A 72,089-nucleotide genomic window follows, 5' to 3' on the forward strand; every position below is an offset into this window, starting at 1 on the left:
GCCAATTTCTATTCGTGTCTTTAGACTAAAGTGTAGCAAAAAAAAATCTGCACAAGACTATACAGCTACACTGTTACTCGAGGTATGGCATTAACTTGGCGTTGATATTGAGACTGTAAAGCATGATATTATAATACTTTTTTAATCACTTATCGAAATGTGTTTCTTCTTGTCAAATGTGATGTGATGAGTGGCGTGTGTTTATTAACATTTGCTCATGGATAAACAAACGCTTTCATCTTCTTCCATTGGTTCTCACGTTCTTCCATTTTCTCAAACAGTGAATGTGGCCTCCAATACGGCACTGATATTTTAACAAAGTAAAACGATGACAGAGGTCATGCTTTTAGGGTTTAAGTTAAATGAAGAAGAAATAGCAGTTTGTTGATTTGAGAGTACATATGATGACAGAACATAGATATAATTAATAGCATGCAAATGAGCAAGCATTTAAATTCTAACATGATGTCACTGGTCCTCTTCAATACACATGTGAAATAATTTTCTGTACGGTGTACATTTTAGGACATCCCTACTCCTCATGAGAAAAGTCTACTATGGGTCTCCTTCCAATGTTTTCACTTTGAGATCAGGGTTCTTATGTTTCCTGCGTTACAAGCAAAAGCACCACTACACAAAAATGACATGGGATTTTTTTAATTATATCATTTAAAACTACATTCTGGGATTCGAAAACAACAAAATGGTCACGTCGCCACCTATTTTAAGACAGAAAATTAATTTGTTAAAGAAATAACTTAGAAGGAAGACCAAGCAAAACCTATCTCTTAACTGGTGTCTGTCTCTCTCCCTTCTCTCCCGCGGTGTGCCATCGTGCTCCTTTTATTTAGCCTCCACAGCTGGTTGGCACTTTCCTGTCCGTGTCGGGGTGCCCAGCTCACAAATTCCCAGTAGAGGGAGCCAACGTCGCCTCACGTGCCTCCCCTCTATTACCATCCCCTGGGGTAGACCTCCTGGGATACTACAATAGTCTAATGTTGCATGTTGTCCATATATAGTCTAATGTAGCTGTTATCCATATATAGTCTAATGTAGCCTGTCATCTATATATAGTCTAATGTAGCCTGTCATCTATATATAGTCTAATGTAGCCTGTTATCCATATATAGTTGAATGTAGCCTGTTGTCCATATATAGTCTAATGTATCCTGTTGTCCATATATAGTCTAACGTAGCCTGTTGTCCATACACAGTCTAAAGTAGCCTGTTATCCATATATTGTCTAATGTAGCCTGTTATCCATATATAGTCTAACGTAGCCTGTTGTCCATATATAGTCTAATGTAGCCTGTTATCCATTTTTTGTCTAATGTAGCATGTTGTCCATATACTATTCTGTGAATGTAAAGTGGCAATGAAGTACATACAGTATAATGTCCATATAAAGAACTCTGATATGGTTCAGGCTGTAGATGTCTATGGATGACAGGAAGGTGATGCTGAGTCAGTTCATCTTAACCAACAACACTTACTGGCAGTGCAGAGAAACAAGACGTAGCCTACTGTAAGTGTGAGTTCTGTGGTTGATACATTTTAAAAGTAGCCTAGTCAAGGCATAAAGACATTAACATACATAAACAGTATGTCAGAAAAGGGTTGCATTTCTTATTCTTCTGAGGAGTGGGCCCTACATTTTTAAAAGAGGCAAAATATGACCCATTCCCATCACTCCTCATCAGCTGCTTCAAAGTGTAACTGAACATTCCAGTATCTAGACTAGAGCTCTCCCTACTGGCATCTCAACATTACTGCAGCGTCTCTTCATACGATGGCCAGTAATATAATGCCACTTTCATATTCAGTTACACTGGCTGTGTCCCAAATGGCACCCTATGTGCCCTGGTCAATAGTAGTACACTATTAAGGGAAAAGGGTGCCATTTGGGACACTGACACTGTTGGCCATCATGTATAGTACCGGTACCTAAAAATAATGTCCTCAATAATGTTGGGCTAATAACAACATAATAACAACATAGCAAACTAAAAAGTCACATTTAATAAGCACACAAACACAGTACCTCAGAACATACCACTATCATATTATGTTACACTGTTGGCCCTTGTGAACAGCAGATGGAGCTTCAGTGGATGGCAGCTGAATTACAGGCTTTTTACCTACTCTGCTATTTTGTGTCTTTTTTAGGCTAATCTTAAAAACTTTCCTCTGACCGAAAACATCTTCCGGACATCAGCACAGTGATCACTTATCTTGATATGGACAAACATTTCTACTTCAATGAGATGGCAATTATTGACGTTCTGCTTACTCCGGACCAGGCCCTAATCCCCCGGGACTCAAAAGAGGAAATAGGGGCGATAGAGAGGCAAGCGAGCAGGTATCCTGATGAGATTATTCGGCGATCAAATAGACCGCCATTGCCCTCTGTTGTATTGTAAATAAGAATTTGTTCTTAACTGACTTGCCTAGTTAAATAAAGGTTAAATATAAAATAAATAAATATTGGCGAACGTGCAATCACTGGAGAACAGTTTGTTCTATGGTACTTCACACGACCTTTGTAGTCTGGGTCATCACTCAGAGTCACGGTATAAAGTTTGGTTAACCAGAATTTTTTTGTGACTGTATAACCACTGGATATGTGTAAGAGCAGGACAGCTCCACTGTTGAGCCCTTCAAGGTATAGATACTCTGAGTGGTGTACGACAATACAGCCATCCTGACCCAGTAACACTGCTACACAATCACACATTATAGTGATTATACATTTCAGACACATTTGCTCACACTAACAGCGTTTGTCCATACTTTGTTGCCGTACAGTAGTTGTTGAGTTGAGTGTGAATGGAAACCACAGAAAGGGCCTAAGCGTTACTCAGTGAGGTGTGAAAGACAACTATTCCAGAAAAGAAGAAGCCCCTAACAGACGATGTCACTGAACACACCAGAATAACATTAAGATAACATTACTAAAACAGTTATGAATGAGACCATACCTGCTACAGACCAGAGAAAGACCACCAACACACTTCCTGCTGTTCTCAAGTCCATTGTTGCATCTCCCACCCTGCAGTCTTAGAAACATAAACAACAACTCACTCTATAGCTGGTGAATAACTCCACCTGATACATTAAAACAGTCCAGGGTCCATATTCACACAGTGTCTCTAGGTAGACTTGGAGAGCTGATCTAGGATCAGTTTAGCCTTTTAGATCACTATTATTTGGACCGGTAGGACCTGATCCTACATCAGCACTCCTACTCTGAGACACTTCATGAATACTGGCCCTGATGTAACAACCAAAACAGAGGTAAGAAATGTAAGTAAAAATAAAATGATACAGTATGTACACACAAGTATATGATTTATTTCCAAGGTCTAGACGTGTGTGTGTGTGTGTGTGTGTGTGTGTGTGTGTGTGTGTGTGTGTGTGTGTGTGTGTGTGTGTGTGTGTGTGTGTGTGTGTGTGTGTGTGTGTGTGTGTGTGTGTGTGTGTGTGTGTGTGTGTGTGTGTGTGTGCCTAGCCACTCATGGTTATGTGGTTCAATGGCACCATCAAATGTCTAACAGGCAGAAATACAAGAAACGAGCTGAATGGATAGTTATAATTCAATGTAAATTATCAAAATAATCCATTTATTTGTTGTCTATCTTTGAGCTTATTTACAACATGTATTCAATGTATCTAAGATACGTAATAATTAATACTAAAACAAGCAATATCATGACACTGAACAATATGGTACAACATAATATAAAATATAAAATGCCCAATAATGTCTGACAGCAATACAAAGTAAAACATCTTTAAACCAATCAGGAACAACTCCAGAGCTACAAATATTTAAAAGCTCTAGACAATATTATTTATTTTTGTGTCATTAAGACAAGCCAAAACTTTATATGTTATAAAAATCTGAAATTGGCAAAATCGCATAAAAAAAGATAAGCAATAAAATCTATAGATAGTAAACAGATAAATTGAAATTTTGAGCCTGTAATCGAACCCACAAATGCTGATGCTCCAGATACTCAGCTAGTCTAAAGAAGGCCAGTTTAATTGCTTCTTTAATCAGACAACAGTTTTCAGCTGTGCTAACATAATTGCAATATGGTTTTCTAATGATTAATTTTAAAATTATAAACTTGGATTAGCTAACACAACGTGCCACTGGAACACAGGAGTGATAGTTGCTGATAATGGGCCTCTGTACGCCTATGTAGATATTCCATAGAAAAATCAGCCATTTCCAGCTACAATAGTCATTTACAACATTAACAATGTCTACACTGCATTTCTGATCAATTTGATGCTATTTTAATGGACAACATTTTTTGATTTTCTTTCAAAAACAAGGAAATTTTAAGTGACCCCAAACTTTTGAACGGTAGTGCACATACTGTATTTATCATTAGGAGAACAATCTAAATTCCAGCATTTACTCAAAAGTTAAAGCTCATTGTCTTAAACCTTCCAGATAAGAAAGCAATATCATAGTAAGAGAATAGCATTGTGAGGCCTAGCTTTGGTTTGATGCTGTTGCTCTTCAGTCCAGGTTCCTGTGGTGGTTCTCTTCAGTCCAGGTTCTGTTGTGGTTCTCTTCAGTCCAGGTTCTGTGGTGGTTCTCTTCAGTCGAAGTTCTGTGGTGGTTCTCTTCAGTCCAGGTTCTGTGGTGGTTCTCTTCATTTCTCATAATCGGAGAGCTCAGTATCTATCTGAGGGGCTGTGTCATTGGGGAGTCCCCTCACATTCTGAAAGAAGACACATTGAATGAGAACTTTACAAACAAGCCCCTCTAACATTTTTATGTACAAGGACACACAAACACACACACTGCATTATAAGAGACTTACTGCCAGAGTGTCATACTCTGGTGACCAGGTCTTCATGTTCAGAGATGTGTACATGTTACTGTTACAGTCAGGATGGACACTCTGTGGAGAGAGACACAGAAACACAAACACTCAATACTGCATAAAACACAAATACATGAATCCATTCACTTACTGTCTATGTCTGTGGAATTGGGATTGAAATAACTTAGGTTTTGACATTATTACCTGTGTGTCTGCTGTGGCATCACTTCCTCCTGTGGATCTCCTGTAATGGAGGGACAGAGTGAGTTCTGCTCTCTACTGACCTCTAGTGGAAGTTGATATGTTACTAATACAGTATATGTAGATGGCTGGCTCACCTCTTCATATAGCAGTAGATGGTGAGTAGAAGAGCTCCAGCAGTCAGGACAGCCCCCCCCACCAACAACACCACCACCACCACCACCACAGGAACCCAGGGAAACACTGCTGCAGGATCTTGAGATTATAAATACATGGTGGAGATATGGCATAGAGGAAACCAGGGAAACACTGCTGCAGGATCTTGAGATTATAAATACATGGTGGAGATATGACATAGAGGAAACCAGGGAAACACTGCTGCAGTATCATGAGATTATACATGCATGGTGGAGATATGACATCGAGGAATCCAGGGAAACACTGCTGCAGGGTCATGAGATTATAAATGCATGGTGGAGATATGACATAGAGGAAACCAGGGAAACACTGCTGTAGTATCATGAGATTATAAATGCATGGTGGAGATATGACAGAGGAAACCAGGGAAACACTGCTGTAGTATTGTGAGATTATATATACATGGTGGAGATATGACACAGAGGAAACCAGGGAAACACTGCTGTAGTATCATGAGATTATAAATGCATGGTGGAGATATGACATAGAGGAAACCAGGGAAACACTGCTGTAGTATTGTGAGTTAATAAATGCATGGTGGAGATATAAGGGAAACCAGGGAATAACAAAATGAAACAATATTTATTTAATTCTATGTCATATGGTATGATGTGTCTAACATTGCTAACTATTATTTATTGTTGTTGACCTGTGTGATAATCAATGAATAGAGGAAGAGTAGGTGTACTTACTCTGAACGTCCACAAACACAGAAGAAGAGTTGAGACATCCAAATTCATTCTCAGCCTCACAGTAGTATTCTCCTCTGTCCTCAGACTTGATGTTAGTGATGCTGTAACTCTGTCCTGATGCTTTTGGTGAGGTTACATTCTTCTTGTACCAGGTGTATTTGTCCACAGGTGGGTTGGCATCACTGCTGCAGGTCAGAGTCACTGAACTGCCCTCCACTATTTCACCAGAGGGTCTGACTGATATTGAGGTGGTCTTTGGTTTATCTGATAGAAAAGTGTCACAATACTTTCCTTTTGAGTTCAGAAAATATATCTGTAAAATCACAATTAAAGTGAAATAGAGTAGAAAATGGAGATGATATGCAATACTTACACAAAACATTTACAGGAACAATCTTGGATATTTTGGCTCCAACTTCATTCTCAGCCTCACAGTAATATTCTCCTCTGTCCTCAGAGGTGATGTTAGTGATGCTGTAACGCTGTCCTGATGCTTTTGGTGAGGTTACATTCTTCTTGTACCAGGTGTATTTGTCCACAGGTGGGTTGGCATCACTGCTGCAGGTCAGAGTCACTGAACTGCCCTCCACTATTTCACCAGAGGGTCTGACTGATATTGAGGTGGTCTTTGGTTTATCTGATAGAAAAGTGTCACAATACTTGCCTTTTGAGTTCAGAAAATGTATCTGTTGAATCACATATAAAGTAAAATAGAGTAGAAAATTGAGATATGCAAAACTTACACAAAACATTTACAGGAACAAGCTTTGATATTTTGGCTCCAACTTCATTCTCAGCCTCACAGTAATATTCTCCTGTGTCCTCAGAGGTGATGTTAGTGATGCTGTAACTCTGTCCTGATGCTTTTGGTGAGGTTACATTCTTCTTGTACCAGGTGTATTTGTCTACAGGTGGGTTGGCATCACTGCTGCAGGTCAGAGTCACTGAACTGCCCTCCACTATTTCACCAGAGGGACTGACTGATAATGAGGTGGTCTTTGGTTTATCTGATAGAAAAGTGTCACAATACTTTCCTTTTGAGTTCAGAAAATATATCTGTAAAATCACAATTAAAGTAAATCGAGTAGAAAATGGAGATGATATGCAATACTTACACAAAACATTTACAGAAACAAGCTTTGATATTTTGGCTCCAACTTCATTCTCAGCCTCACAGTAATATTCTCCTCTGTCCTCAGAGATGATGTTAGTGATGCTGTAACTCTGTCCTGATGCTTTTGGTGAGGTTACATTCTTCTTGTACCAGGTGTATTTGTCCACAGGTGGGTTGGCATCACTGCTGCAGGTCAGAGTCACTGAACTGCCCTCCACTATTTCACCAGAGGGTCTGACTGATATTGAGGTGGTCTTTGGTTTATCTGATAGAAAAGTGTCACAATACTTGCCTTTTGAGTTCAGAAAATGTATCTGTCGAATCACATATAAAGTAAAATAGAGTAGAAAATTGAGATATGCAATACTTACACAAAACATTTACAGGAACAAGCTTGGATATTTTGGCTCCAAATTAATTCTCAGCCTCACAGTAATATTCTCCTCTGTCCTCAGAGGTGATGTTAGTGATGCTGTAACTCTGTCCTGATGCTTTTGGTGAGGTTACATTCTTCTTGTACCAGGTGAATTTGTCCACAGGTGGGTTGGCATCACTGCTGCAGGTCAGAGTCACTGAACTGCCCTCCACTATTCCACCAGAGGGACTGACTGACACCGAGGTGTTCCTTTGGCCATCTGGTAAAGAGGATAACAGAAAAGGTAAGAGTACACATAGTATAATGCAACAATGTGTACTCTTACCTCGCTCAGAAAACTTGCGGGGGGCCAAATAAACCCACCCGCAAGCCAAATTCGGCCTGTGGACCGCCAGTTGTGGACATCTGGTCTATGTCATGGTAAAAGCAGTTGTTCTTAATGTTTTGTATACTCAGTGTATAGTTCTAGAATTATATCCCACATGTGACAGTGAGAGTCTCTTCAGGAGAGTGGAGATCCTCATGGTTTTCTACAGCACAGGAGTATCTGCCTGTATCCTCACTGCTGACTGGGTTTAGGTACAGGTACTTAAATATAACTTTTTTTAACTTTTGTTGTGACATTTTGGCCGCTTTTCCTACATTTGGAGTAGCTTACTGAACGCGCAAACAACAAGGCGGTATTTGGACATAAATGATGGACTTTATCGAACAAAACAACATTTATTGTGGACCTTGGAATCCTGTAAGTGCCTTCTGATGATGATCATCAAAGGTAACTGAATATTTCTAATGCTATTTATGATTTTAGATGACTCCAAAATGTCGGGTATCTGTATTGCTTGATGTCTTCTTCTGAGCGCCGTACTCAGATTATTGCAAAGTGTGCTTTCCTCGTGAAGCTTTTTTGAAATCTGTCACAGCGGTTGTATAAAGGAGATGTTCATCTATAAATCTTTGAATAACAGTTTAACCTGTTATGGCTAGGGGGCAGTATTTTCACGGCTGGATAAAAAACGTACCCGATTTAATCTGGTTACTACTCCTGCCCAGTAACTAGAATATGCATATAATTATTGGCTTTGGATAGAAAACACTCCAAAGTTTCTAAAACTGTTTGAATGGTGTCTGTGAGTATAACAGAACTCAAATGGCAGGTCAAAACCTGAGAGATTCCTTTACAGGAAGTGGCCTGTCTGACCATTTCTTGAACTTCTTTGCCATCTCATTCAATTACAAAGGATCTCTGCTCGAACGTGACACTTCCTATGTCTTCCATAGGCTCTCAGAGCCCGGGAAAAAACAGAATGTCGTCATCCCAGCCCCAGGCTGAAACACATTATCGCCTTTCTCAAGTGGCCGATCAAGGGACACTGGGCTTATGCGCGTGACCCGACCGCCCCCGCCTTTGGGATTTTTTCCTCTGTTTGCCGAAAAGGAGATTCCCTGTCGGAATATTATCGCTTTTCTACGAGAAAAATGGCGTAAAAATTGATTTTAAACAGCGGTTGACATGCTTCGAAGTACGGTAATGGAATATTTAGAATTTTATTGTCACGAATTGCGCCATGCGCGCGACACTTCTTTACTATTTCGGATAGTGTCTGGAACGCACGAACAAAACGCCGCTATTCGGATATAACGATGGATTATTTTGGACCAAACCAACATTTGTTATTGAAGTAGCAGTCCTGGGTGTGCATTCTGACGAAGACAACAAAAGGTAATCAAACTTTTATAATAGTAAATATGATTATGGTGAGTGCTAAACTTGCCGGGTGTCTAAATAGCGAGCCCGTGATGCCTGGGCTATGTACTTAGAATATTGCAAAATGTGCTTTCACCAAAAAGCTATTTTAAAATCGGACATATCGAGTGCATAGAGGAGGTCTGTATCTATAATTCTTAAAATAATTGTTATGCTTTTTGTGATCGTTTATCGTGAGTAATTTAGTAAAATGTTAGCGAATTCCCCGGAAGTTTGCGGGGGGTATGCTAGTTCTGAACGTCACATGCTAATGTAAAAAGCTGGTTTTTGATATAAATATGAACTTGATTGAACAAAACATGCATGTATTGTATAACATAATGTCCTAGGGTTGTCATCTGATGAAGATCATCAAAGGTGAGTGCTGCATTTAGCTGTCTTCTGGGTTTTGGTGACATTATATGCTGGCTTGAAAAATGGGTGTCTGATTATTTCTGGCTTGGTACTCTGCTGACATAATCTAATGTTTTGCTTTCGTTGTAAAGCCTTTTTGAAATCGGACAGTGTGGTTAGATTAACGAGAGTCTTGTCTTTAAATAGCTGTAAAATAGTCATATGTTTGAGAAATTGAAGTAATAGGATTTTTAAGGTTTTGAAAATCGCGCCACAGGCTGCCAGTGGCTGTTACGTAGGTGGGACGCAAGCGTCCCACCTAGCCCATAGAGGTTAAGGACAAGTGTATCTTTAAAATGGTGTAAAATAGTCGTATGTTTGAGAACTTTGAATTATGACTTTTTGTTGTTTTGAATTTGGCACCCTGATATTTCACTGGCTGTTGAATAGTGTGTACCGTGCGTGGGACGGTAGCGTCCCCCGTAGCCCTGACAAGTTTTAATGAATATAGCCTACTGAGGAGGAATACTGTAGTTGAATCTACACTCACACACTGCAGGAGAGTGGAGATTCTCATGGCCTTTTACAGCACAGGAGTAACTGTCTGCATCACTAATGTAGTCTGAGTACTGGCTGGAAGGGTCCTCCTTTACTTTGTGTCCGTTCTTGTACCAGATGTAGGTGGGGTTGTCAGTCAGAGTACAGGTGGTGCTACAGTTCAGGGTCACCGATCTTGAAGTAAGTGAAGTTGTAATCTTTACCTGTAGATCTAGAGAGAAATACAACACATGAAAATACTGTATGCATTTACTGAGTTCTCTTCTGAAGAAATGATGCAAGCCATTCCTATTACAGTCTGTACAGATTATCACCCTGACCCTAATACTGAATAAACACAAATCAAGATATGTGTTGAACTAACCTACAATAACTAGACCATTCATTCTTTTTAATACAAATGAAGTTAGTCCGTAGATTGATGAGGCACATTTGTGTCAAAATCTTGATCTAGTATTTACCTGTGACAGACAGAGTAACTCTGTGTTATACTGCCCTCCTAAATCTGAACCAACTATTTTAGAGACAATAATGACAGTCATTCTCTCTCTCGGGTCTCTGTTTCAACTACACTGACCAAAAATATAAATGCAACATGTAAAGTGTTGGTCCCATGTTTCATGAGCTGAAATAATAAATCCCAGAAATGTTCCATATGAACAAAAACCGTATTTGCCTCCTGCAGCGTGACACATCTCCTTCACAGAGAGTTGATCAGGCTGTTGATTGTGGCCATACACGTCGTCTGCGGTTGTGAGGCCAGTTGGACGTACTGCCAAATTCTCTAAAATGACATTGGAGGCTGCATATGGTAGATAAATGAACATTCATTTCTCTGATAACAGCTCTGGCGGACATTCCTGCAGTCAGCATGCCAATTGCACACTCCCTCAAAACTTGAGACATCTGTGGCATTGTCTTATGTGACAAAACTGCACAATTTATAGTGGCCTTTTATTGTCCCCAGCACAAGCTGCACCTGTGTAATAATATGCTGTTTAATCAGCTTCATTATATGCCACACCTGTCAGGTGGATGGATTATCTTGGCAAAGGAGACATTCTCACAAACAGGGATTGAAACACATTTGTGCACAACATTTGAGAGATGTACATTTTTTGTACATATGGAACATTTCTGGAGTCTTTTATTTCAGCTCATGAAACATGGAACCAACACATTGCATGTTGCATTTATATTTGTGTTCAGTGTCCAGTATGTCCTCTTATGTGAAATACTATATTTGGTATCACATACCACTACTGTGTCTGTATGACTGCCCTTAATAAGGTAATTACAGTAATAGATGTGAGATGTGTGACAGATTACCTGTGACAGTCAGGGAGACAGGTGAGCCATGAAACTTTTCTCCGGATGTTATGAATCTGAACCTGTACCTAGCAGAGTCACTCATTCTCAGGTGTGTGATTCTCAGGGTACAGTCACTCTTCTTATCCCCAAGGTACTCTATATGACCCTCATACCCTGGCACTGAGTTCAGATCTTCAGCATCCATACAAGACCATTTAGTAAACCAGAAAGTTTTTTTGATCTCATGATAACTGGGATATGTGTAAGAGCAGGATATGTCCACTGTTGACCCCTTAAAGGCACAGATACTCTGATGGGTGTAAGTCACACTCCAACAATTCTTACCTGAAAGACAAGACAATATAACACTTTATATTAACAATACACTTATGTTGTTATGTTCACCTGCAAGAAAACCAAAAGTCACTAAAACGGAAGAGGGAAATACCAAAGAGTCACTAACAAAGACCAAAATGTGACCGGTTTCCAGGAAGTGTTCTGAAAGAAACTCATAAGGGTGTCCATTGAAAGTTGACTAGCAACAACAACTGGAACCAGAGACATGAGCGCCCACAATATTAGCCCGATAAGAAAAAAGTAAAAACCTACACCAAACGTGAAGATAGGAAGCAAACCAAAAATGGAGCAAAACAAAAGCAGAGAAGATAAAGAATTGTTTTTCCAGAAATCAGTAAGGGAGAATCAAGTAAAGGTGTTGACTCTCCACATTTCTTAAACAAACTTTATCATCGGCCCAGCCACTCTTAAATATCACCTGGGCCAGCACAGGTGAAACACCTTCCCACTAACCAGATGGACAAGCGAGCACATGTGTAACACATACTGACTAACGAGGTGATCCCATCTCGAAAAAATAAACTAAAAGAAGTCAACACTGTTGATTAAGTAGGAAACTAGTTTTCACCAGTTAAAATCATATGTTGTGAAAGTAACAAGGATGTGACTACTCCCTCAGCTTTGTCATTTTTTTTTTCATTTTTCATTTTTTTCATTGGTTATTAAAAAAGTAGTGCAATGGTATACAAGTGCAAAAGCGTAATGAAAGGTATCTGGTAGTAGTAAATTCATCCATTGACTGCATTTTCATGAATTTGGTTATATATCTTGAAGCCCATTCAACACTGCGTGGCAAAGCATACGGATCTAAAGCAGAAGTGAACTTCACATTCACAGCAAATTAAATAATGATCGTCTGACAACCTGAAACAAATTTTGGAGAAAAAAGTCCACACTCACACACTGCAGGAGAGTGGAGATTCTCATGGCCTTTTACAGCACAGAAGTAACTGTCTGCATCACTAAAGTCAATTTTCCTGAACTAAATGGAATTCAACAGTTTAGCTATATTGAATGTAACTGTACCTGTGACAGACAGAGTGACTCCAGGATCACCAGTATATTTCCCTCCAGTCTGATCTGTTAATAATCTGAATTTGTACGTAGCTGAGTCACTCTCTCTCAGGTCTGTGATTGTCAGAGTGTGACCATTCTCTTTATCCTTACGGTATGTCATACGTTCTTTGTAGTCTGGGTCATCACTCAGACTAACATGACCCACAGCATCATTTTTAGTGAACCAGAAGTTTGATGTGACTGTACCACTGGGATATGTGTAAGAGCAGGACAGCTCCACTGTTGACCCCTTCAAGACACAGATACTCTGAGTGGTGTAAGTCACACTCCAGCCATTCTGACCCAATACAACTGAAACACAGTCACACAACACAATGGTATCAGAATGAAGACAAAGCTAATTGGCTCACACTGATGCCTGTAGATTTACAAACATGTCAAGTTATGAATTAGACCATACCTGTCACAGACCAGAGAAAGACCACCAACACACTTCCTGCTGTTCTCAAGGCCATTGTTGCATCTCCCACCCTGCAGTCTTAGAAACATAAAAAACAACTCACTCTATAGCTGGTGAATAACTCCACCTGATACATTGAAGTAGAAACTGTAAATGGGGTACAGGGCCTCATTACTGAAAATGAACCAGGCTCATATTGTGTTGTGTTGTATTGTTCTATATGGTTGTCTATGTGAATACTGTCTGTCTGTAAGTCTATTGCACTATGTATGTAATGTGTGTGACGTGTTGCATGTCTGTCTATGTCTGTCTATTTAAGCTGACATGATGTATGATGCAAAAACAATTTCCTCTTGAATTCAATAAAGTCATGATCATCACCATCATCATCATCGTCACCATCATCAACAACTTATTGAACAGATCTGTAGTACTGTAAACACATATTTCTACATTGATTGTTCTGAAGCTGTTTTATTCTCAGAATCCCAAATATCGGAGGATAAATGTTCAATCCTCTATTGTTCAATTCTCTATTAGACTCCCCCAAACTGGGAGGCTAAACAGGTGATACACACACACACACACACACACACACACACACACACACACACACACACACACACACACACACACACACACACACACACACACACACACACACACACACACACACACACACACACACACACACACACACACACACACACTGCAATGTTACAATGTTTGTTTACATGTCTTTTTTACCCTGGTTAATCATCTCATCCCCATGTAGATCAACACTCCTACACTGAGACACTTTATGAGTACTGGCCCTGATGTAACAACCAAAACACAGCTCAAAACATAACAAGAAGTAAAATGATACATTACCCTCAAGTATATGACTAACCAAAAACTATACTTCAAGATATTATCAAGAGTACAAACAGAGTGAAGTGAAGGGGAGAGGTCTTGTACAGTGAGTCAACTGACTGGTAGTGAGTGGGAACTGCTAGTAATAGTCAGTTCTGTGGTTGATACATATTTATAGTAGTCAGAACACAAGTAGCTGATACAGAACTGTCCTTTCCTTCCTCTTTAAGACATTAACATGCATGAGGATCAGAACAGCATGTCAGAAAAGGAAGGTTACTGTATTAGAGTGGGCCCTACATTTCTAAAATAGACAAAATGTCCCCCATTTCCACTTTTTATTAAATACAGAACCATGTTAACAATATGTTGACAATTCTATATGGAATGTTTATAATATATTAGAATGTGTTGCCTTGTCCCTCTGAGTTCTACATGGAGCAGGGAAATAACCATTTACATTTGGTCAGTTCCATGATGTAATTCATTCAATTCTACAAACACATAAAATGTACACTCTTTGTCAGCTGCATCAAAGTGGTAGTGACGGTTCCAGTATTCTAGACTAGAGCTCTCCTTACTGGCATCTCAACATTACTGCACCATCCTAATAATAATGTCCTCAATAATGTTCGGCTAATAACAACATTACAAACTGGAAATGAATCAGATAGAATGGTGAAACACAACACTGTCTACTTGACAAAGTCACATTTAATCACACAAACATTGATGTCTGTAGTATTACAACATACCACTATCATATTATGTTACACTGTTGATCCTTGTGTACAGTACTGGTAGTAGCATTAGTTAGCAGAGGAATCAGTATCATTATCACCATAGCCTGCTGTATTGACTGCTGCTGTCCATATACTGTATAGTCTAATGTAGCCTGTTATCCATATATAGTCTAATGTAGCCTGTTATCCATACATAGTCTAATGTAGCTGTTATCCATATATAGTCTAATGTAGCCTGCTATCCAAGTAGAGTATAATGTAGCCTGTTATCCATATAGTATAATGTAGCCTGCTGTATTGACTGCTGCTGTCAATATACTATATGTAGCCTGTTATCCATATATAATCTAATGTAGCCTGTTATCCACATATAGTCTAATGTAGCCTGTTATCCATATAGTCTAATGTAGCCTGCTATCCATATAGTCTAAAGTAGCCTGCTATCCATATACAGTTGAAGTCAGAAGTTTACATACACCTTATCCAAATACATTTAAACTCAGTTTTTCACAACTCCTGACATTTAATCCTTGTAAAAATGCCATGTCTTTGGTCAGTTAGGATCACCACTTATTTTAAGTATGTGAAATGTCAGAAAAATAGTAGAGAGAATGATTTATTTCAGCTTTCATTTCTTTCATCACATTCCCAGTGGGTCAGAAGTTTACATACACTCAATTAGTATTTGGTAGCATTGCCTTTAAATTGTTTAACGTGGAACAAACGTTTCAGGTAGCCTTCCACAAGCTTCCCACAATAATTTGGGTGAATTTTGGCCCATTCCTCCTGACATAGCTGGTGTAACTGAGTCAGGTTTTTAGGCCTCCTTGCTCACACACGCTTTTCAGTTCTGCCAAACAAATTTTCTATTGGTTTGAGGTCAGGGCTTTGTGATGGCCACTCCAATACCTTGACTTTGTTGTCCTTAAGCCATTTTGCCACAACTTTGGAAGTATGCTTGGGGTCATTGTCCATTTGGAAGACTCATTTGTGACCAAGCTTTAACTTCCTGACTGATGTCTTGAGATGTTGCTTCAAGATATCCACGTAATTTTCCCTCCTCATGATGCAATCTACTTTGTGAAGTGCACCAGTCCCTCCTGCAGCAAAGCACCCCCAAAACATGATGCTGCCACCCCCGTGCTTCACGGTTTGGATGGTGTTCTTCGGCTTGCAAGCCTCTACCTTTTTCCTCCAAACATAATGATGATCATTATGGCCAAACAGTTCTATTTTTGTTTCATCAGACCAGAGGATATTTCTCCAAAAGGTACGAACTTTGTCCCCATGCGCAGTTGCAAACCGTGGTCTGGCTTTTTTTATGGTGGTTTTGGAGCAGTGGTTCTTCCTTGCTGAGCGGCCTTTCAGGTTATGTCGATATAAGACTCGTTTTACTGTGGATATAGATACTTTTGTACCTGTTCATTCCAGCATCTTCACAAGGTCCTTTGCTCTTGTTCTGGGATTGATCTGAACTTTTCGAACCAAAGTACGTTCATTTCTAGGAGAAAGAATGCGTCTCCTTCCTGAGCGGTATGACGGCTGCGTGGTCCCATGGTGTTTATACTTGCGTACTATTGTTTGTACAGATGAACGTGGTACCTTCTGGCGCTTGGAAATTGCTCCCAAGGATGAATCAGACTTGTGGAGGTCTACCATTTTTTCCTGAGGTATTGGCTGATTTCTTTTGATTTTCCCATAATGTCAAGCGAAGAGGCACTGAGTTTGAAGGTAGGTCTTAAAATACATCCACAGATACACCTCAAATTGACTCAAATCATGTCAATTAGCCTATCAGAAGCTTCTAAAGCCATGATGTCATTTTCTGGAATTTTCCAAGCTGTTTAAAGGCACAGTCAACTTAGTGTATGTAAACCTCTGACCCACTGGAATTGTGATACAGTGAATTATAAGTGAAATAATCTGTTTGTAAACAATTGTTGGAAAAATGACTTGTGTTATGCACAAAGTAGATGTCCTAACCGACTTGCCAAAACTATAGTTTGTTAAGAAGAAATTTGTGGATTGGTTGAAAAACAAGTTTAAATGACTCCAACCTAAGTGTATGTAAACTTCCGACTTAAACTGTATGCTGAAGGGATGGCGTGATTAATGGGGAACCAATTACTTGTCTCCACAATGTCTGTGCGCAAGTCACTCCCTCCTTTGGCATATTGGGGGGAGGTGTATGGCAGTGTCTGGAACCATTGGATGTCCTCTCTGATGTTGCACTTATCCTGGGATAGTGTATGACCTAGAGGCTCACTCCCCTCAGTGAGCTTGTCCAAGAGTGGGGTCAAGAAGGGGTGTAACTTGAGATGGGAGTATCTAGAGTTGACAACTGAGTTATGCCATTGGATGAGTTGGTGTATAAAGTACCAGGAACGAGATTAGAACCTCGTTTTAGGGGCCAAACTGAACGATAATTTATAGCGAATGCAATCTGGCTACGGGATACTCCTTTCTCATTTATAAAGTCTCACTTTGTGAACTGTTCCTAATATCTGTGGTTTGGTATGTCGACTAGGGGGTGGATCTTTGCTATAAAGGATCTCAGTAGCCACATTGTGTTGTCACTCTCAACAGTTCATGAGAAATGGTGAATCGTTGAAAGTCATTGCTATTGCAAAGCTCTTATTATTAAAGATTTAGTTTAAGTATAACTCTGACTGGTGTGAGAAGTTTGTCTCTCCTTATTTGATAGTAAAGAAATTAACCACCACACCTTCTTTAGATTAGTTGAGTATCTGGATTATCAGCATTTGTAGGTTCGATTATTTGTTATTCTTATCTCTTCCTTTTTGGGGAGTATTTTCTTAAAACTGTGTTGTTGGTTAAGGGCTTTTAAGTAAGCATTTCACTGTAAGGTTGTATTCAGTGCATGTGACAAATAAAATTTGATTTGATTTAACACTACTCCTAAACACAACCCACAGTCACCGTGTCTCATGTAAATACTACTCCTAAACACAACCCACCATCACTGTGTCTCATGTTTATACTACTCCTAAACACAACCCACCATCACTGTGTCTCATGTTAATACTACTCCTAAACACAACACACCATCACTGTATCTCATGTTAATACTACTCCTAAACACACTTTAGGGCCATTTTCAAAATGTCTCCACAACAATCTATTGCTCTCAGAGCTCTTAAAATAGCATGCAGAAGTTTTTATGTGAAACATGTACAATTTCCATCCCATCTTTTGTAGCTCACAATATATAGCTCAGTATTTGTCAAGGCTGCCAATCATTTTGGTCGTGACTGTATATCCAACAATCAGATGACTATGTAAAAATACATTTATATACACACACACACACACACACACACACTAACAAACCACTGTCGTGTCTTTGGCTATGCCGGATTAATTGATATGACATGCTAACCTATAAAATTCTTTCTCTGTAATTAATATTACCTGATTAAGCTAATCATGTAAATGTAATTAACCTGTTAGGGCTAGGGGGCAGCATTGACACGGCTGGATAAAAAACATACCCGATTTAATCTGGTTACCACTCCTACTCAGTAACTAGAATATGCATATACTTATTACATATGGATAGAAAACACCCTAAATTTTCTAAAACTGTTTGAATGGTGTCTGTGAGTATAACAGAACTCAAATGGCAGGTCAAAACCTGAGAGATTCCTTTACAGGAAGTGGCCTGTCTGACCATTTCTGGAACTTCTTTGCCATCTCTATCATTTACTAAGGATCTCTGCTCTAACGTGACACTTCCCACGTCTTCCATAGGCTCTCAGAGCCCGGGAAAAAAGAGAATGTCGTCATTCCAGCCCCAGGCTGAAACACATTATCGCCTTTCTCAAGTGGCCCATCAAGAGACACTAGCTTATGCGCGTGACCCCGACCGCCCCGGCCTTTGGGATTTTTTCCTCTGTTTGCCGAAAAGGAGATTCCCTGTCGGAATATTATCGCTTTTCTACGAGAAAAATGACGTAAAAATTGATTTTAAACAGCGGTTGACATGCTTCGACGTACGGCAATGGAATACTTTGAATTTTATTGTCAGGAATTGCGCCAAGCGCGCGACACTTCTTTACTATTTCGGATAGTGTCTGGAACGCACGAACAAAACGCCGCTATTCGGATATAACGATGGATTATTTTGGACCAAACCAACATTTGTTATTGAAGTAGACGTCCTGGGTGTGCATTCTGACGAAGACAACAAAAGGTAATGACATTTTTATAATAGTAAATATGATTATGGTGAGTGCTAAACTTGCCGGGTGTCTAAATAGCGAGCCCGTGATGCCTGGGCTATGTACTTAGAATATTGCAAAATGTGCTTTCACCAAAAAGCTATTTTAAAATCGGACATATCGAGTGCATAGAGGAGGTCTGTATCTATAATTCTTAAAATAATTGTTATGCTTTTTGTGAACGTTTATCGTGAGTAATTTAGTAAAATGTTAGCGAATTCCCCGTAAGTTTGCGGGGGGTATGCTAGTTCTGAACGTCACATGCTAATGTAAAAAGCTGGTTTTTGATATAAATATGAACTTGATTGAACAAAACATGCATGTATTGTATAACATAATGTCCTAGGGTTGTCATCTGATGAAGATCATCAAAGGTGAGTGCTGCATTTAGCTGTCTTCTGGGTTTTGGTGACATTATATGCTGGCTTGAAAAATGGGTGTCTGATTATTTCTGGCTTGGTACTCTGCTGACATAATCTAATGTTTTGCTTTCGTTGTAAAGCCTTTTTGAAATCGGACAGTGTGGTTAGATTAACGAGAGTCTTATCTTTAAATGGCTGTAAAATAGTCATATGTTTGAGAAATTGAAGTAATAGGATTTTGAAGATTTTGAAAATCGCGCCACAGGCTGGCAGTGGCTGTTACGTAGGTGGGACGAATTCGTCCCGCCGGTCCCATAGAGGTTAACTAGAAAGTCGGGACACCACGGAAGAGTGTTTATAGAGCCGTTATCTTCCGAATAAACTCTTAAAGACCTATTTATAATTTATATTGATAGCAGTCAATATTAACCTCTTACATCTAGACGTTCCGCTAGCGGAACACCTGCTCCAATATCCAATGATGGGCGTGGCGCGAAATACAAACTCCTCTAAAATCCGAAAACTTCCATTTTTCAAACATATGACTATTTTACAGCATTTTAAAGACAAGACTCTCGTTAATCTAACCACACTGTCCGATTTCAAAAAGGCTTTACAGCGAAAGCAAAACATTACATTATGTCAGCAGAGAACCCAGCCAGAAATAATCAGACACCCATTTTTCAAGCTAGCATATAATGTCACAAAAAACAAAACCACAGATAAATGCAGCACTAAACTTTGATGATCTTCATCAGATGACAACCCTAGGACATTATGTTATACAATGCATGCATGTTTTGTTCAATCAAGTTCATATTTATATCAAAAACCAGCTTTTTTACATTAGCATGTGACGTTCAGAACTAGCATACCCCCCGCAAACATCCGGTGAATTTACTAAATCATAACAATTATTTTAATAATTATAGATACAGAACTCCTCTATGCACTCGATATGTCCGATTTTAAAATACCTTTTCGGTGAAAGGACATTTTGCAATATTCTCAGTAGATAGCCCAGGCATCACGGCTAGCTATTTAGACACCGACCAAGTTTAGCCCTGACCAAACTCCGATTTACTATTACAAAAGTTTGATTACCTTTGTTGTCTTCGTCAGAATGCACTCCCAGGACTGCTACTTCAATAACAAATGTTGGTTTGGTCCAAAATAATCTATAGTTATATCCAAATAGCGGCGTTTTGTTCGTGCGTTCTAGATACTATCCCAAGTGTAAATAAGGGTTACGAGCATGGCGCAATTCGTGACAAAAGATTTCTAAATATTCCATTACCGTACTTCGAAGCATGTCAACCGCTGTTTAAAATCAATTTTTATGCCATTTTTCTCGTAAAAGAAGCGATAATATTACGACCGGGAATCTGCGTTTAGGTAAACTGAGGAAAGAAAACAAAGCATTCTGTGAGTCTCACAGTACTGTAACCAGCCACTACCCAAACACGCTACTTTGTTTCAGCCAGAGCCTGCAAAGCCACGATTCAGCTTTTTGCCGCCTTCTGAGAGACCATGTGAGCCGTAGGAAGTGTCACGTAACAGCAGAGATCCTTTGTTTTGGATAGAGATGGCCAAGAAATGGTCAGACAGGGTACTTCCTCTACAGAATCTTCTCAGGTTTTGCCCTGCCAAATGAGTTCTGTTATACTCACAGACACCATTCAAACAGTTTTAGAAACTTTGGAGTGTTTTCTATCCAAAGCTAATAATTATATGCATATTCTAGTTTCTGGGCAGGAGTAATAATCAGATTAAATCGGGTACGTTTTTTATCCGGCTGTGAAAATACTGCCCCCTATCCATAACAGGTTAACCCTTATCTTATTTTCAGTCTCATAATGAAAGTTGTAAATTCTTGGCTATCTTCACGAACCCTGGCTAACAAGTTGAATCAGCAATGCAAAATTGTGTTTAATTATTTATTTACTAAATACCTAAACTAATCACACAGAATTACAAATACACAGAATACAAATGATGTCAGACAGAAAACATCCCTGGTGGACGGAACCTGTATGATGGCCGGTTACACAAAGGAAAGGGGGTTGGGCTTGCATGAAAGAGCAGGAAGACTTAGGAACAAAGAAACAGCAGCTATGCTATCGAAAATACATTATCTTATGCATTCTAAATTACCGCCCATTTGGAAAAGGAAAATGCAATAAATATTTACTCTGAGCTGCGCTTCGGTAGATTGGTCGTAGATGCTGGCCGGGTTGGCCAACAGATCTTCCTGTCCTCGGGAAGAATGTCTCTGGTGGTTAATTGGATACGTGGTGGTATCTTCGTCTGTTTGTTAGACTGGATCCGTCGTCCGTCCTTTCCTAGCCCACGTCTACAGCAGCCGCTGCTAACTCAACGGCTAGGAAGTATCACTTCTGTAGTGAATAAGCTCAAAGTTCATACCATTCGCCACCTAAGCTCACGCCGAGGTTGGCTTAGTTCTTCACTTGACGTGTGTCCTTCTAACGTAGAGGCAGCAGACCTCACGTACTGGAACATGTGGTTATCTTTTTGTCAAAGGCTTATATAGTGGAGAGGGGGAAGGATGTGTTTCATCGTTTATAACCCCTGTCTCTTCAAAGGGGTGGGCCACTGACTGAGCAGGGTACTTTCCTTATGAAAACCCAATTCTCTCATTTGGAAGCTAAAATTACATTTAATCTCCTAACAAACAATTTCAATATCAAACATTTAAATTGCATAACAATTCCATGTGACTCTGATAACTAGAGGGTGTATACTTTCCCAGGTACAGTTTATGTCGTCCTGTCATCAGTCATAATGTCTCAGATGACAACCGAACTGACATCCATACTCATTACGTTCCAAAGCATATTTCCAACTGGTTTTATTACCAAAATATGGTTCCTTTCCCCATTTGTTTGATGTTCCCAGACTCTCTATATTTAACCCAGGCTATTCAGCAGTCCTTCAGTAGGGTCAGAAAGAGAGGGGAAGGGAGAAAGGTATTTATGGGGGGGTCATAAACCTTACCCACAGGCCAACGTCATGACACCACACATGTACACTTTTACGTGACCCTGTTATACTTTGACAGTGAACTTGACCCTATTGAATGGAGATCTGGGTATTACTGGCATACTCTACTGATCATGTTTTAAACATGCAATTGAATAAACTGAACTAAACTAAACACATGAAACCACAGTCCAGGGTCAGTATTCACAAAGTGTATCAGAGTAGGAGAGCTGATCTGGGATCAGTTTAGCCTTTTAGATCATAATGACATGGACCGTCTGTGACACTTTATGAATACAGGCCCTGATGTAACAACCAAAACACAGTTCAATATAAACCAACAAGTACAAAGATACAGGAAGTCATGTGATGTATGGCTAAAAACATCAAAACAAAAACTATATTCCAAGATATCGTCAAGTGTACTTACAGAGTGAAGTGAAGGGGAGAGGTCTTGAACAGTTAGTCAACGTACTGTCAATGCGTGGAAACAAGAAGTAGTCTACTGTAAGTATTAGTAGAAGCAGGCGTAGCCTGTTTGAGTTCTGTGGTTGATTCATTTTAAAAGTAGCCTAATCAGGCCATTAACATGCATGAACAGCATGTCACATAAGGGATGTTACTGTATCTAAATAGAAAATGTGCTAAAGTCAGCATATTGTAGTTAAATTTCTTTATTTGAGGAGTGGGCCTACATGTTTTACAAGAGACAAAATGTGACCCATTCCCATCACTCCACATCAGCTGCATCAAAGTGTTAATGAAGGTTCCAGAACAGATGAAAGGAGTAGTATGTTTGGTTCCAGTGTTCCATATTAGAGCGCTCCCTACTGGCAACTCAACATTATTACAGCCTCCAGTTTATATGTCTCTACTTGTCTAGGAAATCCCAGACGTAGTGAAACAGCTAGAACCTTGTTAACATTGTGGGAGGCAACCTGTCTGCCTAGGGAGACTAATATGTCCCAATCATATCCTCATTCACTTGGTTCAATAACAAAATAACAAACTGGCAATAAGGCCGAGGGAGGGAAGGGGGAAGGAAATCACTTTGATTGACACTTCAAACACTCATACTGTATGTCCAGTGTGCTGTCTGTGCTGTGTCAGAAGACTACAAAAGGGGTGACAACCCCAACACCCCCATTGTATCCAAACCTCCTGTTCTCTTTTAAAGTAGGGGAAATGTCTCTCTTCCTTTCTCAATCTTCATATTCATTATTCTATTCTTTCTCTTCCTCCCTCTGTCATATCCGGAAGGTGCGTGGTGTTCAGGGTGGTCAGAGTTGCCATGGTTTCCTGTATCTTCCTCTCTGGTCAGGCTTATGGTTGAAGAGAGAGAGAGAGAGAGAGAGAGAGAGAGAAAGAGAAGGGGGGAGAGAGAGAGAGAGCGAGAGATAGAAAGAGAGATACGGGAGCGAGAGAGAGAGGGGGGGGGGTAGGGAGAGAGAGGGGGAAGAGAGGGAGAGGGGATTAGAGAGAGAGACATTGTTACAAAACTGTATATTGACATAATATGACATTTGAAATGTCTATACTCATTTGGAGATGTTGTGAGTGTAATGATCACTGTACATTTTTTTTGTGTTTATTTGACTTTTGTTAATTATCTATTTCCCTTGCTTTAATAATGTACAAATATATTTCCCATGCCAATAAAGCCCTTTGAATTGATTTGAAATTAATTTAATTGAGAGAGAGAAACCTGAAAGTGAAAGTCCTCAAAGGTGCTGCCCATGCTAAACTGACTTTTGGGCACTAGAGTCCTCTATCTATCTCTATGGAGGTATGATATATGAATTGATTGGTAAAAACCTGTTTAAATATGTTTAAAAATGATAGCTGATGTTTTGACAAAGACAGATGTCCTTACCATGTTGAAGTGTACTGGAAGGCTGAGGAGGTGTTGAGGCCTATAGAGTTGTTCCTCTGAGGAGAGGGAGGGGTTCTCTGCAGCTAGCGGTCTGGGTACCTGATCACCAGCCTGGTGCTCTCCAGCTCCACCCCCTGGACAGGAGGACAAACAGCAGGCACCAATGTGTCGGAGGAAACACTGTTTAACTGACGACCGATGTCAGCTTGCAGGCGCCAGGCCACAAGGAGCTGCTAGAGCATGATGAGACAGTGACATCCCGGCCGGCTAAACCCTCCCCTAACCCAAATGACCCTGGGCCAATTGTGCTCCGCCTCATAGGTCTCCAGGTCACAGCCGGCTGTAACAGTCTGGGATCAAACCCGGGCCTGCAGTGCTGCCTTAGCACTAATTGTTGAATTTGTGATTTCCAACTTGTTGTGTAATGTTTATGTCCAATGGCCAATGAGCACTGATACGTTTTATCTATAATTTCATATGACAAGGATTGATAAGGATTTGCCAGTAGATTGTCGACTTGATGCATGATGATGACTGCTTGTCTAGCTTGCTAGCTAAGATTTTGAAAGTTTGTCCAATCAAAGCTACAGTAGATTTAATGCGATTTGACGTAATTTTGTCTAAGTCAATGACCTTGAGCCTTTTTGGATGGGCATTTCTAATGTAATTCTATGGCAGCACCCAAGGGGCTTGAAATTTCGAGCTCTACCCGTAGATTTTGTGGTGACGTAGTGTCCCCATGAGTGACACAACACTGAGCCAATCACAGCACAACTAGAGAACATTACCAACCCCTACACTCTGTCATGACGTTGGCCTCTTTGAGTACAGGGAGGACAGTTGACCCCCTCCCCCTTGCACCATCCCCCAACCTACCTCCCCCCACCCAGTCCCTGTGTGAAGGGGTGGTAAAATTCCAGAGGAGAATCTCTTGCCACATGGCCCATAGAGAGACACCTGAAATTCTTCCAACTCACAGAATTGGGGAACCAAACGACATTTATGTTCTGGAGAAGGTATGGAAGATTGGTGAAGAATCCAGCTACGAACTGGTCCGCTTGGTACAATTTTGTGATACTCAGAAGAGACAATATAGCCATATTACCATAAAACTGTTGATATAAGAGCCTCAGCTGTGGGACTTGCATCCAAATGGTTGTATAGAATGTATTAATAAGGATAAAGCTATTTGTGATACATTGTGATGCTGTGTACTGATGTTAATGTGATAGAATGTATTTATGTTCAAAGATTAAATCAGTCATCGGCACGCCCCCCAGGGACACAGACAGGACCAGGCGTCATGTGACAAGCCTGTTCTATGTTCACTATAAAACCCCACCCTGATTTACTTTCTTGAGACCAGGCCTCCACTCCATTGCGAGTTGGCCAATAGGTTTTACCATCCAATTCCTCTACTGAAAGTGAACTATACCACGTGGTTAACTTTTAGACTATCGATACCGACAGAATAAGAACAAGTCTTTGATATTAATTATTAGTCTGCAGCTAAGTAAATTATATCATTGAACGCGAAGACCAACGAAACATCCATTCTATGACGACATTAATGAATGTCGCTTTGAAAGATCCATTCTAACCGAGAGAGAGAGAGAGAGAGAGAGAACGTGGACAAAACTCTCCAACAGAACGACGCTCCAACAAGGATCCCGACGACACACTGAGCGTAAATATATATTGGTTGCAATTGTTCCCGAATGAGTGAGCGTTCATGTGCAAAGGTTAGCATATCAATTGTTAATAGTAATGAACTCTGTGTGCCTCCTCAGCTGAACTTTTTATGACACTTTGTCTAACAGACCAGCCATGCCTGTTTAGCCCACTAGGGCACATTACTCTACCAATTCTTTGTGATGACAATTACTGTTTGTATACTTTCTGTGAATTACATAGTTTAGTAAATAAATGATTTTAAGACAATTGATGTATGGATGACTCTTAGTAAAGACTGGGTTCATGCAGATACAACAATTTACGACGTTTGGAACGAGACTGGACGCGAGGTAAAATACACCATTTAAACCAGAAGATAATCGGCCTATACTATAATAGAATATAATATATAATGTTATAATATAGGAAAGTTATATTAGGAAAATTATAACTTTGTAATCTGAATATTTTCCTTGATGCCCCGATCTCCTAGTTAATTACAATTAAACGATTAATCAGTTTGATCGCGTGATAATAATTACAGGGAGTTAATTGATAAACATGTCTTCAGTTTAATGGTACCCCAAAGACACGACAACTCCGTATTTTATGCTGGCTGCCCCACCACAACAGAGAGCACTAAGCTAGGCTGCAACACCTGCATTTTGGAGCTGCCTTACTCAAGAAAGCAAAAACGAGACCATGTTTGTATGCGACTTTATTAACTCAATGCTTTTTTTTAACTTTGTTTGAAAACTGATATGTGACACGTATTAATTTTAAAATATGCAAAACAAGCAACAAAAAACGCTAACCAGGTGGGGCTCAAAACAGATTTAGCTCTGCCCCAGCTGCCTTGAATGACGTGTCACCACTGCATGTATTTAGAAATTATAGACAATTTGACTAACAAATAGCCTACCAAAATGTCGGCAATTATAAGTAGAAACATGTCTAAATTACTCAAAAAATAAATCCTGCACCCCCTGTCAAAAAATCGTTCTGTCGTCGTTGACTGTAGCCTATAGAACATTTTCTATATTTGCTGTTAGAGTTGGGTGGTGTGGACCTCAGATTTTGACTTGATCACATATAGTGGGGTGGTTGCAGATGGGTTATTAGGTTAACACAGGGGCGGAAATCCCGGGGGGGACGGGGGGGACACGACCCCCCCATCCTGGGAAAAATATGATTTGTCCCCCCCAATATATCACTGAAACATAACTATGGAATTTAAATCATATTAATAATACGCAATGAAAGCAAGTGTGCTGATTATAGACACTTAATAGCGCGTTTTTAAGTTTCAAAAGATTGCGACCCCCCCCACCCTTTGCCTCACAATGGTTTGACCCACTGCCAGTTCCTTAGCTTGCTAGGTAACGTAGAGGTCGTATCTACTGTCTGAAAGGCACTCAATGCGAGTAACTGACGTGAGGTTAATCCAGGCAATCGTGCACACACACTAGCTGAATATGCAGAGCTAGCGCGCAAATATTAACTATTAAGCTAGCTAGTACCTATTCCATTTATGTGGCATCGTCAAAGATGGAATCTTTGCTATCGTCAATTTATTCCAAGATCAGCATGCATGTAAGTTAGTGCTTCAAAGTCCCTGTGATAAGGTTAGCGATAAACTGAACAGAACTACACTCTTCTACCATTGTTTTAAATATATTTAATGGTCTCGTTGCAAAAGCTAAATTGTCGCAAGGGAACTTTTATATATTTTATTTCACCTTTATTTAACCCGGGTAGCAAAGATTATAGCAAACACCACTGAATTGGTGCTCGCTAGCTTTGCAAATTCAGCTATTGTTATAAGCCAGCCAATATGAAACAAACGATTAAAATTACAAAAGGTTGCAGCATATGTTGTGTAAATGGTGAACTCATACAGCTGTCAACTCATGTCACTGCAATCCGTTTCACATTTGCTAGCTACCTTTTAGATCAAAGCCCATATAGAATGATAGAAGATAAGATGATAGAAGCCCATCTCCTACTGTAAATAACCTACATACTGTGTGTGTGTAGCCAGCCAGGTAGAAAAATGGCAGAAAAATGGCAGAAAAAAGACGGACATCAGAGTATTTTTCAGTACACCAAAACGCAAAGTAAGAACCCTAGTAGCCTAATATCTCAGACTAGTTGATAAAATGTTCATAAGAAAGAAGTGAAATGCTAATGGATGTTTCACAATGATGTCATTAGGCAGAGCAGGCAACAGATGGCACACAGACAGCAGAGTTGGGGACAGATATGCAGGGACAGACTGGCAGAGACAGGGAGTCTCAGGTAAGTTTGTTGAGTCTTTGTTTGGCAACATTATGAAAGGTTCTCCATTTTTTTTTACTTGTAAAATAGGAACATGATTGGAAAATGCCATGGATACCCCCACTCTCAACTTAAACTGGTGACTGAACTAAGATTTGTTAAAGGCAATGGTATTGCTGTTGTGATTAGTTGTGTAGTTTTGGGTACCGGTAGTTAGGAGTGCGGCAAACACCTTATTTCTTTGGTTCCTCAATATACATTTACCATATTACAACGTAGGCTATGTGTTACAGCACTACTTGTGGTGTCCCCCTCAGGAATTGCTCTTGAGAAAATGTAATGTAATTGTCCCCTCCAAAGTTGATATCAGATTTTCGCCCCTGGGTTAACCTCTTGGGGCTAGGTGGGACGCTAGCGTGCCACCCGTGGTGCACTCCATCAACAGCAGGTGCATTTCAAGAGCGGCAAATTTGAATCCAAATAAATGTCAAAATTCAAATTTTTCAAAAATACAACTATGTTACACCATTTGAAAGATAAACATCTCCTTAATCTAACCACGTTTTACGATTTCAAAAAGGTTTTACGGCGAAAGCATAAATTTAGAGTATGTTAGGACAGTACATTTACAAGAGTTGTGTGTAATGTTTTGTCAAGTCAAAGACAGGGTCACCAAAACCATAAAACCAGCTAAAATGATGCACTAACCTTTTACAATCTCCATCAGATGACACTCCTAGGACATTATGTTAGACAATGCATGCATTTTTTGTTCTATCAAGTTCATTTTTATATCCAAAAACAGCGTTTTACTATGGCATTGATGTTGAGGAAATCGTTTCCCTCCAATAACCGGCAGTCAAGTCAGCGTCAGAAATTAAATAATTAAAATTAGAAAACATTGTTAAAATATTATATTGTCATTTAAAGAATTATAGATTTACATCTCTTGAACGCAATCAACTTGCCAGATTTAAAAATAACCTTACTGGGAAATCACACTTTGCAATAATCTGAGCACTGCGCCCAGAAAAATACGCGTTGCGATACAGACTAGACGTCATGTTGGGGAGATCTAAAATCGAAAATACTATGTAAATAATCCATTACCTTTGATTCTCTTCATCAGATGTCACTTCCAGGTATCACAGGTCCATAACGAATGTAGTTTTGTTCAAAAAAGCTCATCATTTATGTCCAAAAATCTCCGTCTCGTTAGCACATGATGTAAGCCAGCCGGACTTCTCGTCATGAACGAGGGGAAAAAATATATTTCCGTTCGTTCAAACATGTCAAACGTTGTATAGCATAAATCATTAGGGCCTTTTTTAACCAGAACATGAATAATATTGAAGGTGGACGAATGCATACTCTTTTATAACGTATTGGAACGAGGGTACCCAACATGAAGTAGCGCGCCAGGTGTCTAATGGGACATCACCGTTCCATGGCTCTTGTTCGGTCAGATCTCCCTCCAGAAGACTCAAAACACTTTGTAAAGGCTGGTGACATCTAGTGGAAGCAATAGGAAGTGCCAAAATATTCCTAAACCCCTGTGTTTTTCAATGGGATAGGTTTAAAGTCAATACAACACATCAGGTATCCACTTCCTGTCAGAAAATGTCTCAGGGTTTTGCCTGCCAAATGAGTTCTGTTATACTCACAGACACCATTCAAACAGTTTTGGAAACTTTAGAGTGTTTTCTATCCATATATAATAAGTATATGCATATTCTAGTTACTGGGTAGGATTAGTAACCAGATTAAATCGGGTACATTTTTTTTATCCAGACGTGCAAATGCTGCCCCCTAGACCCAACAGGTTAACGAGAGTCTTGTCTTTAAAATGCTGTAAAATAGTCATATGTTTGAAAAATTGAAGTTTTCGGATTTTAGAGGAATTTGTATTTCGCGGACACGCCCATCATTGGATATTGGAGCAGGTGTTCCGCTAGCGGAACGTCTAGATGTAAGAGGTTATTATTCCTAGTAAAAATACCCTGTTTTAGTTCAGTTAGGATCACCACTTCATTTTAAGAATGTGAAATGTCAGAATAATAGTAGAGAGAATGATTTATTTCAGCTTGGATTTCTTTCATCACATCCCCAGTGGGTCAGTAGTTTACATACACTCAATTAGTATTTAGTAGCATTGCCTTTAAATTGTTTAACTTGGGTCAAATGTTTCGGGTAGCCTTCCACAAGCTTCCCAAAATAAGTTGGGTGAATTTTGGGCCATTCCTCCTGACAGAGCTGGTGTAACTGAGTCAGGTTTGCAGTACTCCTTGCTCGCACACGCTTTTTCAGTTCTGCCCACAAATGTTCTATAGGATTGAGGTCAGGGCTTTGTGATGGCCACTCCAATACCTTGACTTTGTTGTCCTTAAGCAATTTTGTCACAACATTGGAAGTATGCTTGGGGTCATTGTCCATTTGGAAGACCCATTTGCGACCAAGCTATAACTTCCTGACTGATGTCTTGAGATGTTGCTTCAATATATCCACATAATTTTCCTTCCTCATGATGCCATCTGTTTTGTGAAGTGCACCAGTCCCTCCTGCAGCAAAGCACCCCCCAAACATGATGCTGCCACCCCCATGCTTCACGGTTGGGATGGTGTTCTTCGGCTTGCAAGCCACCCCCTTTTCCCTCCAAACATAACGATGGTCATTATGGCCAAACAGTTCTATTTTTGTTTCATCAGACCAGAGGACATTTCTCCAAAAAGTACGATCTTTGTCCCCATGTGCAGTTGCAAACCGTAGTCTGGCTTTTTTATGGCAGTTTTGGAGCAGTGGCTTCTTCCTTGCTGAGCGGCCTTTCAGGTTATGTCGATATAGGACTCGTTTTACTGTCGAGATAGATACTTTCGTACCTGTTTCCTCCAGCATCTTCACATGGTCCTTTGCTGTTGTTCTGGGATGGATTTGCACTTTTTGCACCAAAGTATGTTCATCTCTAGGAGACAGAACGCGTCTCCTTCCTGAGTGGTATGACGGCTGCGTGGTCCCATGGTCTTCACACTTGCGTACTATTCTTTGTACAGATGAACGTGGTACCTTCAGGTGTTTGGAAATTGCTCCCAAGGATGAACCAGGCTTGTGGAGTTCTACAATTTCTTTTCTGAGGTCTTGGCTGATTTCTTTTGATTTTCCCATGATGTCATGCAAAGAGGCACTGAGTTTGAAGGTAGGCCTTTAAATGCATCCACAGGTACACATCAAATTGACTCAAATTATGTCAATTAGCCTATCAGAAGCTTCTAAAGCCATGACATAATTTTCTGGAATTTTCCAAGCTTTTTAAAGGCACAGTCAACTTAGTGTATGTAAACTTCTGACCCACTGGAATCGGTCAGAGAATTATACAGTGAATTATAAGTGAAATAATCTGTCTGTAAACAATTGTTGGAAAAATTACTTGTGTTATTCACAAAGTAGATGTCCTAACCGACTTGCCAAAGCTATAGTTTGTTAACAAGAAATTTGTGGAGTAGTTGAAAAATGAGTTTTATTGACTCCAACCTAAGTGTGTATAAACTTATGACTTCAACTGTATATTATTCGTAGCTGTCTATTTACCACCACAATCTGATGCTGAAGGCCATAAGCAAACACGAAAATGCTATTCTAGAAGCGGCTTTCCTCGTGGCCCGGGACTTTAATGCAGACAAAGTTAAATGCGTTTTATCTCATTTCTATGAGCATGTCAGAAAAAAACTCTGGACCATCTTTACTCCACGCACAGAGATACATACAAAGCTCTCCCTCGCTACGCTACAGGACTGTTTTGCTAGCACAGACTGGAATATGTTCAGGGATTCCTCCAATGGCATTGAGGAGTATACCACCTCAGTCACCGACTTCATCAATAAGTGCATCGACGACGTCGTCCCCACAGTTTCCGTACGTAGATATCCAAACCAGAAGCGATGGATTACAGGCAACATCCACACCGAGCTAAAGGCTAGAATTTTTTATAAATCCTGCTATGTCCTCAGCCGAACCATCAAACAGGCAGAGTGTCAATACAGGATCAAAATGGATTCCTACTACATCAGCTCCGATGCTCATCGGTTCCGGAAGGGCTTGAAAACTATTATGGACTACAAATGGAAAGCCAGCCACGAGCTGCCCAGTGACGCAAGCCTAGCAGACGAGCGAAATGCCTTTTATGCTTTCTTCGAGGCAAGCAACACTGAAGCATGCATGAGAGGACCAGATGTTCCAGACGACTGTGTGATCACACTCTCCACAGCCAATGTGAGCAAACCTTTAACCTCTTGGGGCTAGGTGGGACGCTAGCGTGCCACCCGTGGTGCACTCCATCAACAGCAGGTGCATTTCAAGAGCGGCAAATTTGAATCCAAATAAATGTCAAAATTCAAATTTTTCAAAAATACAACTATTTTACACCATTTGAAAGATAAACATCTCCTTAATCTAACCACGTTTTACGATTTCAAAAAGGTTTTACGGCGAAAGCATAAATTTAGAGTATGTTAGGACAGTACATTTACAAGAGTTGTGTGTAATGTTTTGTCAAGTCAAAGACAGGGTCACCAAAACCATAAAACCAGCTAAAATGATGCACTAACCTTTTACAATCTCCATCAGATGACACTCCTAGGACATTATGTTAGACAATGCATGCATTTTTAGTTCTATCAAGTTCATATTTATATCCAAAAACAGCGTTTTACTATGGCATTGATGTTGAGGAAATCGTTTCCCTCCAATAACCGGCAGTCAAGTCAGCGTCAGAAATTAAATAATTAAAATTAGAAAACATTGGTAAAATATTATATTGTCATTTAAAGAATTATAGATTTACATCTCTTGAACGCAATCAACTTGCCAGATTTAAAAATAACCTTACTGGGAAATCACACTTTGCAATAATCTGAGCACTGCGCCCAGAAAAATACGCGTTGCGATACAGACTAGACGTCATGTTGGGGAGATCTAAAATCGAAAATACTATGTAAATAATCCATTACCTTTGATTCTCTTCATCAGATGTCACTTCCAGGTATCACAGGTCCATAACGAATGTAGTTTTGTTCAAAAAAGCTCATCATTTATGTCCAAAAATCTCCGTCTCGTTAGCACATGATGTAAGCCAGCCGGACTTCTCGTCATGAACGAGGGGAAAAAATATATTTCCGTTCGTTCAAACATGTCAAACGTTGTATAGCATAAATCATTAGGGCCTTTTTTAACCAGAACATGAATAATATTCAAGGTGGACGAATGCATACTCTTTTATAACGTATTGGAACGAGGGTACCCAACATGAACTCGCGCGCCAGGTGTCTAATGGGACATCATCGTTCCATGGCTCTAGTTCGGTCAGATCTCCCTCCAGAAGACTCAAAACACTTTGTAAAGGCTGGTGACATCTAGTGGAAGCAATAGGAAGTGCCAAAATATTCCTAAGCCCCTGTGTTTTTCAATGGGATAGGTTTAAAGTCAATACAACACATCAGGTATCCACTTCCTGTCAGAAAATGTCTCAGGGTTTTGCCTGCCAAATGAGTTCTGTTATACTCACAGACACCATTCAAACAGTTTTAGAAACTTTAGAGTGTTTTCTATCCATATATAATAAGTATATGCATATTCTAGTTACTGGGTAGGATTAGTAACCAGATTAAATCGGGTACATTTTTTTTATCCAGACGTGCAAATGCTGCCCCCTAGACCCAACAGGTTAAACAGGTCAACATTCACAAAGCCGCGGGGCCAGACGGATTACCACGATGTGTACTCAAAGCATGCGCGGTCCAACTGGCAATTGTCTTCACTGACATTTTCAACCTCTCCCTGACCGAGTCTGTAATACCTACATGTTTCAAGCAGATCATCCTAGTCCCTGTGCCCAAGGAAGCAAAGGTAACCTTCCTAAATCATTACCGCCCAGTAGCACTCACGTTGGTAGAATGAAGTGCTATGAAAGGCTGGTCATGGCTCATATCAACACCAACATCTCGGAAACCCGAGACTCACTCCAATTTGCATACCGCCGCAATAGATCCACAAACAACGCAATCTCAATCGTACTCCACACTGCCCTTTCCCACCTGCACAAAAGGATCACCTATGTGAGAATGCTGTTCATTGACTACAGCTCAGCGTTCAACACCATATTTCCCACAAAGCTCATCACTATCAAATCAAATCAAAGTTTATTTGTCATGTGCGCCGAATACAACAGCTGTAGACCTTACAGTGAAATGCTTACTTACAGGCTCTAACCAACAGTGCAATTTCGAAGTAAAAAAAAGGTATTAGGTGAACAATAGATAAATAAAGAAAGAAAAACAACAGTAAAAAAAGACACTGAAAAATAACCGTAGCGAGGCTAAAACAGTAGCGAGGCTATATACAGTGAGGGAAAAAAGTATTTGATCCCATGCTGATTTTGTACGTTTGCCCACTGACAAAGAAATGATCAGTCTATAATTTTAATGGTAGGTTTATTTGAACAGTGAGAGACAGAATAACAACAAGAAATCCAGAAAAACACATGTCAAAGATGTTATAAATTGATTTGCATTTTAATGAGGGAAATAAGTATTTGACCCCCTCTCAATCAGAAAGATTTCTGGCTCCCAGGTGTCTTTTATACAGGTAACAAACTGAGATTAGGAGCAGACTCTTAAAGTGAGTGCTCCTAATCTCAGATTGTTACCTATATAAAAGACACCTGTCCACTGAAGCAATCAATCAATCAGATTCCAAACTCTCCACCATGGCCAAGACCAAAGAGCTCTCCAAGGATGTCAGGGACAAGATTGTAAACCTACACAAGGCTGGAATGGGCTACAAGACCATCACCTAGCAGCTTGGTGAGAAGGTGACAACATTTGGTGCGATTATTCGCAAATGGAAGAAACACAAAAGAACTGTCAATCTCCCTCGGCCTGGGGCTCCATGCAAGATCTCACCTCGTGGAGTTGCAATGATCATGAGAACGGTGAGGAATCAGCCCAGAACTACACGGGAGGATCTTGTCAATGATCTCAAGGCAGCTGGGACCATAGTCACCAAGAAAACAATTGGTAACATACTACGTCGTGAAGGACTGAAATCCTGCAGCGCCCGCAAGGTCCCCCTGCTCAAGAAAGCACATATACATGCCCATCTGAAGTTTGCCACTGAACATCTGAATGATTCAGAGGACAACTGGGTGAAAGTGTTGTGGTCAGATGAGACCAAAATGGAGCTCTTTGGCATCAACTCAACTCACCATGTTTGGAGGAGGTGGAATGCTGTCTATGACCCCAAGAACACCATCCCCACCATCAAACCTGGAGGTGGAAACATGCTTTGGGGGTGTTTTTCTGCTAAGGGGACAGGACAACTTCACCGCATCAAAGGGACGATGGACGGGGCCATGTACCGTCAAATCTTGGTTGAGAACCTCCTTCCCACAGCCAGGGCATTGAAAATGGGTCGTGAATGGGTATTCCAGCATGACAATGACCCAAAACACACGGCCAAGGCAACAAAGGAGTGGCTCAAGAAGAAGCACATTAAGGTCCTGGAGTGGTCTAGCCAGTCTCCATACCTTAATCCCATAGAAAATCTGTGGAGGGAGCTGAAGGGTCGAGTTGCCAAAGCAGGCACAGGGTATACTGGGCCGTGGAGGCGCACTGGAGGTCCGGAGATTAGGGCTGGCACACCCCGTCCTGGCTGGATGTTTATTTTAGCCCAGCAAGGGTAGAGCGCTGGCACAGGACGAACTGGGCTGTGCAGGCGCCCTGGCATCACAGTGCGCAGAACTGCCGCAGGATATACTGGGCCGTGGAGACGCGCTGGAGGTCTGGAGCTTATGGCGGATGCGCAACCCAGCTCGACAACTGCAGGGCACGGGCACAGATCGCACCGGCCTGTGAGTGCGCACTGGCGGCACAGTGCGCATCACCGCATAACACGGTGCTTGCCCCGTCACTCGCTCCCCACGGTAAGCATGGGGAGTTGGCTCAGGTCTCCACCCTGACTCTGCCAATCTCCCCGTGTGCCCCCCCCCCCCCTACATTTTTGGGGGGGATGCCACTCGTGCTTCCCTTGATGTTGGTTTTCCCCGGCCAAGCTTGTCTTCCCAGCAAGCGCACGCTATTTGGCTTTCTTGTGTTGGGATCTTCTGACACAATCACTGTCCTCGAACTCCGTGTCATAAATAAGCCAAGGCGCAGAGTGCCGGTAATTCCACATCCTTTATTTAGAAGTGAAACCGAACAGAACAAAACAAACAGGATAAACAGAAAGAAATGTGACGTTGTGGGGCTGCTCAAAGGCAGCTACACAAAAACAAGATCCCACAACTAAAGGAGGGAAAAAGGGCTGCCTAAGTATGGTTCCCAATCAGAGACAACGATACACAGCTGCCTCTGATTGGAAACCATACCTGGCCAAAACATAGAAATAAAATACATAGAATGCCCACCACATATCACTCCCTGACCTAACTAAACAGAGAAAAACGTCTCTCTCAGGTCAGGGTGCGACAGAAAAGGCAATATTACACAGGATGTTTACCCATCCAAGCGGACCTTATCGATTTACATAAACGATAAGCAGTATTACAGGATTTATATTTAATTTTATTCGACCATGCAAATGGACAATTGTCACCTCAAACTAGATTGAACAGAACAGTTCAACAGGGCAGATAGATAACCTGAACGAGACTGATCCCCCACCCGAGCTGAACGACTGCGTGAGCCAGACGAATTGAAAGACCCGCTGACAAGGACCAATTGAATCAGACAAATGGGCTGCGTCTGCTTGCAACTCACACAGGTCTAATCAAATATATCCGGGCCATATGAAATCAGACAACATAGTCACAACTTAGACTGAACAACTGGTCAGATGAACCGTCTGAACAAATCAGATGAATAACCCCACTCAACTGAGCCAGTCAAAATAGACGGTGCACACAACTCTCCCTCTCCAAAGGCCACACACCAATTACTATACTTATATTCAGGGTTGCAACCTTCAAAAGCTTCTTATTATACCCACAATATTTTGCATGCATTTCATTGAACTCAAAAGCTCCCAATATTTCTTTGGTTCGTCAAATTTGGAGAGACCTATGGTGACCTACCTCTGAAAACAAGTTCCTAGAGCAGACCACACAAGAACTCTACTATTATAGGTAAGAACTCTGTTTACCGTCTTCACAAGCAGCCCTTGTGTTTTGTGCAGTCCGTCCAGGAAGTCCATTCACAGCTGCAGCTTTTCACTGTCTCTGGTCCCTTTTCGCCACTCCTGGCAAGCTCGCCATTTGTGTAGTGGAAATATTTGGTCAATCATATTTCACAAATACCGGAGCATGTGAGTTCAAATAGACTTTTTATTACTTCATAATAAAAGCCGAGCTGGTTCATGAATACAACTGCCTTCCAGTCTTGGCACACACGTTTTATACATTTGTCCTCCTTACGTCATACTCATAGTAACTCCGCTTAATGGCTCATCACCTCTGGCATTTAGCCACCGTTATCATATTGCCTTCATATTAGGACATGCAATCTGTAGAGTCACATTAATAGTTTCATACATGTAGGACCATAGCAACAGACCTTGGCACTCTACAGGATTAACCAATACATGACATCCTGCTGACTCCACTGAAAGGGGAACCCCTGTTCTGGAAAAAACCCAAGACGTGTAACCATAGTTTGCATAACAGTTACAAGAATAACCATGTGCATGTCTAATGGTGTCCAATGACCTAGAGCATATACACGTACACTAGCTTTGCTGGCTCCTTCTGAAATAAATAATTGGCACATATGTATTGAAAAATTCACAATACAACTTAGTTCAGTCTACTGCTAAATATGGAATAACAGCACTTTGTAAGTCCAAAACCAAAGGTCAGTCACGTAGACAAAGAGGAAGTGTTCTAGCAGAGGGTGCAAGTCTCATAAGTACATCATATGACTTTAGTTAAAGGGGAATGTAAACACCAGGATTTAGAACGCCAGCTAACTGGAACTGTAAATCTCCATATTGATATTGTTGAGTCACTGGCAGGAGAGAACATGTTGGAACTCCCAAAAATGGCTGAATTTACAGAGTAGCTCCGAGTCTGAGAATGAGTTTATTACAGAGAAGGAAATAATGTTAGTTAAACCTACTGGAGTCGTTCATGATTTAGCCGACCGTTGCCCCCGATCAAAGAGTTCATTGTAGTAACAGTAACAACACAGATATACAGATATAATGGGTAGAGTATAAGTGTGTGTGTTGTAGAGAGATGGTGGTGATGCAGCACAAAATCCCAGTGGATGGTGGCTGTATTACATCCAGTCAGAGGTTCCTGTCAGTCTGTCTGAAGGTGATGTATTTATTGGACGTGCCACTAATCTTATGAAGGACTGCCTGGTTACTCGACCAGTCTGCAGCCGATATGCCAGTTAAATAATTGGTGAAATTTTGCTTCAAGGTTAATGTCAGTAGTGGGTAGGTGCTCAATATATATAATCAGTATTCTATAACAATGGTTATCACCAGCGCTGTTTGGCGCAGTGGTAAGACCTTTTGATTAGACGACCAGAGCTGGAATCGCAGACGGCATCATGATTCATAAAATCTCATTCTAACCAATAATGGGGCGTGCTCATTATAATACATTGTGATTTAGTTTCGGTATCAGACTAACTTTTCTTATGATTTTGTTTGCAGAGCATACAGGCTGGCAGTTTATCGCCTGTTCAACCTATAGGCACAAGGGAGAATTGGACGAGGTGTACGGTGTCTCATCCCTGCGTGTGTCGTTTCTTCCATAAAGCGCACATACCCAGAAGCAAAGGCAAAGTTAATTTCATATTTATTCTATGTTATTTAACCTTTATTTAACTAGGCAAGTCAGGTAAGAACAAATTCTTATTTACAAAAAGCAAAAGCCCTCCTACGGGGACTGTGGCAGGGATTAAAAATACAAAACATAAAATTAATATATAGGACAGAACACACATCACGACAAGAGAGACAACACAACACTAGATAAAGAGAGACCTAAGACAACAACATAGGATGGCAGCAACACAACATGACAACCACATGGTCATTTCTTTCAAGACATAGACCCAATGCCTGTGTCTTATCTAAAAATAGTATTAGTTAGTTTGTCCACTATAACAACAGGTTAACCTGTTAGGGCTAGGGGGCAGCATTTGCACGTCTGGATAAAAAAAATGTACCCGATTTAATCTGGTTACTAATCCTACCCAGTAACTAGAATATGCATATACTTATTATATATGGATAGAAAACACTCTAAAGTTTCTAAAACTGTTTGAATGGTGTCTGTGAGTATAACAGAACTCATTTGGCAGGCAAAACCCTGAGACATTTTCTGACAGGAAGTGGATACCTGATGTGTTGTATTGACTTTAAACCTATCCCATTGAAAAACACAGGGGCTGAGGAATATTTTGGCACTTCCTATTGCTTCCACTAGATGTCACCAGCCTTTACAAAGTGTTTTGAGTCTTCTGGAGGGAGATCTGACCGAACAAGAGCCATGGAACGATGATGTCCCATTAGACACCTGGCGCGCGAGTTCATGTTGGGTACCCTCGTTCCAATACGTTATAAAAGAGTATGCATTCGTCCACCTTGAATATTATTCATGTTCTGGTTAAAAAAGGCCCTAATGATTTATGCTATACAACGTTTGACATGTTTGAACGAACGTAAATATATTTTTTCCCCTCGTTCATGACGAGAAGTCCGGCTGGCTTAGATCATGTGCTAACAAGACAGAGATTTTTGGACATAAATGATGAGCTTTTTTGAACAAAACTACATTCGTTATGGACCTGTGATACCTGGAAGTGACATCTGATGAAGAGAATCAAAGGTAATGGATTATTTACATAGTATTTTCGATTTCAGATCTCCCCAACATGACGTCTAGTCTGTATCGCAACGCGTATTTTTCTGGGTGCAGTGCTCAGATTATTGCAAAGTGTGATTTCCCAGTAAGGTTATTTTTAAATCTGGCAAGTTGATTGCGTTCAAGAGATGTAAATCTATAATTCTTTAAATGACAATATAATATTTTACCAATGTTTTCTAATTTTAATTATTTAATTTGTGACGCTGACTTGACTGCCGGTTATTGGAGGGAAACGATTTCCTCAACATCAATGCCATAGTAAAACGCTGTTTTTGGATATAAATATGAACTTGATAGAACTAAAAATGCATGCATTGTCTAACATAATGTCCTAGGAGTGTCATCTGATGGAGATTGTAAAAGGTTAGTGCATAATTTTAGCTGGTTTTATGGTTTTGGTGACCCTGTCTTTGACTTGACAAAACATTACACACAACTCTTGTAAATGTACTGTCCTAACATACTCTAAATTTATGCTTTCGCCGTAAAACCTTTTTGAAATCGTAAAACGTGGTTAGATTAAGGAGATGTTTATCTTTCAAAGGGTGTAAAATTGAAATGCACCTGCTGTTGATGGAGTGCACCACGGGTGGCACGCTAGCGTCCCACCTAGCCCATAGAGGTTAACCAGATAAACTTGCTTTGAAAATAAAACTACTTTCAATCCCGTGTCCCTGCTGCTAGATTAGTGACTTTAATTTGTTTTGGCTGCTATCTATTGGAAAGGAATGGTAACTACACTGGGCAGCAAGTTGGCAAAGTCAAAGTAGACATTAATATACCATTTAGCAGACGCCTGTATCCAAAGCGAACTGGATACATTGTAGTGGAAACAGATCACAGAAACAGGATTACAATTTTGATATCATGGATGGTCAGTCCTTGCATCTATAGCTCTGTCTATGAATTTGAGATTGGTTACATTTCTCCAGCCCCTTCCCTCAGATTTTTACCAAAAGAGGAGCAGGGAGACACTGTGTTATTGTTTATACTGCGGATTGCCACTTTAAGAAGTTAAGATGCAGATTAAATACACACCAAAATATGTTACAGATACTATAAAAATGTCCCATCACTCAGACAGTTACTGAATACACAGCATCCTGCATAGCAAACAATCAATCAAATATATTTTTCAGAAGCCCTTTTTACATCAAAATAATAACCACAGTGGTTGTAGAGGGTGCAACAGTTCAACACCTCAGGAAATGTCAGTTGGCTTTTCATAGCTGAGAATTAATAGGTTGAGAGAGAGAGAGTCGAAACAGTAGAACCGGGACAAGGTAGCACATCCATTGAAACGGGTAAAAAAAATCTGGGGAAAAACAATTCCACTCTGATTCCCTTTATGGATGGGTGTATATTTGAATTCGCTGTTGAATGGCCTGATCCATCTCCATTTTCGGAACACCACCCCACTCCCCCAAAGTGATCGATAGTATATCTTGGCTCGGACTGTTATGATTGTGATTCTGAGCTCTCAGGTTCATTGCTTAGCAACCATTAGCTATGTCAACTTTGGTCTAGCTAAATGACGTGGAGCTAACAAAACATTACAAAAAAGAAATCAGTCAACAATATCAAATCAAATGTTATTTATCACAAGCGCCGAATACAACAGGTGACCTTACAGTCTAATGCTTACTTACAAGCCCTTAACCAACAATGCAGTTTTAAGAAAAATACCTAAAGAAAAATAAGAAATAAAAGTAACAAATAATTAATGAGCAGCAGCAAAATAACAATAGCGAGGCTATATACAGGGGATACCAGTACCAAGTCAATGTGCGGGGCACCGGTTAGTCGATGTAATTGAGGTAATATGCACATGTAGGTAGAGTTATTAAAGTGACTATGCATAGATAATAAACAGAGAGTAGCAGCAGCGTAAAAGAGGGGGTGGGGGGGGGGCAATGCAAGTAGTCTGGGTAGCCATTTCATTAGATGTTCAGTAGTCTTATGGCTTGGGGGCAGAAGCTGTTTAGAAGCCTCTTGGATCTAGACTTGGCGCTCCGGTACCGCTTGCCGACAATTTTTAGGACCTTCCTCTGACACCGCCTGGTATAGAGGTCCTGGATGGCAGGAAGCTTGGCCCCAGTAATGTATTACAGTACTTGACTATCTCAGGTGGAAGCTAGTTACAGTAATTACCTAAAGTAATAACAGGGGTACACGGAGAAACTGTGTTGCAATTTTAGATGCAGTTGAGTTGCTTGTTAACGTTATTTTCTGGGGGGGGTTACACAAAACACTTGTCTACGATCAAAATACCAAATATAGAGATGTTTTTATGTTAAATGTACATGTTTATTATTAGTGGATTGAATACACCTCTCTGCCTAGATTCACTTCCTAAAGTGTTTCCATTCCCCTTTAACCCTCCTGCTGTGTTCCGGTCGAATTGGACCGATTTACAAGTTCTCTCTGAAAAATGTATTTCATTTAATATGATTGTCATAAGGTTCCATGACTTTGTCCACACAGGGCATCTGAACACACAAATTACATTTTGATGATTTTCATTACATTTTGGGTGTTTTATTTAACTTTTGTACACCTGTGGTGTTCCCGGTCAAAAATGTCCAGTCATTAGAAATGAATGGGTGAGACTACAATTAGTGTATAAAATTGAGTTCAGGCACATAACCATTCATCAGATGGACACACTTCCTCTCCCAGACCCCCACATGTTTGTTTGAACACACACACACACACACACCTCACTCCCCTTCTTGGCTTCCATGGCAACCCCCACGGGAACTTTTCCCCAATAGAATCTTTCACCACGGGAACCACACCTGTTGGCATTCTCACAAACAGTCACAACATTGTTTCAATAATATATAGAACTTTTCACGCAGCTCTGGTATATAAAGATTTTTTGAGGCCTCACAATTCATTCTGTGGCAGCACAATGACCAAACGATATACTGTGTGTGAGGCTCTTGATCATATCTTTGATCATGACACTGGTGAGGAGGCGAGAGTCCTTATTAAACTTTGACACAAAGTAGTCTGTGATAAATAGCACAATATGTTTCATCTGAGTATTTGTTATAGTCAAAATAATCCATACATGATGCTTTTTTACTCAAAAACAAGTTGTATGAGCTCAGGTCAATGATTCCTACAGGCCATAAATAGCAAATAGAAGTTCAAAACATGTGATGTTCACTAGAACTTAAGTTGATAAAAAGATCTAATACAACATTAGGTGATAATATATGCATTATTATGGATTTATAATCAGCTATAATGGGTCGGTCATTTTGGACCGGGAACACAGAATGAATGAACATGAAATGAACACAACAGGAGGGTTAAATGCATAGATACACTGGGTAAACATTATAACAGACTTGATTTAAATGCATAGATACACAAGATACACATTATTACAGCAATTTTTGCCACCATTTTATTTATTTTATTTCACCTTTATTTAACCAGGTAAGTTAGTTGAGAACAAGTTCTCATTTACAACTGCGACTTGGCCAAGATAAAGCAAAGCAGTGCGACACAAACAACAACACCGAGTTACACATGGAATAAACAAGCGTATAGTCAATAACACAATAGAAAAAAAGAAAGTCTATATACAGTGTGTGCAAATGGCGTGAGGATGTAGGTAATAAATAGGCCATAGTAGTGAAGCAATTACAATTTAGCAGATTAACACTGGAGTGATACATGAGCAGATGATGATGTGCAAGTAGAGATACTGGTGTGCAAAAGAGCAGAAAAGTAAATAAAAACAATATGGGGATAAGTCAGTTAAGAACTAATTCTTATTTTAAAATGATGGCCTACCCTGCCAAACCCGGATGAAGCTGGGCTAATTGTGTGCTGCCCTATGGGACTCCCAATCACGGTCGGTTATGATACAGCCCGGGATTGAACCAGGGTCTGTAGTGACGCCTCTGGCACTGAGATGCAGTGCCTTAGCTGTGTCATTCGGGAGCTTGATGTGTTAAAAATATTTACTTTGTATTGCTGCCAGACAATATTGAGCAATGGCATTCATTGTCCGGACCTCTATCTCTATGGGGGTGCCAAAGGGTTCAATTCTCGGGCCGACTCTCTTCTCTGTATACATCAATGATGTTGCTCTTGCTGCTGGTGATTCTCTGATCCAATCCAAAATTAAATCTAGAATCGGCTTCCTATGTCGCAACAAAGCATCCTTCACTCACGCGGCCAAACATATCCTCGTAAAACTGACCATCCTACCGATCCTCGTCTTCGGCAATGTCATCTATAAAATAACACTCTACTCAACAAATTGGATGCAGTCTATCACAGTGCCATCCGTTTTGTTACCAAAGCCCCATACACTATCCACCACTGCGACCTGTACGCTCTCGTTGGTTGGCCCTCGCTTCATACTCGTCGCCAAACCCACTGGCTACAGGTTATCTACAAGTCTCTGCTAGGTAAAGCCCCGCCTTATCTCAGCTCACTGGTCACCATAGCAGCAACCACTCGTAGCACGCGCCCCAGCAGGTATATCTCACTGGTCACCCCCAAAGCCAATTCCTCCTTTGGTCGCCTTTCCTTCCAGTTCTCTGCTGCCAATGACTGGAACGAACTGCAAAAATCACTGAAGCTGGAGAATCATATATCCCTCACTAGCTTTAACCTCTATGGGCTAGGTGGGACGCTAGCGTGCCACCCGTGGTGCACTCCATCAACAGCAGGTGCATTTCAAGAGCGGCAAATTTGAATCCAAATAAATGTCAAAATTCAAATCTTTCAAAAATACAACTATTTTACACCATTTGAAAGATAAACATCTCCTTAACCTGTTGGGTCTAGGGGGCAGCATTTGCACGTCTGGATAAAAAAAATGTACCCGATTTAATCTGGTTACTAATCCTACCCAGTAACTAGAATATGCATATACTTATTATATATGGATAGAAAACACTCTAAAGTTTCTAAAACTGTTTGAATGGTGTCTGTGAGTATAACAGAACTCATTTGGCAGGCAAAACCCTGAGACATTTTCTGACAGGAAGTGGATACCTGATGTGTTGTATTGACTTTAAACCTATCCCATTGAAAAACACAGGGGTTTAGGAATATTTTGGCACTTCCTATTGCTTCCACTAGATGTCACCAGCCTTTACAAAGTGTTTTGAGTCTTCTGGAGGGAGATCTGACCGAACAAGAGCCATGGAACGATGATGTCCCATTAGACACCTGGCGCGCGAGTTCATGTTGGGTACCCTCGTTCCAATACGTTATAAAAGAGTATGCATTCGTCCACCTTGAATATTATTCATGTTCTGGTTAAAAAAGGCCCTAATGATTTATGCTATACAACGTTTGACATGTTTGAACGAACGTAAATATATTTTTTCCCCTCGTTCATGACGAGAAGTCCGGCTGGCTTAGATCATGTGCTAACAAGACGGAGATTTTTGGACATAAATGATGAGCTTTTTTGAACAAAACTACATTCGTTATGGACCTGTGATACCTGGAAGTGACATCTGATGAAGAGAATCAAAGGTAATGGATTATTTACATAGTATTTTCGATTTCAGATCTCCCCAACATGACGTCTAGTCTGTATCGCAACGCGTATTTTTCTGGGTGCAGTGCTCAGATTATTGCAAAGTGTGATTTCCCAGTAAGGTTATTTTTAAATCTGGCAAGTTGATTGCGTTCAAGAGATGTAAATCTATAATTCTTTAAATGACAATATAATATTTTACCAATGTTTTCTAATTTTAATTATTTAATTTGTGACGCTGACTTGACTGCCGGTTATTGGAGGGAAACGATTTCCTCAACATCAATGCCATAGTAAAACGCTGTTTTTGGATATAAATATGAACTTGATAGAAATAAAAATGCATGCATTGTCTAACATAATGTCCTAGGAGTGTCATCTGATGGAGATTGTAAAAGGTTAGTGCATCATTTTAGCTGGTTTTATGGTTTTGGTGACCCCGTCTTTGACTTGACAAAACATTACACACAACTCTTGTAAATGTACTGTCCTAACATACTCTAAATTTATGCTTTCGCCGTAAAACCTTTTTGAAATCGTAAAACGTGGTTAGATTAAGGAGATGTTTATCTTTCAAATGGTGTAAAATAGTTGTATTTTTGAAAAATTTGAATTTTGACATTTATTTGGATTCAAATTTGCCACTCTTGAAATGCACCTGCTGTTGATGGAGTGCACCACGGGTGGCACGCTAGCGTCCCACCTAGCCCCAAGAGGTTAATCTAACCACGTTTTACGATTTCAAAAAGGTTTTACGGCGAAAGCATAAATTTAGAGTATGTTAGGACAGTACATTTACAAGAGTTGTGTGTAATGTTTTGTCAAGTCAAAGACAGGGTCACCAAAACCATAAAACCAGCTAAAATGATGCACTAACCTTTTACAATCTCCATCAGATGACACTCCTAGGACATTATGTTAGACAATGCATGCATTTTTAGTTCTATCAAGTTCATATTTATATCCAAAAACAGCGTTTTACTATGGCATTGATGTTGAGGAAATCGTTTCCCTCCAATAACCGGCAGTCAAGTCAGCGTCACAAATTAAATAATTAAAATTAGAAAACATTGGTAAAATATTATATTGTCATTTAAAGAATTATAGATTTACATCTCTTGAACGCAATCAACTTGCCAGATTTAAAAATAACCTTACTGGGAAATCACACTTTGCAATAATCTGAGCACTGCGCCCAGAAAAATACGCGTTGCGATACAGACTAGACGTCATGTTGGGGAGATCTAAAATCGAAAATACTATGTAAATAATCCATTACCTTTGATTCTCTTCATCAGATGTCACTTCCAGGTATCACAGGTCCATAACGAATGTAGTTTTGTTCAAAAAAGCTCATCATTTATGTCCAAAAATCTCCGTCTTGTTAGCACATGATCTAAGCCAGCCGGACTTCTCGTCATGAACGAGGGGAAAAAATATATTTACGTTCGTTCAAACATGTCAAACGTTGTATAGCATAAATCATTAGGGCCTTTTTTAACCAGAACATGAATAATATTCAAGGTGGACGAATGCATACTCTTTTATAACGTATTGGAACGAGGGTACCCAACATGAACTCGCGCGCCAGGTGTCTAATGGGACATCATCGTTCCATGGCTCTTGTTCGGTCAGATCTCCCTCCAGAAGACTCAAAACACTTTGTAAAGGCTGGTGACATCTAGTGGAAGCAATAGGAAGTGCCAAAATATTCCTCAGCCCCTGTGTTTTTCAATGGGATAGGTTTAAAGTCAATACAACACATCAGGTATCCACTTCCTGTCAGAAAATGTCTCAGGGTTTTGCCTGCCAAATGAGTTCTGTTATACTCACAGACACCATTCAAACAGTTTTAGAAACTTTAGAGTGTTTTCTATCCATATATAATAAGTATATGCATATTCTAGTTACTGGGTAGGATTAGTAACCAGATTAAATCGGGTACATTTTTTTTATCCAGACGTGCAAATGCTGCCCCCTAGCCCTAACAGGTTAAGCACCTGCTGTCAGAGCAGCTCACAGATCACTGTACCTGTATATAGCCCATCTGTAAATACCCATGTAAAATACCATCCAACTGCCACATCCCCATACTGTATTTATCTTTCTCCTTTGCACCCCAGTGTTTAATTGCTATTTTGTAATTACTTCACCACCATGGCCTATTTATTGCCTTACCTCCCTTATCCTACCTCATTTGCACATGCTGTATATAGACTTTTTTTTCTTTTTTTCTACTGTATTATTGATTGTATGTTTGTTTATTCCATGTGTGTCACGCCCTGGCCATAGAGAGGTTTTTTATTCTCTATTTTGGGTAGGCCAGGGTGTGAATTCTATGTTCCTTTTTCTATGTTCGTTGTTTTCTATGTTTTGGCCGGGTATGGTTCTCAATCAGAGACAGCTGTCTATCGTTGTCTCTGATTGGGAACCATACTTAGGTAGCCCTTTTTCCCTTCTTGTGTTGTGGGAAGTTGACTTTGTTTATGGCACATAGCCTTTAGCTTCACGGTTTGTTGGATAATGTTTATTGTTTTGTTCGGCGTCTTTTCTAATAAAAATAATATGTACGCTCACCACGCTGCACCTTGGTCCTCTCCTTTCAACCGACGTGACAATGTGATACTCTGTGTTGTTGTATGTGTCAAACTGCCTTGCTGTCACAGCAGTCTTCAAAAATGGACCAAGGCTCAGCGGGAATGTGGATACTCATAGTTTAACCTCTTGGGGCTAGGTGGGACGCTAGCGTGCCACCCGTGGTGCACTCCATCAACAGCAGGTGCATTTCAAGAGCGGCAAATTTGAATCCAAATAAATGTCAAAATTCAAATTTTTCAAAAATACAACTATGTTACACCATTTGAAAGATAAACATCTCCTTAATCTAACCACGTTTTACGATTTCAAAAAGGTTTTACGGCGAAAGCATAAATTTAGAGTATGTTAGGACAGTACATTTACAAGAGTTGTGTGTAATGTTTTGTCAAGTCAAAGACAGGGTCACCAAAACCATAAAACCAGCTAAAATGATGCACTAACCTTTTACAATCTCCATCAGATGACACTCCTAGGACATTATGTTAGACAATGCATGCATTTTTAGTTCTATCAAGTTCATTTTTATATCCAAAAACAGCGTTTTACTATGGCATTGATGTTGAGGAAATCGTTTCCCTCCAATAACCGGCAGTCAAGTCAGCGTCACAAATTAAATAATTAAAATTAGAAAACATTGTTAAAATATTATATTGTCATTTAAAGAATTATAGATTTACATCTCTTGAACGCAATCAACTTGCCAGATTTAAAAATAACCTTACTGGGAAATCACACTTTGCAATAATCTGAGCACTGCGCCCAGAAAAATATGCGTTGCGATACAGACTAGACGTCATGTTGGGGAGATCTAAAATCGAAAATACTATGTAAATAATCCATTACCTTTGATTCTCTTCATCAGATGTCACTTCCAGGTATCACAGGTCCATAACGAATGTAGTTTTGTTCAAAAAAGCTCATCATTTATGTCCAAAAATCTCCGTCTCGTTAGCACATGATGTAAGCCAGCCGGACTTCTCGTCATGAACGAGGGGAAAAAATATATTTCCGTTCGTTCAAACATGTCAAACGTTGTATAGCATAAATCATTAGGGCCTTTTTTAACCAGAACATGAATAATATTCAAGGTGGACGAATGCATACTCTTTTATAACGTATTGGAACGAGGGTACCCAACATGAAGTAGCGCGCCAGGTGTCTAATGGGACATCACCGTTCCATGGCTCTTGTTCGGTCAGATCTCCCTCCAGAAGACTCAAAACACTTTGTAAAGGCTGGTGACATCTAGTGGAAGCAATAGGAAGTGCCAAAATATTCCTAAACCCCTGTGTTTTTCAATGGGATAGGTTTAAAGTCAATACAACACATCAGGTATCCACTTCCTGTCAGAAAATGTCTCAGGGTTTTGCCTGCCAAATGAGTTCTGTTATACTCACAGACACCATTCAAACAGTTTTGGAAACTTTAGAGTGTTTTCTATCCATATATAATAAGTATATGCATATTCTAGTTACTGGGTAGGATTAGTAACCAGATTAAATCGGGTACATTTTTTTTATCCAGACGTGCAAATGCTGCCCCCTAGACCCAACAGGTTAATTCAAAAAAAAAAAAGTAAAGCATCCACGGTGAAAAAACATTAAACAAGACAGCAACAGTTTTGCAGGCTAACTAAACGCAGTGCAAAAACAACTACCCACAACCCCAAAGAAAAACACACACCTCTATATCGGACTCCCAATCAAAGGCAACTCAACACACCTGCCTTCAATTGGGAGTCTAATCACCAACACAAACCTCTTAACATACAAAAAAACCTGCCACATCCTGACCCAAAACTGATACCATACCTCCCTCTGCTGGTCAGGACGTGACAGTACACCCCCCCCCCCCCCCCTCAAGGTGCAGACCTCGGAATGCACCTAAAAGAAAAAACAAACCCCCAACCAAAAAAATAAAGAAAAAATCCCCCTAAACAATAAGGGAGGGAAGGGAGGGTGGCTGCCGTCAACGACAGCCTTGTGCTACACCCTCCCTCCCCAACCCACCTATCCTGGAGGTGGCTCAGGTGCAGGACGTGGACCTCGCTCCACCTTCGGCGTCGCCCACTTCGGTGGCGCAGCTAGCTGCGCCAGGCAGACGGGCCACTCGGGCAGACCCTGGCAGACGGGCCACTCGGGCTGGGCCGGAGGACAGGAGGGCCACTCGGGCTGGGCCGGAGGACAGGAGGGCCACTCGGGCTGGGCCGGAGGACAGGAGGGCCACTCGGGCTGGGCCGGAGGACAGGAGGGCCACTCGGGCTGGGCCGGAGGACAAGAGGGCCACTCGGGCTGGGCCGGAGGACAGTCGGGCCACTCTGGCAGGGCCGGAGGACAGTCGGGCCACTCTGGCGGCTCCGGGCAGTCGGGCCACTCTGGCGGCTCCGGGCAGTCGGGCCACTCTGGCGGCTCCGGGCAGTCGGGCCACTCTGGCGGCTCCGGGCAGTCGGGCCACTCTGGCGGCTCCGGGCAGTCGGGCCACTCTGGCGGCTCCGGGCAGTCGGGCCACTCTGGCGGCTCCGGGCAGTCGGGCCACTCTGGCAGCTCCGGGCAGTCGGGCCACTCTGGCATCTCCGGGCAGACGGGCCACTCTGGCGGCTCCTGACTAGCGGGCGGCTCTGGCGGTTCCTGACTAGCGGGCGGCTCTGGCGGCTCCTGACTAGCGGGCAGCTCTGGCGACTCCTGACTGGCGGGCAGCTCTGGTGACTTACGACTGGCGGGCAGCTCTGGTGACTCTTGACTGGCGGTCAGCTCTGGTGACTCTTGACTGGCGGGCAGCTCTGGTGACTGTTGACTGGCGGGGCTGACGCACTAGACTCCTGATCCGTGGGGCTGGTACTGGACGTGCCAGCCTGGAGACACGCACCTCCATGCTAGTGCGTTTAGTGGGAATCACCGGACCGTTGAGGCGCACTGGCGGTCTTGAGCGCAGGGTTGGCATCACCCCTTTCGGCTCGATGCCTACTTCGCCCTGGCACATGCGGGGCGCTGGCACTGTGCCTACCGGCCTGAAAATCCCAGGCCTCACCACAGCCCCAACCCCAAAGCACGGGACCTGTCCAGTCTGCCCTACAAGGGTACGGGGAGCTGGCCTGGGGCTCCAATCTCGCCCCGACAAATAGACCTTGTGCCCCCCCCCTAAAAAATTATTGGGGCTGCCTCTCGGGTTCTACCTGCCTCCCAGGCAGGTTGTCACAGTGGACCCGCAACTGCTCCCATGTCCAGTCAATCCTTTCCTCTAATACTTCCAGCAACCAGGAATCCATCACCTCCTGAGCGCGCTGCTTCCAACATTCCTCCCTCACTTGCCTCTGTCCTCTTCTCCGCTGCTTGGTCCTTTGGTGGTGGGTAGTTCTGTCACAGCAGTCTTCAAGAATGGACCAAGGCGCAGCGGGAATGTGGATACTCATAGTTTAATTAAAAAAAAGTAAAGCATCCACGGTGAAAAAACAATAAACAAGACAGCAACAGTTTTGCAGGCTAACTAAACGCAGTGCAAAAACAACTACCCACAACCCCAAAGAAAAACACACACCTCTATATAGGACTCCCAATCAAAGGCAACTCAACACACATGCCTTCAATTGGGAGTCTGATAAGAGAATTATCTAATAAAGGTAAATGAATCAATAAACCATGATGAATTATTAGTCATACAGCATGGTTAATGAATAATCAATGTAATGATCAATGTAGGGACCGATTAGTCTGATTAGTTCCGGAAAGTCCAGGAACCACTGGAGAGGGAAAGAAATGTGTGTATGCAATTAGTATAGAGAGATAGAGAAGCAGATGGTCAAGGGAGTAAAACCTCAGAGAGCTCCTAACCTTGAAGGAAAGGAACAGGCTGAGCCAGAAGGTGATAAACAGTGTGAGAAGTTTATGGGGGTTGCAGGTCACCAACGGATTGTTTGTAAATGCATGTGCGTAAGTAAGCAAGAACTATATAATGACTGTTTTGTTATCCTGACGCCAGAACGTTCTCATGAATAAAGCTACAGAAACCTTTTGCAGAAAGCTGAGTCCTTGCCTAATTATTTTAACCCATTGTCTTACAAACCTTGGGCATTAGTCAAGGCGAATTGATTATTGATTATTATCATCAAGATATTAAATTCCTTTAACAGAGTCTAATCACCAACACAAACCCCTTAACATACAAAAAACCTGCCAAATCCTGACCCAAAACTGATACCATACCTCCCTCTGCTGGTCAGGACGTGACATTTGCTTTATCTTGGCCAGGTCGCAGTCGCAAATAAGAACTTGCTCTCAACTAGCCTTCCTGTGTAAATAAAGGTGAAATAAATAAAATAAAAATAAGTATACAGAATGGTGTCGTCTGCGTAGAGGTGGATCGGAGAATCACCAGCAGCAAGAGTGACATCATTGATGTATACAGAGAAAAGAGTCAGCCCGAGAATTGAACCCTGTGGCACCCCCATAGAGACTGCCAGAGGTCCGGACAACAGGCCCTCCGATTTGACACACTGAACTCTGTCTGAGAAGTAGTTGGTGAATCAGCCGAGGCAGTCATTTGAGAATCCAAGGCTGTTGAGTCTGCCGACCTTAGAAAGGCAGGGTAAGATAGATATAGGTCTGTAGCAGTTTGGGTCTAGAGTGTCTCCCCCTTTGAAGAGGATGATGACCGCGGCAGCTTTCCAATCTTTGGGGATCTCAGATGATACGAAAGAGAGGTTGAACAGGCTAGTAATAGGGGTTGCTACAATTTCAGATGATAATTTTAGAAAGAGAGGGTCCAGATTGTCTAGCCCTGCTTATTTGTAGGGGTCCAGATTTTGCAGCTCTTTCAGAACATCAGCTACCTGGATTTGGGTGAAGGAGAAATGGGGAAGCTTGGGCAAGTAGCTGTGGGAGGTGCAGGGCTGTTGACCGGGGTAGGGGTGGCCAGGTGGAAAGCATGGCCAGCCGTAGAAAAATGCTTATTGAAATTCTCAATTATTGTGTATTTATCGGTGGTGACAGTGTTTCCTAGCCTCAGTGCAGTGGGCAGCTAGGAGGAGGTGCTCTTATTCTCCATGGACTTTACAGAATCCCAGAATATTTTGGAGTTTGTGCTGCCGGATGCAAATTTCTGTTTGAAAAAGCTAGCCTTTGCTTTCCTCACTGCCTGTGTATATTGGTTCCTAACTTCCCTGAAAAGTTGCATATCGCGGGGGATGTCAATTAGCCTGTCAGAAGCTTTTAAAGCCATGACATCATATTCTGGAATTTTCCAAGCTGTTTAAAGGCACAGTCAACTTAGTGTATGTAAACTTCTGACCCACTGGAATTGTGATAACAGTCTACATTAGACTGATACAGTGAATTCTAAGTGAAATAATCTGTCTGTAAACAATTGTTGGAAAAATGACTTGTGTCATGCACAAAGTAGATGTCCTAACCGACTTTTAAAAAATATAGTTTGTTAACAATACATTTGTGGAGTGGTTGAAAAACGAGTTTTAATGACTCCAACCTAAGTGTATGTAAACTTCCGACTTCAACTGTATGTGGATAACAGTCTACATTAGACTATATATGGATAGGCTACATTAGAGTATATATGGATAACAGGCTACATTAGACTATAAATGGATATCAGGCTACATTAGACTACATATGGATAACAGGTTACATTAGACTATATATGGATAACAGGCTCATTAGACTATATATGGATAACAGGCTACATTAGACTATATATGGATAACAGGCTACATTAGACTATATATGGATAACAGGCTACATTAGACTCTATATGGATAACAGGCTACATTAGACTATATATAGATAACAGTCTACATTATACTATACATGGATAACAGGCTACATTAGACTATACAGTATATGGACAGCAGCAGTCAATCCAGCAGGCTATGGTGATGATGATACTGATTCCTCTGCTAACTAATGCTACTACCAGTACTGTACACAAGGGTCAACAGTGTAACATAATATGAATGTGGTATGTTGTACTACTACAGACATCAGTGTTTGTGTGCTTTAATCTGACTTTGACAATTATAAGCCAGTTTTTTTTCTTCACCATTTCACCATCTGTTTCATTCCATTTTCTTATGTTGTTATTAGCCCAACATTATTGAGGACATTATTATTAGGATGGTGCAGTAATGTTGGGGTGCCAGTAGGGAGAGTTCTAGTCTAGAAAACTGGAACCTTCAGTACCACTTTGATACAGCTGATGAGGAGTGTAAATTGAATGTGTTTGTAGAATAGAATGAATGACATCATGGAACTGACCAAATGTAAATGGAACTTTGACCTGTTCCATGTAGAACTCAGAGGGACAAGGCAACACTTTATAATGTATTATAAACATTCCATATAGAACAGTCAACATATTGTTAACATGGTTCTGTATTTAAAGAAAAGTGGAAATGTAGGGCTAATACAGTAATCTTTCTTTTCTGACTTGCTCTTCTGCACGTCATGCATGCTAATGACTTAAAGAGGAAGGAAAGGACAGTTATGTATCAGCTACATGTGTCCTGACTACATAAATATGTATCAACCACAGAACTGACACTTACTAGCAGATCCCACTCACTACCAGTCAGTTGTACAAGACCTCTCCCCTTCACTTCACTCTGTAAGTACTGTAAGTACAATATAAAATATAGTTTTGGGTTATTTGTTTTTAGTTGTAAGTCATATTCTTGAGGCTAATGTATCATTTTACTTCCTGTTATGTTTTGAGCTGTGTTTTGGTTGTTACATCAGGGTCAGTATTCATAAAGTGTCTCAGTGTAGGAGTGTTGATCTACATAGTGATGAGATGATTAACCAGAGTAAAAAAGACATGCAAACAAACACTGCAACACGTGTGTGTGTGTGTGTGTGTGTGTGTGTGTGTGTGTGTGTGTGTGTGTGTGTGTGTGTGTGTGTGTGTGATGGTTAGTCTTTAGGCTGCTGTACAGCTTGACAGACCGTAGAGGTTTGAACATTTATCTTCCTATATTTCGGGTTCTGAGAATAAAACATCTTCAGAACAATCGATGTAGAAATTTGTGTTTACAGTTCTAGAGATCTGTTCAATAAGTTATTGTTTTTGTTAATGATGATGATGGTGGTGATGATTACTTTATTGTATCCATTAGGAAATTATTTTTGCATCATACAACATGTCATCTTAAATAGACAGACGAAGACAGACATGCAACACGTCACACACATTACATACATAGTGCAATAGACTTACAGACAGACAGTATTCACATAGACAACCATATAGAACAATACAACACAACACAATATAAGCCTGGTTCATTTTCAGTAATGAGGCCCTGAACCCCATTTACAGTTTCTACTTCAATGTATCAGGTGGAGTTATTCACCAGCTATAGAGTGAGTTGTTGTTTATGTTTCTAAGACTGCAGGGTGGGAGATGCTACAATGGCCTTGAGAACAGCAGGAAGTGTGTTGGTGGTCTTTCTCTGGTCTGTAGCAGGTACGGTCTCATTCTTATCTTTTAGTTGCTCTGTTTAATAATCTACAGACATTTCTAAAAGGATAAGAATCATAATGTTATTCTGGTGTGTTCTGTTAGGCATCTCCATCTCACTTTAAATAGTTATCTTTCACACCTCACTGAGTGATGCTTATCTGTGGTTTCCATTCACACTCAACTCAGCAACTATGGCAACTATGACAACAATGTGGACAAACCCTGCTCAGTTTGAAATTGGTTCATCTAAAGGTGAAAAACAAAATGCACAACCCTCCGCAGAGTTAATCATATGTTCACACGACCCTCCTCTTGTACTGTAAAACAAATTGCACTCCCTCCCCCTCACAGAGTCAACTCAAAATAATGTTTACAACCACAAATAACAATAAATGTAGCAACTTGTGGTAATGCTGTGTTCAATTGGTTGTAATCTTGGACTGAGCAAACCTTCCCATACAATTCCGATAACTCCATGAAATACATAATTCTACCATTCCAATTTACAATATAATTTAAAAACAAAATACCCTTTTCAAACATATTTTCCATAAATACAGGTATTTTATCAACCAGCACATTTGAGTTCAACCATAATATTTGTTTTATCTTTTCTGGGGGATGAAATTGAAACCAGCTCTGCAATGCTTGTTTGAAAAAGACAGATCCTTTGAAGGTTTCATTTTAAATTCATCGAAAGTTAGACATGGCAATCTGCACAAAGACAAAAAGGCCATTTATAAACAAGGGATGAGCTTTTCTTAGTAATCTATTTGAGAACCGTTTGGGTTCAAGTTAAACTTTTGTATAAGTGAAGCTTTTAGAGACTTTTAGTGCTTTTATATTTAATAATCTCAACCGACCCAGTTCATATTCATTATATAGTAACTGTGTGTTTATAAATGTGAAAATTGACTTCGCCACTTCAGCATGTATAAGTGGCACAGTTAATTCCACGCAGAGTTATTGGCCAGAAGGTTGAGGGTTCACCGACCACCACGGACGAGCTCACTCTCCCTGCCTGTTTCTTTACACTACGATCAGAGCCAGCTGCAGACAATGATCAGCTAGGGGGAAAATCAGATTTTCAACATTTGATGCCATATTTGTATGTACAGTATATAAAATAGCATGCAACAAATTTTCCACCTACAGGTTTCTGTGCCAATGCACCACACAACCAATAAACAAAAGTCTAATGACTTGGAGCACTTCAAAACCATGGTTTGCGTTTTTAAAACCACAATCAATACTCGATCTCAATCTGGACAAACAGAAAATACATCCCTCACTACCTTGTAGGCCTACCCAGTATTGAAGGTTTGACAATCTCTGAATGTCATTAAGCTTGGTGTTTTGTGACAGATTTCTCTTTCCATTCATTAAATGGCTGCTGCACAGTTTGGATTGATTGAATTGGTCAGTTAAAAAAAATAGAGTTTTTTTTAAAGTGACCAGGATTGTTGTTTTAAAGGATTGCACAATAAAGTCGGGGACTTAGTTCCATTGTGGTCCCTATGTTTTACATAAATACATTTACAATTACGGAGATACAGACACATTACATAGATAGAGACTGTCACGGCTGTCTGAAGGAGCGGACCAAAATGCAGCGTGTTCGTAGTTCCACATATTTATTAAACGTGAAACTGAATGCAATACACTTAAATACTTGAAAACACAAAAACAACAAACCATGACGCAGAGAGGACAACACACTCCTCAAAAGATAATAACCCACAAACAACAATGAGAAAAACCCCTACTTAAATATGATCTCTAATCAGAGGCAATGAGGATCAGCTGCCTCCAATTAGAGATAAACCCCAAACAATCCCAACATAGAAATAGAAAACTAGAACTTAAACATAGAAATAGAAAACATAGAACAACCCAAAACACCCCCTGTCACGCCCTGCCCTACTCTACTATAGGAAATTACATCTTACTAGGGTCAGGACGTGACAGGGACACATTACAGAGATACAGACACAGTACAGACATACAGACACATTACAGAGATACAGGCACATTACAGAGATACAGACAAAAAAATGCTCAACCTCCAAATAAGTTTAAGTATAATTCTTACAAGCCTTTGGCTGGTCTGTAACTTATTCTTCAGATGTTTGGGGCTGCTGGTGAACCATGATGTGCAGCATAATCAAAGTGAGACTGTACTAGCGCATTTGCCAGAGTCTATAAGGTGTCTTTAGCCAGGTTTCCATTCAATTTGCAATACATTTTCATGAAAATATTTTAAAATCTGCATAAAAATAGTATGCACATTTTCCCATCATAGTTGTGTTTCCATCAAATTGACTTTTTGCAGATAAAAGTCCATCTCATTTTCAACTCTAGAAATATTTGCAGGCCTACTGATGGTTTTGTCACAAATAAACGTTGCGTTATATAGTGAATGTGCCAACTCTGTTATTGGCATGTGCTCTCCAGCCAACAGCTTGGAGAGATAGTGCAGGTGTAGCCTACATGATGAGATTATTATGGACAAAAGTGTAAGATTAATTTTATTTGTCAAACTGCAGCCAAGCATCAATCATCATGTCATTAGAATAAGACCCTCAATATTTATTGAAAGGAGCATCAAGCTCATCACTGAGCACTTTCACCACCCTGTGAAGTTCATCATAGTTCATTTCATCTGTATCCTAATAAACTGCATGCTTTCCCATGATTTACTTTATTCGCATAAAAAGGTTGGATGGAAGCTGGGTTAATGTCAAGCCATTTTCAGGATACTGGAATTAGATTTTGGTTGAACGTGCGCATGACTAAAGGAGAATTTTGAAGTAGCCTAATCAGATTAAAACATTGTGACTGGTTGTGTTCATGCCACATATAAAAGGTAATACATTTAAAATGATTATTTAGGCTATATTGAAGCCTTACCTCTTAGGTACGCGAGGAATAGCCGGCTCGGATTGGAGAGGAGGCAGACCCTGTTAAGCTTTCCTGAATAACTGGGCCTGCCGGGAGAATATATGGCCACATTATTATAGGCAAACTTGGGAGAATGATGCTCTGAAACAGACAGTGCATCTCAGTATCAGAACTAAAAACACAGCCAGACTGGCCTGCTACTGTGCCTTCCTAGACCTTAAACTGTCGATGACCCACAACTGATCCAAATGGAATGAAACATACAAATCACAGGGCTTTTGCGTCGTTATTGATGACATTTCACTACAGCCTAGAGTAGAATGTTGTATTCACTTAAAAACAATATTGAAACTATTCATTGCATTGTTGTTTTGTAGTCTAGCCTATGTAGGATCATTGTATTGTTCCTAAACAAGATCATTAGGGGGGCTTTTAAACTGTGTGTCTCATGTTCTTTCTTGCGCAATGATGCACCTGGTCTCTCTGCTGCCTATCAGCTATTCCTATTTGTTCTTGTGGATTCATATTGAAAATATATGCAGCTTTGAATGATTCTATTTGTGGTATTATTGCTAATTAGCCTATTACAGATCTGGACAAACAATCCACATCCACTATTGTCACTATGAATGGTGGATAGAAGGCAGGACTGTAACGCTTGGGCGTAGTGGGTGCAGAGTCAGGAGCAGGAAGCAGAGAATGCAGGGTAGTGTTTTTTAATAACACAAAATGGCAAAATACAAGCCGCCCCAACAGCGAACGCACTCGCACCTCAAAATAAAATGAGCGTGCATTCACAAGCTACACACAGATCAAATAATCCCGCACACAGAGCAGGCGGGCCTCCTGGCTAAAATAGCCCAGCTAATCAGCCCAAACCAGTCAGGATTTTTTCTACAACAAAGATGACGCACAAGACATTCTCCAAACACCCCACAGGACTGACATCCCCGTTATTTGCAAGAGGAAGCGACGCAGGTACAGAGGACAAAGAGCTGGATGCCTGGTCAGGACCCGGCGAAGGCGACTGGGAAGGCTGCCGTTACCGTCAGTACTACCCGCCAATGTGCAATCATTGGACAATAAATTAGACGAGGTACGATCACGAATATCCTACCAACGGGACATGTACTGTAATATCCTATGTTTCACGGAATCGTGGCTGAATGACGACATGGATATTCAGCTAGCGGGATATACGCTGCACCGGCAAGATAGAACCGCACACTCCGGTAAGACGAGGGGGGTCTGTGCATATTTGTAAACAACAGCTGGTGTGTGAAATCTAAGAAAGTCTCTAGATTTTGCTCGCCTGAAGTAGAGTATATTGTGATAAATTGCAGGCCACACTACTTGCCTAGAGAGTTTTCAGCTATCCTTTTCGTGGCTGTTTATTTACCACCACAGACAGATGCTGGCACTAAGACCGCACTCAGTCAGCTGTATAAGGAAATAAGCAAACAGGAAACAACTCACCCAGAGGCAGCACTCCTAGTGGCCGGAGACTTTAATGCAGGGAAACTTAAATCAGTTCTACCAAAATTCTATCAACATGTTAAATGTGCAACCAGAGGGAAAACAATTCTAGATCACCTGTACTCCACACACAGAGACGCATACAAAGCTCTCCTTCGCCCTTCATTTGGTAAATCCAACCACAACTCTATCCTCCTGATTCCTGCTTACAGGCTAAAATTAAAGCAGGAAGCAGCAGTGAATCGATCGATAAAAAAGTGGTCAGATGAAGCAGATGCTAAACTACAGGACTGTTTTGCTATCACAGACTGCAAAATTCAAAAGGCACTCGCACATCTGAGCAATCTTATTGCAGGTGCATGGCAATAGTTGAAACAGGATGAAGGAAAAAGGAAACCGCACATTGCTCTTGATAGTATCACTGATATTTAATAAGCTTACGTATCGGCCTCACTGCCTTCGTCAGAGTTTAAAAAAAGCAATACTATCAAGAGCAGTGTGTGGTTTCCTTTTTCCTTCATCCTATCACAGATTGGAACATGTTCCGGGATTCTTCCGATGGTATTGAGGAGTGCACCACATCAGTCACTGGCTTTATCAATAAGTGCATCGAGGACGTCGTCCCCAAAGTGACTGTACGCACATACCCCAACCAGAAGCATTGGATTACAGGCAACATTCGCACTGAGCTAAAGGGTAGAGCTGCCGCTTTCAAGGTGCGGGACTCTAACCCGGAAGCTTACAAGAAATCCTGCTATGCCCTGCAACGAACCATCAAACAGGCAGGGCTAAGATTGAATCATACTACACTGGCTCTGATGCTCGTCTTATGTGGCAGGGCTTGCAAACTATTACAGACTATAAAGGGAAGCACAGCTGCGAGCTGCCCAGTGACACGAGCCTACTAGACGAGCTAAATCACTTCTATGCTCGCTTCGAGGCAAGCAACACTGAGGCATGCATCAGCTGTTCCGGACGACTGTGTGATCACGGTCTCCGTAGCCGACGTGAGTAAGACCTTTAAACAGGTCAACATACACAAAGCTGTGGGGCCAGACGGATTACCAGGACGTGTGCTCCGGGCATGTGCTGACCAACTGGCAGGTTTGATTGAGTTTGTAATATCAACATGTTTCAAGCAGACCACCATAGTCCCTGTGCCCAAGAACACAAAGGCAACCTGCCTAAATGACTACAGACCCGTAGCACTCATGTCCGTAGCCATGAAGTGCTTTGAAAGGTTGGTAATGGCTCACATCAACACCATTATCCCAGAAACCCTAGAACCACTCCAATTTGCATACCATCCAAACAGATCCACAGATGATGCAATCTCTATTGCACTCCACACTGCCCTTTCCCACCTGGACAAAAGGAACATTTATGTGAGAATGCTAATCATTGACTACAGCTCAACGTTCAACACCATAGTACCCTCAAAGCTCATCACTAAGCTAAGGATCCTGGGACTAAACACCTCCCTCTGCAACTGGATCCTGGACTTCCTGACGGGCCACCCCCAGGTGGTGAGGGTAGGTAGCAATACATCTGCCACGCTGATCCTCAAAACTGGCTCCACAGGGGTGCGTGCTCAGTCCCTTCCTGTACTCCCTGTTCACCCACGACTGCATGGCCAGGCATGACTCCAACACCATCATGAGGAGAATTGTAGACTACAGGAAAAGGAGGACCGAGCACGCCCCCATTCTCATCGACGGGGCTGTAGTGGAGCAGGTTGAGAGTGGAGCAAGTTCCTCGGTGTCCACATCAACAACATAATAGAATGGTCCAAACATACCAAGAGAGTCGTGAAGAGGGCATGACAAAGCCTATTCCCCCTCAGGAAACTAAAAAGATTTGGCATGGATCCTGAGATCTTCAAAAGGTTCTACAGCTGCAACATTAAGAGCATCCTGACTGGTTACATCACTGCCTGGTACGGCAATTGCTTGGCCTCTCACTACAGAGGGTAGTGCGTATGGCCCAGTACATCACTGGGGCTAAGCTGCCTGCCATCCAGGACCTCTAAACCAGGCGGTGTCAGAGGAAGGCCCTGAAAATTGTCAAAGACCCCAGCCACCCCAGTCATAGACTGTTCTCTCTACTACCGCATGGCAAGCGATACAGGAGTGCCAAGTCTAGTACAAAAAGGCTTCTCAACAACCCCCAAGCCATAAGACTCTTGAACAGGTAATCAAATGGCTACCCGGACTATTTACATTTGCATTGTGTGCCCCCCCTAACCCCCCCAAACCCTCTTTATACACTGCTGCTACTCTCTGTTTATCATATATGCTTAGTCACTTTAACTATACATTCATGTACATACTACCTCAATTGGGCCGACCAACCAGTGCTCCTGCACATTGGCTAACCGGGCTATCTGCATTGTGTCCCGCCAACCCCTCTTTTACGCTACTGCTACTCTCTGTTCACCATATATGCATAGTCACTTTAACCATATCTACATGTACATACTACCTCAATCAGCCTGACTAACCGGTGTCTGTATGTAGCCTCGCTAATTTTATAGCCTGTCGTTTTACTGTTGTTTAATTTCTTTACTTACCTATTGTTCACCTAACACCTTTTTTGCACTATTGGTTAGAGCCTGTAAGTAAGCATTTCACTGTAAGGTCTACACTTGTTGTATTCGGCGCACGTGACAAATAAACTTTGATTTGATTTGAAAACACCTTGATATAGTGGAGGCCATGCAAGCAGATGAGGACATTTAGCTAGCATGGAAGAAATTAGAGTAAAACCTACAAAATAGTGAATGTAAACCAGAGAAACAACGGACTACCCTCCCCTGTGGCCAATAAAAAAAACACAAAACCCTCTCCAAAGCAACAACAAAAAGTTTGACAACCCTACCCTATTTTGGGGCCCCTCAGTATATTACGATCTGTAGGGTGAAATTAGTGAAGGAAATGAAGAAATGTATTAAAATGTTGGAAATTAATGCTGGAATTAAACTACTAACTATGCAAATGAGTGAAAGCAGTGTGCATTAAGGAAATAGAAGCCTGGCTCAAATAGAAGCCTGTCTGTAATAAAGCACCTATTGTTTCTAAGTGATTTACCGGTAGGAAAATAAACACCCAGGCTAATTGAAGTTTTACGGTAGGCCAGGCTTCACAAGCTATTGTTGCATGGCACACCTTGATCTGTTGTCTCTCGATCTGTCCCTTAGTCTGGCTTAATTCTGATACCATTGTTTTGCGTGACTGTTTCAGTGGTACTGGATCAGGATGGCTGGAGTGTGACTATCTGTGCCTCAACTCAGCAACTATGAAACAAAGTGTTAATGTGAGTCAAAAGACCTTGAACTTAATGTAACGTCCTTGTGATGTCTAACTGTGTTTCAGTTGTACTGGGTCAGAATGGCTGGAGTGTTACATATACCACTCAGAGTATTTGTGCCTTGAAGGGGTCAACAGTGGAGCTGTCCTGCTCTTACACATATCCCAGTGGTACAGCCACAACAACCTTCTGGTTCACTGAATCGGGGACTGGTAAAGAACCTGAAGATCTAGCTCAGGACCCAGAGTATGCAGGTCGTCTGGGGTATCATGGGGATAAGAAGAATGGTCACACACTGAGGATAACAGACCTGAGAGAGAGTGACTCTGCTGAGTACAAGTTCAGATTTATAACAGATCAGACCGGAGGGAAATATATTGGCAGTCCTGGAGTGACTCTCTCTGTCACAGGTACAGTTACATTCAATCTAGTAAAATTGTTGAATTCCAATTAGTCCAGGAAAATTGTCTTGGCTGTATTTATGTCTATATAACATAGGATTTCTTCTATCATTGTATTAGAGTGATACGTCAATGATAAAGGGATTTACGGTGATATTGTTTTTTCTCCAGGTCTTCAGGTGAAGGTGACTGGTGGACATCAGGACAAGATCCTGACCTGCAGTACCACCTGTACTCTGACTGACAACCCCACTTACATCTGGTACAAGCATGGACACAAAGTAAAGGAGGACACTTCCAGCCTGCACTCAGACAACTTTAGTGATGCAGACAGTTACTCCTGTGCTGTAAAAGGCCACGAGGATCTCCGTGCTCCAGCAGTGTGTGAGTCTGGACTTTATAATACACATTTCTTATGAATACAATGTTGTTTAAGGTTGTGATACTGAATTTAGATCATTATTCAATAGTTTTTTATCTCACTTCTGTAAACTATTCAACATGTTATTTTTTACTTTTACAACATCAATGTATAGTAGTAGATAATGTAATTAAATATTTATAGACTTATATAAGGTGTTCTGTTGTCTTCTTGTCTTTCAGGTAAGAATTGTTGGAGTGTGACTTACACCCATCAGAGTATCTGTACCTTGAAGGGGTTAACAGTGGACATATCCTGCTCTTACACATATCCCAGTTATCATGAGATCAACATTTTCAGATTTTGATTTTGATTTTTCAGAGATCAGATTATTTTATTTTTTTTATATATATTTTTTTTTCCCAAGATGGCGTAGCAGTTCAGACGTCCTCTACCCTCCTCTTGTCGTGTCCCGTGTATATATATATTTACATATATATATTTTTTTCTTCACTTATCTTTTTATATATTTTTTAATTCTAAAAACTCAACCTCAAAGCACTCTCCTGCAACCCGCCTCACCAATTTAAAAAAGAAAGTATTATTTACCTCATCTGAATTCCACAACAGAAGCTAGCAAGTGTTTAGCCATTTTCACTGGCTAACGTTGAAGTTCAGCTAGCCACGGTTAGCTGTCCTCAACTATCCATTAGCTCGAAAAGCTATCGCCAGTTTTTGTACAGCGCGACTCAGACCAGAGCATACCGGACCTATTCTCTCTCCTTTCCCCGATTTCTACCGCAGGCTCTGGACATTTACACCTGGATCTTGCAGCTAACTAGCTGCTACCTGAGTGACTATTGGCAACGTCGGTCACGGAATTAACACACATTATTACGGAGCTAGCCAGCTAGCCAGCTGAAGAGTTCCGTCAGCCACTCCTGGGCTATTCCTGAGCTAGCCAGCTGAAGTGTCTCCTGGGCTACAACTCACCTATCCTGACCCGTTTTACTGCCGATGCGGAGCCCCATCGGGTCTTCACGACTGGACCACCGACGTTATCTGCCCGAGGGAGTTATCCAACTGGCCCCTCCGTCGCGACGTAACCTGATCGCCCATCTGCGGCCTGCTAATCGTTAGCTGTCTTTTCGGCTGCGATCTGAATAGGTCTATCGGACACTTTTCTTGGGCCACTATAACTAACTATTTTGCCAACTTGGACTGGTCCCCCCTTCCACACGGAACCCCACTAACCCACAGACGGAAACGCACGAGGTGGCTAAAAACAGACCTCCCTCCCATCTTCCACCAGCTTGCTACCTATGGCCCGGCTAGCTGTCTGAATCTCACTGGACCCTTTGATCACTCGGCTAAGCATGCCTCTCCTTAATGTCAATATGCCTTCTCCATTGCTGTTCTGGTTAGTGTTTATTGGCTTATTTCACTGTAGAGCCTCTAGCCCTGCTCATTATACCTTATCCAACCTCTCAGTTCCTCCACCCACACATGCTATGACATCTTCTGGTTTCAATGATGTTTCTAGAGACAATATCTCTCTCATAATCACTAAATGCCTAGGTTTACCTCCTCTGTACTCACATCCCACCATACCTTTGTCTGTACATTATACCTTGAAGCTATTTTATCGCCCCCAGAAACCTGCTCCTTTTTCTCTCTATTCTGGACGTCACAGACGACCAATTCTTATAGCTTTTAGCCGTACCCTCATACTTATTCTTCTCTGCTCCTCTGGGGATGTAGAGGTGAATCCAGGCCCTGCAGTGCCTGGCTCCACACCTACTCCCCAGGCGCTCTCTTTTGATGACTTCTGTAACTGTAATAACCTTGGTTTCATGCATGTTAACATTAGAAGCCTCCTCCCTAAGTTTGTTTTATTCACTGCTTTAGCACACTCTGCCAACCCGGATGTCCTAGCTGTGTCTGAATCTTGGCTTAGGAAGTCCACCAAAAACTCTGAAATCTTCATCCCTAACTACAACGTTTTCAGACAAGATAGAACGACCAAAGGGGGCGGTGTTGCAATCTACTGCAGAGATAGCCTGCAGAGTTCTGTCCTGCTATCCAGGTCTGTACCCAAAAAATTTGAACTTCTACTTTTAAAAATCCACCTCTCCAAAAACAAGTCTCTCACCGTTGCCGCCTGCTATAGACCCCCCTCGGCCCCTAGTTGTGCTCTGGACACCATATGTGAACTGATTGCCCCCCATCTATCTTCAGAGCTCGTGCTACTAGGTGACCTAAACTGGGACATGCTTAACACCCCAGCCATCCTACAATCCAAGCTTGATGCCCTCAATCTCTCACAAATTATTAATGAACCCACCAGGTACAACCCCAAAGCCGCAAACACTGGCACCCTCATAGATATCATCCTAACCAACGTGCCCTCTAAATACACCTCTGCTGTTTTCAACCAAGATCTCAGCGATCACTGCCTCATTGCCTGCACCCGTAATGGGTCAGCGGTCAAACGACCTCCACTCATCACTGTCAAACGCTCCCTGAAACATTTCAACGAGCAAGCCTTTCTATTCGACCTGGCCCTGGTATCCTGGAAGGATATTGACCTCATCCCGTCAGTAGAGGATGCCTGGTTATTTTTTTTAAATGCCTTCCTCTCCATCTTAAATAAGCATGCCCCTTTCAAGAAATTTAGAACCAGGAACAGATATAGCCCTTGGTTCTCCCCAGACCTGACTGCCCTTAACCAACACAAAAATATCCTGTGGCGTTCTGCATTAGCATCGAACTGCCCCCGCGATATGCAACTTTTTAGGGAAGTTAGAAACCAATACACACAGGCAGTTAGAAACGCCAAGGCTAGCTTTTTCAAACAGAAATTCGCTTCGTGCAACTCCAACTCTAAAAAGTTCTGGGACATTGTAAAGTCCATGGAGAATAAGAACACCTCCTCCCAACTGCCCACTGCACTGAGGATAGGAAACTCTGTCACCACCGATAAGCCCACTATAATTGAGAATTTCAATAAGCATTTTTCTACGGCTGGCCATGCTTTCCACCTAACTACCCCTACTGCATTCAACAGCACTGCACCCCCCACAGCTACTCGCCCAAGCCTCCCCCATTTCTCCTTCTCCCAAATCCATTCAGCTGATGTTCTGAAAGAGCTGCAAAATCTGGACCCCTACAAATCAGCTGGGCTTGACAATCTGGACCCTTTCTTTCTAAAATTATCTGCCGAAATTATTGCAACCCCTATTACTAGCCTGTTCAACCTCTCTTTCGTGTCGTCTGAGATTCCCATAGATTGGAAAGCAGCTGCTGTCATCCCCCTCTTCAAAGGAGGTGACACTCTTGACCCAAATTGCTACAGACCTATATCCATCCTACCCTGCCTTTCTAAGGTCTTCGAAAGCCAAGTCAACAAACAGATTACCGACCATTTCGAATCCCACCGCACCCTCTCCGCTATGCAATCTGGTTTCAGAGCTGGTCATGGGTGCACCTCAAGGTCCACGCTCAAGGTCCTTAACCGCCATCGATAAGAAACAATACTGTGCTGCCGTATTCATTGACCTGGCCAAAGCTTTTGACTCTGTTAATCACCACATCCTCATCGGCAGACTCAGTAGCCTTGGTTTCTCAAACGATTGTGTCGCCTGGTTCACCAACTACTTCTCTGACAGAGTTCAGTGTGTCAAATCGGAGGGCCTACTGTCTGGACCTCTGGCAGTCTCTATGGGGGTACCACAGGGTTCAATTCTTGGGCCAACTCTTTTCTCTGTATACATAAATGATGTCGCTCTTGCTGCTGGTGAATCTCTGATCCACCTCTACGCAGACGACACCATTCTGTACACTTCTGGCCCTTCTTTGGACACTGTGTTAACAACCCTCCAGACGAGCTTCAATGCCATTCAACTCTCCTTCCGTGGTCTCCAACTGCTCCTAAACACAAGTAAAACTAAATGCATGCTCTTCAACCGATCGCTGCCTGCACCTGCCCGCCTGTCCAGCATCACTTTTCTGGACGGTTCTAACTTAGAATTTGTGGACAACTACAAATACCTAGGTGTCTGGTTAGACTGTAAACTCTCCTTCCAGACTCACATCAATCATCTCCAATCCAAAGTGAAATCTCGAATTGGCTTCCTATTTCGCAACAAAGCATCCTTCACTCATGCTGCCAAACATACCCTCGTAAAACTGACCATCCTACCAATCCTCGACTTCGGCGATGTCATTTACAAAATAGCTTCCAATACCCTACTCAACAAGCTGGATGCAGTCTATCACAGTGCCATCCGTTTTGTCACCAAAGCCCCATATACTACCCACCACTGCGACCTGTACGCTCTCGTTGGCTGGCCTTCGCTTCATAATCGTCGCCAAACACATTGGCTCCAGGTCATCTACAAGACCCTGCTAGGTAAAGTCCCCCCTTATCTCCGCTCACTGGTCACCATAGCAGCACCCACCTGTAGCACGCGCTCCAGCAGGTATATCTCTCTGGTCACCCCTAAAGCCAACTCCTCCTTTGGTCGTCTCTCCTTCCAGTTCTCTGCTGCCAATGACTGGAACGAACTACAAAAATCTCTGAAACTGGAAACACTTATCTCCCTCACTAGCTTCAAGCACCAGCTGTCAGAGCAGCTCACAGATCACTGCACCTGTACATAGCCCATCTATAATTTAGCCCAAACTACTACCTCTTCCCCTACTGTATTTATTTATTTTATTTATTTTGCTCCTTTGCACCATATTATTTATATTTTATCTCTGAACTTTCTTCAAACTACAAATCTACCATTCCAGTGTTTTTCTTGCTATACTTTATTTACTTTGCCACCATGGCATTTTTTTGCCTTTACCTCCCTTATCTCACATAATTTGCTCACATTGTATATAGTCTTATTTTTTTTATTTTTTTTATTCTATTGCATCATTGATTGTATGTTGTTTTACTCCATGTGTAACTCTGTGTTTTTGTATGTTATCGAACTGCTTTGCTTTATCCTGGCCAGGTCGCAATTGTAAATGAGAACTTGTTCTCAACTTGCCTACCTGGTTAAATAAAGGTGAAATAAATAAATAAATAAATAAAACAGCTTTCTGGTTTACTAAAGGGTCTGATATGGATGCTGAAGATCTGAGCTCAGTGCCAGGGTATGAGGGTCATATAGAGTACCTTGTGGATAAGAAGAGTGACTGTACCCTGAGAATCACAGACCTGAGATTGAGTGACTCTGCTGGGTACAGGTTCAGATTCATAACATCTGGGGAAAAGTTTTCTGGCTCACCTGTCTCCCTGACTGTCACAGGTAATCTGTCACACATTTCACATATAGTTGAAGTCGGAAGTTTACATCCACCTTAGTCAAATACATTTAAATCACTCTTTATCAATTCCTGACATTTAATCCTAGTAAAAATTCCCTGTCTTAGGTCAGTTAGGATCACCACTTTATTTTAAGATCGTGAAATGTCAGAATAATAGTAGAGAGAATGATTTATTTCAGGTTTTATTTCTTTCATCACATTCCCAGTGGGTCAGAAGTTTGCATACACTCAATTAGTATTTGGTAGCATTGCCTTTAAATTGTTTAACTTGGGTCAAACATTTTGGGTAGCCTTCCACAAGCTTCCCACAATAAGTTGGGTGAATTTTGGACCATTCCTCCTGACAGAGCTGGTGTAACTGAGTCAGGTTTGTAGGCCTCCTTGCTCGCACACGCTTTTTCAGTTCTGCCCACAAATGTTCTATAGGATTGAGGTCAGGGCTTTGTGATGACCACTCCAATACCTTGACTTTGTTGTCCTTAAGCCATTTTGTCACAACTTTGGAAGTATGCTTGGGGTCATTGTCCATTTGGAAGACCCATTTGCGACCAAGCTTTAACTTCCTGACTGATGTCTTGAGATGTTGCTTCAATATATCCACATTATTTTCCTGCCTCATGATGCCATCTGTTTTGTGAAGTGTACCAGTCCCTCCTGCAGCAAAGCACCCCCACAACATGATGCTGCCACCCCGTGCTTCACAGTTGGGATGGTGTTCTTCGGCTTGCAAGCCTCCCCCTTTTCCCTCCAAACATAACGATGGTCATATGACTATTTTACACCATTTGAAAGATAAGACTCTCCTTTATCTAACCACACTGTCCGATTTCAAAAAGGCTTTACAACGGAAGCAAAACATTAGATTATGTCAGCAGAGTACCCAGCCAGAAATAATCAGACACCCATTTTTCAAGCTAGCATATAATGTCACCAAAACCAAAGCTAAATGCAGCACTAACCTTTGATGATCTTCATCAGATGACACTCCTAGGACATTATGTTATACAATACATGCATGTTTTGTTCAATCAAATTCATATTTATATCAAAAACCAGCTTTTTACATTAGCATGTGACTAGCATGTGACTAGCATTCCCACCGAACACTTCCGGTGAATTTACTAAATTACTGACGATAAACGTTCACAAAAAACATAACAATTATTTTAAGAATTATAGATACAGAACTCCTTTATGCAATCGCGGTGTCCGATTTTAAAATAGCTTTTCGGTGAAAGCACATTTTGCAATATTCTGAGTAGATAGCCCGGCCATCACAGGCTAGCTATTTAGACACCCACCAAGTTTGGTACTCACCAAACTCAGATTTACTATAAGAAAAATTGGATTACCTTTGCTGTTCTTCGTCAGAATGAACTCCCAGGATTTCTACTTCAATAACAAATATTGGTTTGGTTCCAAATAATCCATAGTTATATCCAAATAGTGGCGTTTTGTTCGTGCGTTCAATATTCCATTACCGTACTTCGAAGCATGTCAAACGCTGTTTAAAATCAATTTTTATGCGATTTTTCTCGTAAAATAGCGATAATATTCCGACCAGGAAACCCTATTTTCATTTAAAGACTCAAAGTTGAAAATGGTGTCGTCTCGTCGACCACTTACCAAATGCTCTACTGTTTTTCAGCCAGTAACTGCAGAGTCATGATTCAATGTTCTGGCGCCTTCTGAGAGCCTATGGGAGCTGTAGAAAATGTCACGTTACAGCAGAGATCCTTTGTTTTGGATAGAGATACCAAAGAAGGCCAAGAAATGGTCAGAGAGGGCGCTTCCTGTTTGGAATCTTCTGTTATACTCACAGACACCATTCAAACAGTTTTACAAACTTTAAGGTGTTTTCTATCCAAATCAAACAATTATATGCATATTCTCGTTACTGGGCAGGAGTAGTAACCAGATTAAATCGGGTACGTTTTTTATCCGGCCGTGCAAATACTGCCCCCTATCCCCAACAGGTTAACCTCTTGGGGCTAGGTGGGACGCTAGCGTGCCACCCGTGGTGCACTCCATCAACAGCAGGTGCATTTCAAGAGCGGCAAATTTGAATCCAAATAAATGTCCAAATTCAAATTTTTCAAAAATACAACTATGTTACACCATTTGAAAGATAAACATCTCCTTAATCTAACCACGTTTTACGATTTCAAAAAGGTTTTACGGCGAAAGCATAAATTTAGAGCATGTTAGGACAGTACATTTACAAGAGTTGTGTGTAATGTTTTGTCAAGTCAAAGACAGGGTCACCAAAACCATAAAACCAGCTAAAATGATGCACTAACCTTTTACAATCTCCATCAGATGACACTCCTAGGACATTATGTTAGACAATGCATGCATTTTTAGTTCTATCAAGTTCATATTTATATCCAAAAACAGCGTTTTACTATGGCATTGATGTTGAGGAAATCGTTTCCCTCCAATAACCGGCAGTCAAGTCAGCGTCAGAAATTAAATAATTAAAATTAGAAAACATTGGTAAAATATTATATTGTCATTTAAAGAATTATAGATTTACATCTCTTGAACGCAATCAACTTGCCAGAT

The 72,089-nt window shown here is 41.2% G+C and overlaps 1 long non-coding RNA gene across 1 annotated transcript; it reads right to left on the reverse strand.

Annotated features, from left to right (window-relative positions):
- Positions 1-21,369: 21,369 nt before the first annotated feature.
- Positions 21,370-37,711, reverse strand: LOC145862444 (uncharacterized). The gene is made up of 3 exons (XR_014381904.1): positions 37,438-37,711; positions 24,301-24,434; positions 21,370-23,749 (listed from the first exon to the last, which is right to left on the reverse strand). It is a non-coding gene; the product is annotated as an uncharacterized LOC145862444 (long non-coding RNA).
- Positions 37,712-72,089: the final 34,378 nt, after the last annotated feature.

This window comes from Salmo salar, chromosome 02 (assembly GCF_965601325.2).
Source record: "Salmo salar chromosome 02, fSalSal1, whole genome shotgun sequence".
NCBI classification, from domain to species: Eukaryota; Metazoa; Chordata; class Actinopteri; order Salmoniformes; family Salmonidae; genus Salmo; species Salmo salar.